The 72,089-nt window shown below is 42.0% G+C and overlaps 4 protein-coding genes across 5 annotated transcripts in view; all 4 read right to left on the minus strand.

The window, feature by feature from the left end:
• LOC112566634 (adhesion G-protein coupled receptor D1-like) overlaps positions 1 to 3,626 on the minus strand; it is an 8,390-nt gene extending 4,764 nt beyond the window's left edge. The window contains exons 1-6 of the mRNA XM_025242906.1: positions 3,558 to 3,626; positions 3,174 to 3,245; positions 2,579 to 2,690; positions 766 to 812; positions 435 to 552; positions 7 to 110 (exon numbers count right to left, since the gene is read on the minus strand). Coding sequence (XP_025098691.1) covers positions 7 to 110; positions 435 to 552; positions 766 to 812; positions 2,579 to 2,641 — 332 coding nt within the window. The 5' untranslated portion in view covers positions 2,642 to 2,690; positions 3,174 to 3,245; positions 3,558 to 3,626. The remainder of the gene's footprint in view (positions 1 to 6; positions 111 to 434; positions 553 to 765; positions 813 to 2,578; positions 2,691 to 3,173; positions 3,246 to 3,557) is intronic.
• Positions 3,627 to 6,269: 2,643 nt separating this feature from the next.
• LOC112566633 (protocadherin Fat 3-like) lies at positions 6,270 to 24,619 on the minus strand. Of its 2 annotated transcripts, XM_025242904.1 has the most exons (19): positions 24,389 to 24,619; positions 23,829 to 24,093; positions 22,288 to 22,430; positions 21,811 to 22,021; positions 21,518 to 21,658; positions 18,669 to 18,919; positions 16,050 to 16,305; positions 15,593 to 15,723; positions 15,045 to 15,258; positions 14,458 to 14,601; positions 12,992 to 13,230; positions 12,075 to 12,276; positions 11,387 to 11,499; positions 10,135 to 10,339; positions 9,820 to 9,972; positions 8,967 to 9,245; positions 8,385 to 8,625; positions 7,668 to 7,871; positions 6,270 to 6,412 (listed from the first exon to the last, which is right to left on the minus strand). In XM_025242904.1, the coding sequence occupies exons 1-17, from the start codon at positions 24,485 to 24,487 to the stop codon at positions 8,492 to 8,494; spliced, it is 3,180 nt and encodes a 1,059-aa protein (XP_025098689.1). In that variant the 5' UTR covers positions 24,488 to 24,619; the 3' UTR covers positions 6,270 to 6,412; positions 7,668 to 7,871; positions 8,385 to 8,491. The 2 variants fall into 2 exon arrangements, with proteins under 2 accessions (XP_025098689.1, XP_025098690.1); XM_025242905.1 differs by lacking the exon at positions 24,389 to 24,619 and having other exon boundaries at positions 22,288 to 22,529; positions 23,829 to 23,960.
• A 4,460-nt stretch (positions 24,620 to 29,079) lies between these two features.
• Positions 29,080 to 37,798, minus strand: LOC112566635. Its single transcript, XM_025242907.1, has 4 exons — positions 37,060 to 37,798; positions 30,422 to 30,584; positions 29,508 to 29,735; positions 29,080 to 29,218 (listed from the first exon to the last, which is right to left on the minus strand). The coding sequence occupies exons 2-4, from the start codon at positions 30,452 to 30,454 to the stop codon at positions 29,165 to 29,167; spliced, it is 315 nt and encodes a 104-aa protein (XP_025098692.1). The 5' UTR covers positions 30,455 to 30,584; positions 37,060 to 37,798; the 3' UTR covers positions 29,080 to 29,164.
• A 1,792-nt stretch (positions 37,799 to 39,590) lies between these two features.
• On the minus strand, positions 39,591 to 59,343 carry LOC112566759. Its single transcript, XM_025243097.1, has 7 exons — positions 58,489 to 59,343; positions 57,807 to 58,100; positions 56,398 to 56,613; positions 44,512 to 47,298; positions 44,158 to 44,246; positions 43,665 to 43,758; positions 39,591 to 40,315 (listed from the first exon to the last, which is right to left on the minus strand). The coding sequence occupies exons 1-4, from the start codon at positions 58,611 to 58,613 to the stop codon at positions 46,683 to 46,685; spliced, it is 1,251 nt and encodes a 416-aa protein (XP_025098882.1). The 5' UTR covers positions 58,614 to 59,343; the 3' UTR covers positions 39,591 to 40,315; positions 43,665 to 43,758; positions 44,158 to 44,246; positions 44,512 to 46,682.
• Between the last annotated feature and the right edge of the window lie 12,746 nt (positions 59,344 to 72,089).

Raw genomic sequence — 72,089 nt, forward strand, 5'->3', positions numbered from 1 at the left:
ACTTACTTCCAAAGAGCAGCGTAGACTATTATGGTTAAGAAAAGTCCAAAAATGGAGATGCCACATCCGATGTAGGTGATGTACGATAATACCTTCGCATCAATACCGGTCTGCAAGCAGCAAAGAGTTGAGGATATCAGCATTGGACCACCTCAGTCTCTGGCCACATGTACAGGTTAAGAGGTCAACATGTCCACGTGTACGTCGTGCTTCATTAAACGCGTAATTGTAGCAACAAACATGCACATAAATCATACAACACCAAACACACACACACACACAAGTCATGGTGGTCAGCACCAACACACAGACACACAAGTCATGGTGGTCAACACAAACACACACACACACAAGTCATGGTGGTCAGCTCCAAAACACACACAAGTCATATCAACCAGTAACCAGCGCAGCAAACATGGGGGGGGGGGCCCTACCGGTCTGTAAGGGCTCATCAGGATGGCGAAGTTGGTGAGATGATCACAGCTGCAGGTGGTGATACTTGTGTTGGACTTCAGCACCCTGCAGCCCTCCTCCGACCACCTGGGTGACGAACTGCACGCACCAAGCAAAGAGGATCGCATTTTCAAACACGTGCCTTCTGAGTGCCATGATCATCTACCATGTCTACACATACATTCACACAAGTATGCCCTCAAACACATACAGAAACACTGTACACTCACGGCGAAAACTGATAATTTCAGCCAGTCTTTTACAGCCTGCACTGTCAATGTGTAAATATTGTTGTAAATAATGTGTAAATACCTGTTGCTGAAGTCTATGAACTGGCACGATGCATTACCCGTGTTGTTCTGAAAACGGAAAAAATCATATCTAGAAAAATATAAAAGTTTACTAGAAATATCCCCGAGAAATGTCAATCAGAAATCGCTGACAAGTCTGTTGGAGGTTTTAGGACCTGGGCAGTCCGTGACCTTTACTTGCAAGAATCAGTTCTATGAGCACCCGGCATTTTCTCCGCACTCAGGGGCCAGCTGCACATGTTCCAACAAGAGACCCTTCGTGAACTCTACACCGACATGTTGTTTCAGCGGCCATTATTTCAACGAACGGAAATCGCTAGAATTATTGCAGAAGTCGCAATGAAAACAGACAACACCAAAGCTCACGTCAACGACTTCCACCAAATCATGGCTGTACACTTTGAATAGTCATCGACATGTGTTAAATATTTATTTGCAAAGTGAACACTGGACCTGTCATGGACCTGTCATGGCCGTGGTGTTTGTGAGACGAATGTCTAATGTGTAGGTAGTAGAACTAACAGTAGTAGTAGTAGAGTTGTTTGAGCCTAGTGGCTGCTTGTCCTAATGGTCCAGTCTGTGGAGTCGCGCTCAGATTCCACTGTGCTCACTGCGCTCAATGTACTCACTGTGCTCAGTGTACTCACTGCGCTCACTGTACTCACTGTGCTCAGTGTACTCACTGTGCTCACTGGGCTCACTGGGCTCAATGTGCTCAATGTACTCAATGTACTCACTGTACCCAATGTGATCACCGTACTCACCGTGCTCAATGTACTCACTGCGCTCACTGTGCTCATTGTACTCACTGTACTCAATGTACTCACTGTGCTCACTGAGCTCACTGTACTCACTGTGCTCACTGAGCTCAATGTACTCACTGCGCTCACTGTGCTCACTGTACTCACTGTACTCACTGTACTCACTGTACTCAATGTACTCACTGAGCTCAATGTACTCATTTGTCAACTATGTGAGTTTATTTTCTATGCTATTGTGGCAATTGAGAGTAAACAGTTCATTCAGTAATTCTGCTCCCATCATTCAAAGTATCCTTTGTTGGATTTTCCCGTGTGACCGCCATTTTGTACACTATCCTGTGCTCACTGGAGCGGAAATCCGGCATTACAGCTTTGTCTTATTTAAAAGGATTTTGAATTAAAATCTTTTAAAATTATGTTATCCATGGCGTTTAGAAGCTTCCTATAAAACTGTTTTAGCTCAGACCCGCCAGGTGTCGTGCCACCAGCCACAGACCGTTTGGAGGACTAGACTCACTAGAGGGCAACAGCTAAACGCGTTTAAGTTCATCCTGGGTCTCTTGTTTGCTTCTGAACACCCCGAGTTCTTTTCTCAAGACGATTATAAAATCTGATAATCGCCATAAATAGCTTTCACAACTATTTTAGCCAGTTTCGAACAGCTATTTTAAGGTGACAATAAACTGTAGAAAAAAAATTGTTTTAAAGATTTTAATAACATTTTGTGACAGAATAATCAAATATCAAATAACTATCTAAATAACTAAAAAATATATGTATTTTACGATGAATTTTTTTTTACTGTAATCAATGATTTTTGAACTTAGCTTTTAAATGAAATTTCAGAGAGTGCCAGAAGTCATAGATCATTAATTTTAAAAAAATTAAATTTAGATAATAGTTTAAAGTTTACTGTGCTCTCTTGATGCACCATGTTTATGTTTACAGATCTCTCATCGGCTTTGTCTCAAAACTCAAATTAAACAACAAAGTCAGCCATGACAATAAGCACCAACAGTTGACCATCTTGCACTGAATCCCTGCAGTACTTACCGACTGATGCTCGAATACCAGGGTCACCGGTTCACGGAGTGTGGGAATGTCTACTAAGGTCATCGTCAGGATCACCGAGTTAATTTTCTGCTCGGAGGTTGTCTCGCCGACCCTAAGACAATAAAGCAATGTTTATCATCAAAATATTTTTTCTTGCGTCCCTTTTAATGCTTGCTAGAGCTGAGCTCTCTACAAATATTTACAAATAAAATGTTCGAATGTTTACATGTTTACATGTTTACACGTGTACAACATACGTTACCGTCTCTATCTGTCGGAATTACAAGCATAATGTGTGTGAGTGATTGGAATGAAGACGAGCATGAAGTGCATGATTGCAGCTTGTTTGTCCCATTACCACTTCACCACCAACACCCGCTGTTCTCTATAAACCTGGAATTTCGAGACTCAAACGTGCGAGTCACGTGCACCCACACCTCGCACTGAAGGCAGCTGTAGTCGCTCGTTGACTCTAAGTTTGTCGCAGGCAGCTTAACATTATTTCTGAATAATTTTTATCAGACAAACGGGGCGAAACATGTTTTGCCAATGCCAAGTCCTCATAATCAAAGAGCGGGACCCTCATGCTACTCACGAGGATGAACTGCCCTGAGGGAAGATGTTGCTGAGTTTCGGTAGATGAGGGCGCTGTACCTTGCTCCAGAATCTGTTATTTGAAATAAAAAATATAAAAACACATACACACACATTCCGCACTGTTGGCTCGCTTGACAACAACTTTATTTTCTTTAGAGCAGACATGAACAAATAAAGTAACTGTCATGTCCTGACTAATAGATAAATATTCTAGAAGTGTTTTGTTTTGTTGTATTCAACATCCAGACTAATGAATTAAGGTGACCTTGTTTCTTTCAGCAGTAGATATAATGACTTATAGAAAACATGTGTTGTGTAACTTGTGGTAAACTCTGTCAGACCAAGATGTCGGACTGTTTGTGTGAAGATCAAAGTGTCTTACCACCAGGAACAGCAGCTTTGGGAAGCAAGATGGCGTTGTTGGCTTGTAGGACCCAGTCTGAATAATACCGGGGGTTGCTTTTGTCAGGAAACGAGATGTTTGACGACGTCCTCCCCACCTGTAGCACTACACACAAAACACAACAATGTAAACAGCACTTCCAGGACAATATTGTATCATGAGTTGTCTTCCTTATCGCAATATAGTCACAACATTAAACACACGTCACACTCAGTAGCAAAGTTTAATTCCACGAAAGATTCTAAAAATACTTTGTTATAAGAACAGTTCACACTTATGTCCAAGGCCTCCTTTTGGTTTAAACATATTTGCAAATACGTGGAGAATAAAGGCCCCGTGTGTGTTACTAATAGCAACAGGTGATCACGTGTCAAGATGTCTCGAAGACACATGGGACAAGCTTGCAATGACAAGCATAATTAGCGAGACCACGTTTATTATGATGATTGCTTGCTTCAGTTTTACACCGTGTCAGCAACTAAGGCTACAGCACGGACAACTGCACTTCAAAGAAAGGGTAAATTATTGTGATGGACCAATCACACGATAGTTGGGGTACATGTTCTGTGATACTCAGGTGGTTTCATCGAATCCTATTCGTCTCACCGCATCAGCTGTAGTTTTAACATCAAAGAGGGCCAGTCCTGTCCAGTTTAGACGCTACTACTTCTTCTTTGATTGCTGAAATTAATTAAAGTTGAGGCAACAATCTTACTTATATTGCTAGTGTTGATATGTGTGGTCGTTTCTGTGGTGTTGTCCAGATGACCTGCAGCCGCGTGGCCCACCATGTCCATCGCCCGCAACAGATTGAACGCCTGCGACTGCACGAGAGGACAGAAAGACCATCATGTGAGAAATCGTCACTCATCTACTTTGTTATCGACACACTCTGAGCTCTGTCAAAGCCACTTACTATCATGCTTGTTTTCCTCACTCACTTCAACCTTGTCATCGCCACTCACCTCCAGTTGGCTCCACACGTCGGGCGACGCCTGCATCACGTTGTCTGCAGTTTCCGCAAAGCTCTGCAACACATCCATGATGCACTGAGTCCAACAAACTCTTAGCGAACATGCTTTCCTGTCAGCAGTCATGTATATACTATGTATTTTGTGGAATGAGAAACAAAACACCTTGATGCATGGACCCTTCCAGTAGCGGCAGATTAAAACAAAAATCGTCAATCGTAACGATACCTCATGATGGTCTACAGTTCATTCATAAATCCTAAAGATGCCTCATGATGTTCTACAGTTCATTCATAAATCCTAAAGATACCTCATGATGTGCTAGAGTTCATTCATAAATCCTAAAGATGCCTCATGATGTGCTAGAGTGGTAGTTATGACTATGGCTGGCATTATTAATTGTTGATGTTGTGCTGTGTGGTTCTAACCTGTACTTTTTATAGATTTGCTACTAATTGCCTTTCGGGATGAATAAAGTCATATCTTATCTATTTTTATGCCACGTGTCAAAAAATAACTGAGTAATCTTTGACAAAAGCTGAATTCGTTCTGACCTGCAGCTGGCCGCCATCCAGGCCCTGGTCCAGCTTGATGGTGTCGATGACCTGCTGCATGACATACACAGTCAGTGTGACATCCCCCTGACTCAGCTGCTCGCTGGCCTGCGTGCTGTTGGCCAGTGTGTGCACGATGTCCGACACGTTGAGGACCAACACCCCGTCCAGCATGTCTCTTAACTGACACACGTACAGCAGGTCAAGGGTCAGCCACGTGGGAGCCATCTTAATGGTAAGGTGGTGTCAGCCACAGCAAGATCAAGTGGAAAATAGTCGGTGAGTCGTGTTCGTTAAGTGCAGTAAATACGAGACACCGACTTCACAATAACACCAGCAGTGTTGACTAAACAAACTCAGAAAACACACTTTGAATACTTTGGGTGGTTGTGTAGACATCAGCAGTGTACACGTGGAATAGCTACAGCTGCAAATAATCCTAAACATCATCTACTTCCATGAACTAAGTGCTTATAGTGCAAAGGGGACAGGGATTGTGACAGCAGCTGCTGCTTACTGTGCTATTCAGCTTCTGAAGATAAGGATTCACACACTCCCTGGTGTCCACCGTCTCCCACCTGCCTGTCTCTGTGCACGTGCGTCGCATCCTTCCTGTTGTGAATGATTCAGTTTAGAGTGAGAGCAGTCAAGCAGCTAAACATTCTGACCATTTGTACTATTGCCCTGGTATCTTGTCTTCCAAGTCTGTCTATCCATTCCGTCAATCAGTCTGTCTCACTACCTACTTTCTCTGTGGCTGATGCATGGTTATCCTCCTCCCGACATGTTTGTAACTAGCTGACAGCAAACAACCACTCACCATTTGAGTTCGTGCACTCAGCCGACACAGTTGCTCCAGCTGAGCTGCTGGCCAATCGCCCTCTTGTGGACATATTGGTTTTTCTACACAGAAGCATCATAAACCTGACTACATTCTCAAAGAATTGAAAACAAAACAGCAGAAAAATATTTCATTGTTCAGCGTCTGTATGCGCGTTACCTTTGGCGTTCTTTCCATTATTTTTATTTGTTATATTACACAGCAATCCTGTCTTCAATTCTTGCCATGCTTGTAGATTTTTAAAACAAAATAAGGTTTTCTGCTAGTGTATTAATGAATGGTATCCGATTACATCGCCCAGAAATGTGACATTTCTTGCTCCTACCTTGAGATTTGACAAAGATTGTCTCCTCGTTACTCGTATCGAAGCCATGGCTGTCCGTAGCCCTGCATGTGCATGAAAAGGTTTTGACACATTGATGCTGAGGAAGGTCACCTTAGTCTCTGTCCTGGGCACCGACTTAGTAGCTAAACACAAAGTCACAGGTGAGACTTCAAGCACTTACTGTTGGTACAGTTCTTATTACATACACCTTGACCTGTTACAGGTCTGTGCACCTTACAATAGTGGATTAAAACTAAATATAAAGCTTGGCAAGGTTGGACAATATTAGTTCATGTTGTTGTTGTTGTTGTTGTTGTTGTTGTTGTTGCTGCTGCTGCTGCTATAACCAGACCAGCTGGATGAACTTGAAGACTGAATTCTACCCGTATAACTGAATACACTAATGTGTCCGTGTCGGGGCTAGTTATCTGCTCCACACCTGTGATACACCTGAGCTCGTTTTCCCGAGAAGATAAAATAAGCTTCCGAGTGTGGGACACTGGTAGAAGTCAAATCCACGTCTTTCACCTTCTCTGCTTTTTTATATCTCCAAACATTGATACTCTCTGGCGAGATGCGTTATACCTCTTTTATGATGTACTGATGCCTGTGTACTAATGTATGTTAGCTTGTGTACTAATGTATGTTAGCCTTGTACTCATGTCTAGTACCCTGTATATAATGTCTGTTACCCTGTGTACTCATGTCCGTTACCCTGTGTACTCATGTCTGTTACCCTGTGTATTCATGTCTGTTAGCCTTGTACTCATGTCCGTTACCCTGTGTACTTATGTCTGTTACCCTGTGTACTAATGTATGTTAGCCTGTATATAATGTCTGTTACCCTGTGTACTCATGTCCGTTACCCTGTGTACTCATGTCTGTTACCCTGTGTATTCATGTCTGTTAGCCTTGTACTCATGTCCGTTACCCTGTGTACTTATGTCTGTTACCCTGTGTACTAATGTATGTTAGCCTGTGTACTAATGTCTATTACCCTGTGTACTATGTGTTACCCTGTGTACTAATGTCCATTACCCTGTGTACTCATGTCTATTACCCTGTGTACTTATGTCTGTTACCCTGTGTAGCCTGTGTTTTAATGTCTATTTCCCTGTGTACTAATGTCCATTACCCTGTGTACTCATGTCCATTACCCTGTGTGCTAATGTCTATTGCCCTGTGTACTAATGTCTGTTACCCTGTGTACTCATGTCCGTTAGATTGAATAAGTTGTGGCCTGTACACACTGCTATGTACAGCGCTAATATTGTTGGAAGTCTACATGTTAACGGAAACAAATGTATATAAAGTACTACGGCTGTCAATGAGCATCTCCTACCCACAAGGCTCCTGTACCAATATCCAAGGGTACATGGCTTCCCGAGATGTACCCACCATTGGTGGAATTGCTACATGACAGCTGAGCCGTCCAGTCATCCGTGTAGTCGGCGCTTCTAGAGCACGTGAAGTTGACGTCACTGCCGAGATCAACCAGCTGTGTGCTGGCGGACAGAGTGGCTGATATGGCGGATACCACCCCGAGAGAAATGTTCAGAGTCTCTTTGGCAAAAGAGTTAGACACCTCACAGGAAAACGATCCTGAAAGAAAAGGCAGAAATGTTTCACGTGAGAGAGTAAGTGAGGCATTAGTTGTAGTAAACATGTTTACACTCAGTATCACGAGGCTTTCTTCATAGACGAGTGCTTGACGATATCAAACACTTTGTTTTTCAATATTTGAAGGTTTTCTGGCAAAGTCCAAGTTCAGAAAAACTCTTCGCTGTCGACACCATCTTTGAGCAGTTGAGAAGACCCTTACTGCTACTGGTGTGTGTGTTTTAACAGTTATGGTTAACGGTTGGGTTCTGACATTTTGAATGTGTTCCACTCAAATGTTTTATTTGCAAAAGAATCGATTACTGACAATAAAATCTGAAGCATCGTTGTCAGTCGGTACATTTAGGGCGCCTTGTCTCCTTGTTGTGTTCCAGACCCGCTTATTTAGAAAACAGTTTGTGCTAACTGAGCGCAGATCATGTCGAACTTACCTTGACCTTTCAGGTATATTATTGTAAATAATGCAATTAGCGTAGTAAAGCAATGAACTCATACCTTTCTCGGTTTGCCGGATACCAGTAATGACCAACTGACTCGTAAACTGAAATGGGCCCTGCTGGAGGTGGTTACCCTGAGGTGGTTAGAAGACGAGTTCTGCAGTTCTACCCCCTCACGTGACCACCGGAAGACGGTGCTGTTGACCCGGGGGTCCGCGCTGTGCACGTGAGTGTCACGTTGTCGTTCTCGATGATCAAACCCTCAGTGAAGGTGAGCTTGCTGTCTGCGATAATCGCTTCTACAGAAAAAAATCAGATGTCTTGTTACCACCATCCGACTTCACAAACAATGGAATATGCTAACAAAATATTTTTTTAGAAAAACAAGTTTCCTACACGCACTAGTCGAGACCTGACGGTGAGAAGTCAACAGAGGCCTCGAGCTTGCTAACTCTGACACTCAGTAGAACTCGAGATAACGGGGTATTACACCTACTTACACAGTCATACATTAGCAAATATCCCTCCGCGCTCTTTGACATACAACTATCTTAAGGATCAGCAAAAAAAACCTGGCCACCAATGTGGAGAGACAATCACACAGACGACAACCCTGACAACTGTACAGTCACACACTCACGCTGTGTAGTGAACTGCCGAGAATTCGATGAGCTGTTTGTATCCATGCCTACGACAACCACCACAATTATATATGTCTGTAGCGGGGTCAACTGTTCTACAACATAATCCCTAGCAGAGGGGGGTCGTGCAGCTCGTTGCACGTGAGTGCCGTTCACATGCGCAGTCTCCACTATCAACATCTGGATGACGCCTTCGTACACCGGGTCAAAGGTCCAAGCAACAGATGCACTGGTGGGGTCAACTCTGGTCACTGTGACATTAGGACTGGGCGCTGTTCCTTTAGACATAACAAAGTCAACAATGAAACGGGTGGATCTCACTCCCCAAAATGGTGGATTTCTCCAGGGGCCTCTGTAAATATTAGCAGTAAAATATGCATGTTATCGTTTTGTGTCAATCGTGCAGCAGGTCAACAATAATCAAGGGTCGATGACATAGGCATGAAAGGCCTCAGAAAGGACAGCTTGCTTCTGATACACTCCTCGTCAGTTGTTACAAGATGTCAGAGACAGGAGTAAGTGATGGATAGAGTGGAGTGTGGACACACTTGGACAGACTGGTCAAATGAAGCCAGTAACCGTTATTAATAATCACATTTAAATACCAGACACATCATCTGACACTATACTTTTTGAAGGTATCTGGGCTTTATAAACTCTTTATATGTGTGTGTGTATATATATATATGTGTGTGAGTATGTATGTGTGTGTGAGAGAGAAAGAGGTGAGAGCCGTTCACACGAGTTCAGTCAATCAAAACTTAATTAAATGTTTCTACAATCACTGTGCTTGTTACTAGCTTCTGTTTTCAAACAAGTTCAGCAGCAAGAGGCCGTGTGGTGTTCACTGACTGTTGACGACGATGTTGAGCAGAACAGTGATGTTGTAGGCGCCGTCCGTGACGGTTACATTGAAGGCAAATGTCGACTTTTCTGGAAGGAGAAGACTGCGAGCTTTGACAAAGACATCCCCGCTGGTGCTGTTGATGTCCCACACTCCATCTCCTGAAACAAGCGACACTTAGAGGATGTTTGTCACCGACCACAGCCTTAGCTTCAGGATGAATATGTTCACTTCTGCACTCATTCATTTTTAAAGACTTTTGGCTATGAAACTTTTGAGTGAGAACCCTGTCTTTCTTTCTTGTGTTCATAAGCAAAACTCACCAACAATAAGATAAGTGATGTTGGAAAAAGAAGGCGTGGGGTCAGGGTCCCAGCATGCCACCCGAGCGATGACCTGCTGCGGGGCGACATTCCATGGAACTACACTGGAAACTCTGCTGGAGTTGCAGACTGGGGGCTGGTTGACATCTTCTACCTTCACATGTATCACTGCTGTTGTGTTCAACCCTGTCGTCTGATCTTCCGCCTGTGACATGTAAACAGTTCATTTGGGACTAGAAGAGCACAGACACACACACACACGACTGTGTGAACCTTCCAGTCATATATACGTGCAAAAATATACATTGTATATGAAAATATATATATATGATATTAATGTAGAAAGGATCTCTAATATCACTATCATCACTATACACTGTATATATAATATTAATGTAGAAAGGATCTCTAATATCACTATCATCACTATACACTGTGTATATATATAATATTAATGTAGAAAGGATCTCTAATATCACTTTCATCACTATACACTGTATATATAATATTAATGTAGAAAGGATCTCTAATATCACTTTCATCACTATACACTGTGTATATATAATATTAATGTAGAAAGGATCTCTAATATCACTTTCATCACTATACACTGTATATATAATATTAATGTAGAAAGGATCTCTAATATCACTTTCATCACTATACACTGTGTGTACATATATATATAATATTAATGTAGAAAGGATCTCTAATATCACTATCATCACTATACATTGTATATATAATATTAATGTAGAAAGGATCTCTAATATCACTATCATCACTATACACTGTATATATAATATTAATGTAGAAAGGATCTCTAATATCACTATCATCACTATACACTGTATATATAATATTAATGTAGAAAGGATCTCTAATATCACTTTCATCACTATACACTGTGTATATATATAATATTAATGTAGAAAGGATCTCTAATATCACTTTCATCACTATACACTGTGTATATATATAATATTAATGTAGAAAGGATCTCTAATATCACTATCATCACTATACACTGTATATATAATATTAATGTAGAAAGGATCTCTAATATCACTAAGCAGAAATTTGCTTACCAAACAAAAGAAAGAATTAAATTTGGAGATTTCTCCGCGAACAAGATATTTTCGGACCATATACACAATATTGCTGTGAAAAACCAGTTTAGCACCATGTTGTCTGTCCACAAATGACATATAAATATAAATAAATGAGGATATATAAATATATATGAGCTGACCGTTATATGGCCACTGAGTGTTGTCGCCACTCTAGTCACAAGGTCAGCCAGTACCCGGATGTCACCTGTCTGGTTGTCTACTTTAAAAAACAGTCCAAAGTCTCCACCATCATCTGGTAAAAAAAAAATAAAATATCCAGATATTGTTTCACATCTGACATTTCAACTTTGCTGGATTACGTTTCTCCTTTTTCTTGACGGAAGTCCACAGATCAGCCAAGTATTTTACATAAACAAGAATTTCATCCGCCTTTATCAACGTTTATCCCGAAATTCTTAGAGTTGACTGCGAGAAAAAGTGATATCTCTGAAAATCTTATATAAAAGTAATGTTGACGATGATTGCATGCTATAATTTAATATATATTGCTGATAGCCCATGGTCATGTACAAACGTGTGTTCCCTTTGCTGAAGTCAGACTCACACATTGTAACAAGCAAAGTAACGTGTAGTAAGGTACACTATGAAGTGTTTCCATATTGTACAGTATTGTAAACATTGTAACAAGCAAAGTACTGACCTAGTAGGGTGTAGACCACAGTGTAACATGTAGTAAATTACATATTGTACAGTATTGTACACATTGTAACAACCAAAATACTGACCCAGTAAGGTGTAGACCACAGTGTAACATGTAAGGTACATATTGTACAATATTGTACACATTGTAACAACCAAAATACTGACCCAGTAAGGTGTAGACCACACCACCTTTAGTCCCGTTGACGGTGGCCCGCACCATCAGCACGATGAGGCCAACAGCAGCTGACTCATTCACAAAGCCAGTGTAAACAGTCTCAGTAAACCTGGGGGCAGCCCTGAGGTACATCACTGTCACCACATAGTTCCACAAGTATGTCCCCAGTCCATTGTCCACTCTCAGATCCATCTGCACCACCAGCATACAGTTCATTATGAGATGTCCTATTTTATAAACACTTATTATGTACAAACACCACGAGGTTTGCACCATTAGTACAACATGTAGTGAGGTACACTGGGAGGTGTTCCACATTGTACAGTATGTAAGCAGGTTTCCACCATTAGTACAACATGTAATAAGGTACACACTCAGGAGTTCATATTGTAATCAGGTACACAAGTCATGAGGCACTCGCCTTCGGTTGGTCAGGTGCTGATGACAACACAAAATACTTGTTCCAGACGGACTCCGTACTCTCAAAGATTTCAATTATCATGTGAATACTACTTACACACATGCTTCTCCCAGATTGATGAGTTCACGACCTTACACGCACACACACACACACACACACACAAACACACACAAGCGCACACACACACACACAGAGAGTTAATAGCAACTTGTGGAATGATGCAGCAGTCGGAGGTATATTTAAAATGAAAAAAGTTTTTTTTTCAGACAAGATAGCGAAAAAGCGCTGTCCCTATGAAAGGAATCGTGTGAGCAACAGATGAAGAAGCAGAGACATCGGGAGCTCAGTCCACCTCGTTAATACTCATACATTCAAAATATAACCGTGAAAAGTCCGTTAGGAGCACGTGCATTACCCTTACCTGGAAGCTACCATTAGTATACATATGAAAAGTCCTTAAGGAACACGTGCATTTACTGCCCTCACCTGGAAGCTACCGTTAGTGTACATCGTGTAGCAGAACTCTGCGTACGTTCCGTTCTCCAATGACTTGTTGACGGTAAAGGCGTTGAGGAAGTTTCCAGAAAAATTATACTTGAGGAAAGAGAGGTCTCCATCAGGTGTGGAGGGATCTGAGCAGTGGGGCTCCACCCTGAAGCACCTCCCGTGTGTCCACTCGGTGTCTGGAGGCACGTAGACGGGGCTGCACACTGGCGAGTAGTTACCTGAGGACAAGATGTGGTAATGTCTGAACACACCAGCTTGTAATGGTTTGGAGAGAGAGAAGCAAGAAAAGTTTTTAAAAACTAATTCTGTTTTCCCCTTTTTCTGCACGAACATTTACTAACTCAAGACACACAAAATCCAGAGTAAACCACCGTTTTCAAGCAGTTTGCCATGGAATGGACCAAAGCATGGACTGGACTGTTGTCCTAGGTGTCGGCTCGACAAGCCACTGAGTAGTTTCATATCTGGCACCGCGATACCATTCTTAAACTCAACAATAAATAAGACCTGCAATAAACTTGTTAGTTAATTTTGTTGTTGGCTTTTTGCGCTTAAGTTCTCGACTTCCCACAACTTAGAGCTTATAAACTGAAACCATAACACACCATACAAGCTTTTGTACCTCCGTCAGCAGGAAAGTTCGCATCGTCTGCTCTTCATTTCGATGGTAGTTGACTCAAAAGCGAATTTATACTTTAGTCTCGCGCTAAAGGTCAGGCTGCAAAATGTGTCTGCTAGCACTCCAGCAAATAGTCCTGATACAGCAACAAGTAGATACTACCTGATACAGTAAGTAGCTAACATGTGATCAGTGTAAAGACATGGTAAAGTCACAAAGTAGGCTGATACAGGTAGCTACTGTGCAAAGTTGATACAGTAAAGTACCCGATACAGCAAAGTACCTGTACAGTAAAGTACCCGATACAACAAAGTACCTGATACAGTAAAGTACCCGATACAGCAAAGTACCTGATACTAGCAAAGTACCTGATACAGTAAAGTACCCGATACTGAGTATGTACAGTAAAGTAACCCGATACAGCAAAGTACCTGATACAGTAAAGTACCCGATACAGATAAAGTACCTGATACACAGTAAAGTACCCGAGTAAAAGTACCCGATACAGTAAAGTACCCGATACAGAAAAGTACTCGATACAGCAAAGTACCTGATATAGCAAAGTACCTGATACAGTAAAGTACCCGATACTGCAAAGTACCTGATACAGTAAAGTACCCGATACAGCAAAGTACCTTATATAGTAAAGTACCTGATACAGTAAAGTACCTGATACAGTAAAGTACCTTATATAGTAAAGTACCTGATACAGTAAAGTACCTTATATAGTAAACAAAGTACCTGATACAGTAAAGTACCCGATACAACAAAGTATCTTGTACAGTAAAGTACCCGATACAACAAAGTACCCGATACAACAAAGTACCTGATACAGTAAAGTTGAGAGTGGTGTTGGCTGTAAGACCTCCTCCATCTGATGCAAACACCTTCACGTGCAAGTCTCGCGCAGTGCGAGGGACCGGCTTCACCAACATGACGTCACCAGTGGCAGCAGTGACGTTGAAGAAAGCTACAGGAAACGGTTATTAAAGCTACAGTGTAGAAATTGGACTGGTAACTTTTATTTATTTATTTATTTATAACTGATTGTTTACCTAGTTACATGACACGTGTAACAGTCAACAAATGTAAAGCGTTCTTCAGTTGCTCCAAGTTCGCTATGAATGACGGTAACTAGAAGATATAAATTGCACTTGTTCATGTCCAGTGTTTGTGCACATTTGTAATGATCATGGCCTCACGAGTGTATGAGAACTGTGAGCCACACTTGTGGTCAGATCTTCGGTAAAGTAGCTCCATTGATGGAAGAAAGTACCTACGAAGACGCGAAGGAAGACAGAGAGGAATACAAAATATTCAGATATCAAGCATGGAAGGAAACTCTGCATTTAAACTCTAGTTCCACTGCCAGACATGAGAGAAGGGAAAACTGAATGGAAATGAAAGACTTACTGTAGTTTAGTTCTGTGTGAAGACCAAAAGTCAGAGAATGAAACTTGGGGTCGACATCGGGATCGGAGCACTGAATGGTGTAAACTTTTGTTGACACAGACGTCTTCAGGTCAACAGTCAAAACACTATCCGGGTGACATTCTGGGGGTTGGTTAGTGTCGTTGATTGTGATAGTCAATGTGACATTTCCAGTCAACCCTTCACCATCTTGAGCCTGAAAACAAATAAAGATGCAAGAATGCAAAAAGTCAGGGAAACTAGGACATCGACATGGCTATTCAAGGGCTAAACTGCATAAACACGCAATTAACTAAAATAATAAGTCCTTCATTGCATATTTACTTCTGTATTTTGTTTTCGTGATCGTTGTCTGCTAACTAAAAAATAAACATAAATGAAGCGGATCACAAAGGTTCTCATTAAGAGTCACCTGCATTCTTCAAGAGAATGATCGAATGTTTATAATGGTCTCATCTAAAATAAATAAATAAATAAATAAATAAATACCTTTTATACAAAAGATGTTACAGAAAGATGGATGTACATACTGTAAATGTGAGCTGATAGACGAAGTCAGCCCTTAGAGGTGCCACCACTCGTAAGGAAGAGTTGACGAGTCGAAGTGGTGCCGGGCTGAGGTTCTCCAGGTGCGTGCCGTTCAGATATTCTACTTTCAAATCTGAAAATAGAAAAAAAATCTTTTTAATCATTTCGTAAATTGCTCTTCATGTTCTGAAATCATTAAAGGTAAAATAAAACACAAACGTTGTCTCCACTTATAACCAAAATCCTTTCCTGTGTAGTGTTTTTAGTATTTGTGAAACATCTTTGCTGTTCTGTGCCGCCCGACTCCCTGCTGCTGTGTACAAGAGTTGTCGTCGTCGTATAACCGCTGCTGTGTACAAGAGTTGTTGTCGTCGTATAACCTGCTGCTGTGTACAAGAGTTGTTGTCGTTGTATAACCGCTGCTGTCGTCACGAGTAGCTGTGACAGTCGGGTACTTACCCAAACTTATATTTTGGATCTTGAAATCGTCTGTAAGCAGATCAGGGTCATAGGCGACGATATCTGCGTCACTTCCTGTGTCACTGATGTTGGTAGCCACCCGCACGACTGCCAGCGACTCGCCCACCGCCACGTTTTCCATGACAGCCAACCGGTAGGCGGAGCGCCGGAAGTAGGGGGCCTGGTTGACATCCCTGATGCTGACATTCCACTTCACGGACACGACTCCCAGCAAACTGGACACATCCACCTGAACCTGGAGGAAACAATAGGACAAGAAACATGGAGTGACCAGAAGTGAAGAGAGCATGGATTTATAAAGCATGCACAAAGGAAGAAAGAAAGAAAGCAAGCAAAAAACAAAAACCGTAATTACACTAACATATAAACTAATCAACAAAATGTAAAAAAGATGTCTTAGAAGCTCCTTTCATAGAGGTAAGTGCAAGTTTTTAGTGTTGTTGTACCTTGCTACAGGGTCATCTCCATTTGTTGTTTTAATTAATTAAGGCAAACGTGAGCAGAATATTGTGTGGTCGGCTGGCAAGTGGTATTTGTCAACTGCACCACCTTGCACAGGACCTCAAGCAATACGTATCTTTCATACATCATTAATAGTTGGAATTATTTCAACATTCAGTGTGATTTAATATTGGAATTATTTCAACATTCAGTGATTTAATATTGGAATTATTTCAACATTCAGTGTGATTTAGTACATCGTCTTAAGACTTCGTCTACTGGTCCAGAAGAAAACATTTAGAAAAAGAAAGCATCATTTTACTTTCAGTTTGTATTTTATTTAGAGTTCAGTGTTGATATAGTTTTATATTGGTTCAAAACAAGGGGTTAACCCTTTGACAACCGTAAGGATTGTTAGCAGATATTTTAGTTATTTTGACATATTTAGGGATAAAAGGACCTGTAGATTCCAAAACTGTTTGTTGGAAACTGATATTCCTCATAGTTCTCTAGATGCAGCAAGTACATCCCTATGTCGGCAAGGAAAAAGTGCCTGAAATAATGCGAGGTATGGGTTCTATCAATATTTTTATCCCTATAGTGATCACATGTTGTACTGTTGTTACGGAACATCAGAAATGATGCACTGTGATGAGAACAAAGATTCATCTTTTATGTATGTAATGTAATTGATGAATGGTACTTGTCAAATCAGTGATGTTGTGTAGCACAGGCCAACACACATACAGGCCTGTACAGAAGGTCGCACACATTGTCAGTCCTGCTTTCAATATTGACCTTTGCACATTGACCTCTTGAGGTTTTCTTCTTTGACCGACTTCTGCTCAGGTCGTGGGATTGGCACGACCTTCTTTCTGCTTCCAACAGGTCCTGATGGAATACTTCTTTTCCTGTTGGTGTATACTCTAATGAGCACTCTTCCTATCATGTGTCTGTACTGAAGCTGTCCTTTTATGGAGGATCGAATTCCTAATTCATATAGGTTTACACACAATAAACGTTGCTCACCGCTATGTCCAACAAATCGAATAACATTCGAAAGTAGTTCTTCATCTTTGACCTTTGACCTTTGACCAACTTCATATGTAATCTTTTTCTGATCCCTGAGATCGATGCCACCCAGAAATGTGTTGCAGGCTGTGGGCACAATGTAAGGAAAGGGGACAGCTCTGTTGTCCATTCACTTGACACAGGGGACACAGGGACAACATGGGGCTTTCTCCATGTTTCATAGCTTTGTCTTTCTGAAGACTTTTTCTGCATATGATGTTACCTGTCAATACCCACAGTTCCATACAGGTATATTTCCTTGTCTTGTGACTTTATTTGAAGCAATGGTGAATTGGAGAAGTTATAAATGTAAACCTCATAACACCAATGCTGAAGTGGTTTAGTCAGCATAGCAGCCACTCCCTGTCCTAGTCACATTCAGTTTCAGTTTTTCCCTGTGTACAAGTAGAATTCTTTTCATGGTCTTGGAATCAGGCCTGCACCACATGTTGAATTCCTGTTTTATTGGGTTTATGTATTACTTCACTATGTTGTGCCTCTTGAATTTCATCAAGAGTTGATCAACTGATTAGTGTTTGTTTGGGTTTCGTACATTTTGAAAGCATCGACTGAAGGGATCTGTTCTCAAAAGCATTTCATCGTTTGCAAAGTGTAAGGCATTATTGAAAACTACTTCAAAGCGACTCTGAAGCATCGCATTAGCAACACATGAAACCTGCAGGTCAGGTTCAGTGGACTAGTAGTCCCTCTAGGATGGAACCACATGATATCCCAGTACAAAATTCATTCCCAAGAATGAACGAATTTCTTGAGCATCAGTTTGTAAAGGAATTCTATTCTGCTGCATGTACTTTACTCACCAACAAGAGCTATCAAGCCAGAAAAATCACAGGATTTTTTAAATATGTCAAAGGCATTGGGTTCTTCATTTCGGTCATTCTGCATCTATTTCTAAAACACAAAGGATAAAGTCGCACCATAACAATCTAATAATCACTTAAAGAAGATCTCATTACGATTTCGAAGATGGAAGTTTATCGATCTGGAAGAGGAAGAGAAAAATGCAATGCTGAGGTTAATTTTCCCAGATGGCTATACTTGACAAAGTTTATAATGCATACTCACGGAAAAATTTTCCACAGCATTCGAACCATCTTGCATAATACAGAGACTGAGAGCAAGACCATCAGTCGCCAGCTGTGTTGTGTTGACCACCATCGGTCTCTGGCCAAGACCACCAGCGACACTGACGTTGAGAGGCAGGCTCCTATTGGCGGAATCTTGGCACGTGACTTGTTGGCTGCAGGTACCTGCTGGGTCCGTTTCTCGGAACGTAGCTATGGCCTGGCTGATGTTACATCTCGGTGGGTAGTTGCCTAAAATGTAGGCAAAACTTATCAGAAAAGTGGACTACTGTGTTAAATGTATAAAGGATCATCGGCCTTTGTTGGTCTGGCCGCACGCACCATACCTTACAGTTCGTAGCTTATGTCCCCCTACTACTGGGCCATACAGAAACTTCTAGAAAGCCACTAACAGCGTCTGTGACTGGGCAGGCTGCTGGCTGTATGGACGATTATTTCAGTTCTCGACGACTATTTAAATCCACCAAGCAGGCCATGTCTTTTCTCCTGCTACCTGTCCCTAATGATCATTTGCATGTCAAAGCATCAAAATCCAGCGACAGGTTGTTACATCAACAGAGAACAATGTAGGAGGATGCTTCATCGCTGTTTAGCTCCTCACCCACAGTTCTCACAGGTATGACACTGAAAATAAGAACACTTTAAGGACCTGGAAACCTGTTATAAGAAGCGTTGGAGGACCTTTTCATAACGTGCATACCCAACTATTTACTAGTCGTCTGTCACTTGTATTTGATTTGTTACACATTAAAGAAATAATACTTTAATTTTAAGTAAAATATAACCCGAGACACAGTTTTCTTAGACATTTTCTCATCTGGCCTGAAAAAGTCAAATACCACGCACTTTGTTTCATCTCAATGATTTCTCGTTCGTTTCGGGACTTTCAGTTTTCATGTTTCAGCTTTCAGTTTTCATGTTTTACACTAGTTCCGCCCATGGAAACAACATTCAAAGATTCAAACTGTGCTTTTGTCTGATTTTCCTTCAATATCTGGCTTTTTTTTTCCTTTTAACCATCAGTGTTTGAACCTGTACTTTTCAGGCATGATGACTTCCCTCGCTGCCTTTTTACTTGCATACAAATGTTCCCAAGTTTGTTTGTTTGTTTGTTTGTTTGTTTGTTTGTTTGTTTGTTTGTTTGTTTGTTTGTTTGTTTGTTTGTTTGAAACTGGCCGCCTGCAACTGTTGTCACCGCACGCAAATCATTTTTCTTATGCACGTGTGGGAGTCACGATTGTTTGAACTGTCTTCCTGTAATCTTTCATCATTCTTACAAGTTCATTCTTTTCATCTCCCATCCCTTCCATCAGTCATTCAAAATTTTGTTCCATGTTATGACCTTTTTAAAGTGCCATCCATGCTGATGACAAGAAAGAAGGGTTTGACCCCGGGGGTAGGAAGGTAAGGAGGCACAGGCGGCTTCCGTTACCTTTGTACTCATGCTGAAGTACCCTCACCTTTCACCTCATGCAATATGCAGGGTGGGGGAGGAAAGGCCTTTAAAAACAGCGACGGATTCTGACAGGACTAAGGGAAAGATTAAACCTCAATGAAGGTCCATGGACGACACAAAATGACAGTTTGCCCCCTCAGCCACCTAGCGGACTGTGTACTCCAAGATAAAGAAGAATAACATTCACATGGAAACAACAATTTGCAGATCACCCATCAACATTTACATGAAGCATCCGCAGTAAATGTTGTCTATAAAACATGACATTCCACAGACTGAGTATGACTGGCACTGCAGGGCAAGTAAGCAATAATCATAATCCACCATAATCCACACATCACCGGTCTTAATCAACTGAAGCCTCTCGATTCGCTTTTTGGACTGTTATGTCTCCAACAGCAACCAAGGACACAGAAGGCACCACATCCAAACTCTTAGTATCAGGCATGTAAAACACACACCAAAGCGAAATCCACTGATAGAAGGACACATCAGGTGAGACAAACAGAAAGCAGTCTTCTCCAGCCCACTGGGCGAGCCGACCTCGCTCTACATCATATAAATATTATACATAAAATGTCAACTCAAATATATAAGTAACTGTCTCTGGGAGCAATGGTCCGACACAAAAACTTCTAAAGCCTGTTTCTAGATTAGTTCAGGTGAACAAAGGACGGCCTGCCGCGGTTCATCGCCCAACTGCCGAGCGTTGGGCAGCGGCGGAAGATGAAAGGACCAGCCTGCCGACGGTGCAACCAGTCACCACGTGACCTGCCGCCAATCAAATTATCTTCTCGCCAAAGTGTTCATTCTTCCTTGTTATGCGTTCACTATGACAGAAGAGTGATCCATATTGTCCTGCTATTCTGCAGTCTTTGTTTTCTTATGTAGATGCACTTTCTCTGTGAGTAAAAGAAGGAAAGACGAAAGCAAGAGGGAGAGAGACTGATAGCAACAGAGGGAGGCTTTTGTGAATGTAACTGACTCTAATAGGTTTCCGACAGACAGACAGACAGACAGACAGACAGACAGACAGACAGACAGACAGACAGACAGACAGACACGACTTCGTCAAACAGCGAAAGGTGCGTCTGGAAATTTATTAGTCAGCAAAATAGTCCACGTGTTTACATGTTGAAGATTTGTAGATTTAGTCATATAAAATTATAATGTGATAATGTGAGGGATTTGATGACACAAATTATAGCGTGAATGCTTTAAGGACATAAATATTATACTGAGTTGTAGTGGGCGTGGATGCTACCTGTATTTTTTAGCAAAATCCCATTTTGTACTTGTCATTGTCATTAAACTACGATCAAAGACATATGACACAGGATGTCTCAAGAAAAAGACACAAGGAACATACTCACTGTTGATACGAATGTTCACCACAGCAGTCCCGCTCAACCCTCCGCCGTCCTGCGCGTGGACAGAGTAGGTCGTGTTGACCACTCCCACTGGCAGAGCTCTCGCCAGGCTTATTGTTCCGGTGCTATTCATGGAGAAGTAGTCTGCAAATAACACCACTGGTCGTCTTATCATGTAAATACCTACAAGTTGACAGATTAACTGATTGGCTGAGAAGGTTGGCTTCACGAGAATGCGAGAGGTTTGAGGTGAGAAGGCGAGGACTTGTGTGGACTGCGCATGTCATTGCACCTACCGTTGTTACCCCCGATGTTTCCACGGTAGACGAGTTCAGAAAACTCGGGGGTGGTGTCGTTGTCGGCACAGCTGACCGTGACTACTTCTGTCCCCACCGGTGTCACCAGGTCCATGGTGACCGAGTAGTTGTGGCAAGTGGGAGCTTGGTTGGTGTCGTTAATGTAGAATGTGATGTTGGCAGTGTCAAACAAGCCTGACCTGTCTTCAGCCTGAAACATGGGTCAGGGTTGTGAACTCGCCTTAGCTGCCTACACAGACATTGTGATGAGGAGAGGATGATTACTGTTATAAGCATTCCCACATTGTAGCTGTTCTGATGCTGTGTCGAGTTATTCTCAAAGGGTCTATATTAGTATTACTCTGAAGCTGGGTATATTAGGGGTATATCACGGGTATTCAGAGTATATGCATGTCATACAGCCGACACGCTCTTTGCAACAGTCAAAATCTCTCTGGTGAACAAAGTACACTCTACCTTTAGTGTAAGTCTGTACTGGACATCAGGGGTTGGAGTAGTACTGAGGTAGAAGGTTCTGTTGAGGACTGACAGTTGTACCGGCGACCAACTGATGTTTCGTTTGTCAAACAGACTGGAGCCTGGCATCCGCACCATGAAGTCTGCTCATACAAGGATCAAAGATGGTTTACCTTCATCAAACTCTTTGTCAGCTCTAAATTATTGTGTCTTTAATCTTCCCGATCCTCCTGGTGATTCTCCTAAATCATTAAGAAAGAATTTTTGTTAACTGGGGAGGCAAATACAAGAATTCAGTCATCTCCAAACCTAAAGATAAGGGAGAGGTTCAGAAATGACACAGCCCTTAGAAAGAGCCAGGTCCTCTGGTGGACAAACCCTGACAGGTCTCGTGGTGTGTGGACTGAGAGATGGACGAGCTGCCTCCACTTTCTAGATGGCGCTGAACTCACGCCTGGACTTTATGGCCTCCAAGATATTAACTCCCTAAACATGCTTCGATAGTCTGTTTATTGTAATGTGGGAATCACAAGGTTCACATTAACTTCAACATGCATTAAAAGTGTTCAATGTTTATATTTTTCATATTTTAGGGATGGTAAGCTAACCTAGGGTTTGAGTGTATTTATGACACTTTGTAGCGATTTCTACTTTCACTTCTTACAACAGATTCAGGCTGCCAGGTATGTGGACTGAACTGGTGAGGACATCTTGAAGACAACAGTTGTGTACCTCCAGGAAACGACATCAGAATACTGAATACAATTTTATTAGCGTGAATTACTAAACTTACTTCTTATTAAACAGATTATACTCTTCAATATTTAGTTATTTTTACACTGTTAATGTCCCTAGTGTTTGTAGTTAATTTGTAGGTTCAGTCCTTTAATGTCTCTTGTAGTTTGTTTTCCACTAACTGAGCAAGTGTTTTTACTCCTGTTGTCAGCAGCATGTTATGATCCTATCGCCAAATGCACTCAATTCGCCACTAGACCACACTCAGCTTTCTCTTTGTTTCGTTACAGATGGAGGTAGAACAAGAAAACAGAAAGCATTTTTAATCCTCTTTTTCTCTCGTTCTCCATCTTGTGAGGTTAGTATTCTGCTTTTGTAAGGTCTTCCTGGCTACTTTATACAGAGGTACGGGATGGAAATTGTTTGAAGAGAAACACGTTGAGACGAATACAGTCGTTTGAAAGTTCACAGGTAGTTTTTCTGGCTTATCTTTGTCATCACCTACAGACTACAGGCGTTTCCATATAGACACAGGGTAACAGGCTAAGATTTAACTACTGAACTCCACAGTCACTCCCCTCCCCACCAGCCACTCAACAGACACCCCCATGAGTTTTACCTCCCTTCCATTTGCACCGTGCGCAAACTCACAATACCAACATCCATACTTATCTATATATATATGTGTGTGTGTGAGACAAGCAGTTGAGGACTTCAGCTAGGACCACCAGGACGTTCTGCCCTTCATCACGTACTACGTCCTCTCAACAACGGCCACACATCAGCACGTGACACTGGATACTCACCGGTTACAACCAGCTGCTTAAAGCGAAAGGCGTCGGTGAATGTGTCCTGATCCCACACCAGGATGGTGTCTGTGTCTGCCGTCTGACTGTCAACTTCCGGTCCCTCTATGACCTCCACCGTCGCCAGCACTGTCATGGCCGGCGTGTCCTCAGCCACCATGAAGACATATTCCTTACTTAGGAAGGACGGCGCCTGATTCTCGTCAACAATGTCTATCGACAGTCTTACAGAAGTCAGCCCCTTCTCGAACACTTCCAAAGTAAGCTGTACAAGAAGAAGAAATAAAGAAGGAGTAGAAGAACGGCTAGAGGAAAACATAACGACTGAAGAATGTTAGCCAACTGTGAAACATGTTCGTGTTAAACAGTGTCTTGCTACTCAGAACTTTTGAACATCCATCCCCCCTTCTGACTGCTGATTAAGTAGTTCTGACAGAATGTACGACAAGAATAAGAGATCTTTTTTCTGCTTTCAAACTTCCTGTGACATTAGGTGGCAAGTGCATGTACTTTCACACTGCTCCCCAAATTGTACAAAGACTGTGTAACCACTTGCTTACATTGTACGGGCTGGCCTTGTACACCAAAGTGCCGACAACACAAATACGAGTCCATAGTGATGAGTTGTGTATCCGATGAGTTAGCAGCAAAAAGTCCATCTGATGAGTAAGTAGATGTCAAACTGACTCCTGAATACACGGGCGAGCAAACAACCGTGTCGTTGCTGCAGGTGCCGCTGGCGTCTGTCTCATGAAAGCTGATGTTGCGCAGGACCGTGCAGTTGGGGCCGATGTAATCTGATGGAAAACCAAGTCCCAGCTTAAGACCCATGAACAACATAAAACTGGAGAATGAAATCTCATTACATACCTGTCTACAGCTTCAGAGCGAAAATACGGACATTGGTATCAACATGGCAAACAGGACGGTTTTCATTTTTCACTAAGAACTAGCCAAGGTACTGGGGTCTAGTTCTGCCTCAAACTCTTGGAACTGTGGTTTTATAAGCAACTTTCGATGTACCACCTTCTTTGACTCAGGGTTACATTCCACAGAGTCAATGGCATGCGCAGGGTCATCGTATCAAACAACACTTGTATTAACTTACTGCACTCGTCAAATTCCTTTCCTAACTTCTAGAGACTAACCGCTTATTTGTCGCGATCGCTTGATGATGATGATGATTGATGATTGATGATGATTGATTGATTGATTGATTGATTGATTGATTGATTGATTGATGATGATGATGATTGATTGATTGATGATGATGATGATGATGATGATGATGATGATGATGATGATGATGATTGATTGATTGATTGATTGATTGATTGATTGATTGATGATGATGATGATGGAGTTTGCTCTCAGCGTGTAAGACAAGTAGGAGACATGGACACAATACGAAGGACGGAAGGAAAAACAACCGTGCAGGCAAGTAATCAAAGACAAACAGAAGGCACAAAGAGGAATCAGGGAACAAACAATAAGGATGAAGAGTGTCATAAATCAGAGGAAGCCGAGCAGGCGGACTGGGCCATTGAATATCATTCTAATTATTGACAACTATATTGACTAACTGTACACAACATCGGACTCTGGGTCAGCTGGTGCTGCTGGGTGTTACTGCCAGCCTCACCGTGTGGTTCGTATTCACGAGCATCGACAGTTCAGCCACGGGTACAATTGTCCTGATTTACTGGGGAACCAATCAGCAACATTGAGCCGACATACAAAATATATCTCAATTCAGAAGCCACTGAGAAGGTGAAGCTAACTAACCGACTGGCTTAACGGGAAGTAACAAACACTTAAAGAGTGCGACTGCTTCTTTAAACTAAAGGGAACATTTAAAACATCGGAAAAAAATAAGCCGGAAATTGCATTAAGTCTAGTTTACTCACTCTGATCATTAGGCGCCCATCATACAAATACATGTACTAGACAACAAATATTTTTATTTGTTTTTATTCGAAAACAAAATGACCTACGGGAAAAAAAAACCAAAGGAGTGACTAACCTTAAAATGTTGGGAGAAAAACTATCGGAAGGAAAACATGGCAGCTTAGTTTTAAAGTTCTTGTTAATATCAGATTATAAAATGAACAGAAACTGTGTTTGACAATTCTACGTGCTTGCCCGGTTTATTGATAAGATCTCGACATTTCTGTTGGATTGGATAAGAAACTAAGTTTGCTATTTTTACAAGATTATTTTACCGGCAGGATCCCGGCGAACAAGTGGCCAAGTACACAGGGGGGAGGTAGGCAGACCCAGAAGCCATGAATGTGGGATTTCAGCAGCTACCTACAAGGGGTAACCGATTTACCCAGCTCGGGTAGGAAGACAGGCTGGTAAAACAGTTTCGTGAATTCGACCCCTTGCTGTGCTGTCGAGAGTTCTAAGGATGCTGGTAGCTGGCAAAGTGTAGATGTGGCAAAGAGTAGATGTGGCAAAGTGTAGATGTGGCAAAGTGTAGATGTGGCAAAGTGTAGATGTGGCAAAGTGTAGATGTGGCAAAGTGTAGATGTGGCAAAGAGTAGATGTGGCAAAGTGTAGATGTGGCAAAGTGTAGATGTGGCAAAGCTGCCAGGTGGAAGTTTTCCTGGCAAGTGTCTCGGCAAACACGCTTGGACTTGACTTGCCAGCCAAGTTCAAATGTTCCAAACGTTTCACCCCTAAACCTTTAGTTTCATCTGTGAGACCAAATAAATGTTTATTTTAAAAAACCTTTTGTCATTGCCACACAGCTTTGCCACACTGGGGCAAACGTTGGAGGGACAAAGGCTGAAAGAGAATTCCCCTCGTTACAGAATGTCACAGTATTCTACAGCCGCTCTCTCCCACTTTGGTCACGACATGTCACGACTACCTTTACACGATTTGACGATTGAAATATTCACAAGAAACTTACAGAGTCTACAGATACAAATCACAAACTATTTCAAATATTATGTAGCAAATGCACTGACAACATACGTTTTAAGCATCAAATTTTGAACTTTTAGTATGCGCAGTCGCAGAAAAATATTCTAATTTCTGTTTTTGTTCTTTGTTTTCGCTTTTGTTACTTTATTTGTTCGTTCATACTGACCACCAAGGACCATCCTGACAGTGACATTGGTGGAGACCTCGGAATAGTTGCGGGCGTAGACTGAGACCACCGTGGACTTCGGCAACTCGTCTTGGACTTGTCTGGACAGGATGATGCTGCCGTTGTCGGCGATGTATAGTAGTGCTGCAGGAGAGAACTATCATCAGTTAGTTTGTATTCTTTATTAAAATTGTGAATTTATAATCTATGACGTAATTGATTTTCAGACCCTGTTGTTTTATGTAATAATCATCATCATCACCATCATCATCATCATCATCATCATCTTTGTGTCCGTATTACATCACGTGACAAACATCTCACGTGCAACACTCACAAAACAAGTTGTCTGGAGAGTAGGTTATCTGACGAAATTCAGCGGTCAGGTCCCAGTCCCAGCAAGCGATGTTGCCCACTATTGTACCGGACACAAAGGTTTTGTTGATGACCACCGTCACGTCGTGCACGCACTGCGGGGCCTCGTTGACGTCACGCACCGCCACGGACACGTTAACTGATGACGTCACACCACAATCATTGCTTGCCTGCGAAAAAGCACGCGCCACAAACAGTGAATCTAAAAGTAAATAAACATCGACTTTATTCTCGATTTTTAAAAAATTCCCACATATATACAATAAGTTTGTACAAGTTACTGTTTACCTGTAAGCGTTTGAAATGTCTCAAAGGCAAACGACACGAGGCGGTTACAATCTCAACTGTACAATTCATGATTGCTATCAGACCACTGAGCTCATTAGTCCAATTAACACAATTAATTTCCACTTGTCCGAACTTTGATTTGGTCAGTTGCTTTCCTACAAGGACTGTGACCTGTAGATAATGTTTACATTGTTCAGGTCACGAGCACTTGCTGTCATCGGTCAGTCAAACCATCTAAACGCTTTGGTAATGATTAGAACTTGTATCATTGTGATCATTTTGCAAATCAGCAGATTTTGTACACCAGTTTGTAAGTACTTATAATCACCACCTATCCACTTATATTCTGATCAACAAAAGGTCAGTGCAGCTCACTACGATCACAAGATAAGTACTTACTGTGATCACCAGGTAGGTGCTTCACCAGGTTAAGTGCTCACTACGATACGACTACGTGCAGGTAAGTGCTCACTACGATCACAATGGTAAGTACTTACTGTGATCCCACACACGATCACAAGTAAGTGCTCACACTCACGATACATTCACAGGTAAGTAACTTACTGTGATCACAAGCTCACACAAGATAAGTGCTTACTACGATCACAAGGTAAGTGCTTACTGTGATCACCAGGTAAGTGCTCACTACGATCACAAGGTAAGTGTTACTGTACGATCACAAGATAAGTGCTTACTACGATCACAAGGTAAGTGCTCACTGTAATCACCAGGTAGGTGCTTACTACGATCACAAGATAAGTGCTCACTACGATCACAAGCTAAGTGCTCACTACGATCACAAGGTAAGTACTTACTGTGATCACCAGGTCGTATGTGCTGTGGCTCGTGGCATTGAGGGTACCTTTTACCACCACCTCGTAGTGTGTGTCGTTCAGTTCTCGCACACCCAGGTCGCTGTCACCGCCTGCACAGTGTGAAGGGAGCCACAGCATGACATGTCCGACAGACCTCACAACAATAGTTGCCTCGTCATTTCATCAAGTCACTGTCACACATGCAACTGTCGTCTGACATAATCCCCATACCCGAGTATCTGCTCGTCTGTTGGCTGTGTACATAGATGGTGTGTCTGTTTGTGTGTGTGTACATAGATGGTGTGTCTGTTTGTGTGTGTGTACATAGATGGTGTGTCTGTGTGTGTGTGTACATAGATGGTGTGTCTATGTGATAAAGCCGTGTGTATACACTAACGGACATGAGAGTGTGAGGGAGAGTGTGTGTGTGCGCGCGCGTACTTGTTTGTGTCTCATGCCGGAGGTTAGAGCTGTCGTTGTTGTGAGTAGCAACTAATTTTATAAAAGCCAACGCTGAAATTATTAAAGTTGAATCTTTCAGTAAAGCATGTTGATGACAACATGAAGGAGCTGGAGGCAAGCAGCCTCACCATGGAGCTGTACGCTGATGGTTGTGGGAGAGTTGGTCTGTGAGTTAGGATCGGTTACACTGAACCTCAGCACGATGTCCTCAGGACTGACATCCTCATCCACGGACACCTGGCTACTGTCGCCCTCTATCGTTATTTCCAGAGGTGCGTTTGGCTCGACGACCTCTAGTGTCACGTTGACAAACACAGGGTCGTTGTAGGCGAGTAGACAATGGCGAGCAGAAACTGAAACACAAACACAAGTAAGAGCACGCCACGACTGAGGCATCAGGTGGAGGCATCAGGTGGAGGCATCACCACTCTCATCGCGGACAAAGTCGCAGTGCTTTGCGTGAGATAACCTGTCACAGATGTCTCATAGTTCTACAACTCGTTATGTTTCATCTCTTACTGCGCTCACAATAAACAAACAAACAAAGTAAAAGCGTTTCTTCTTTGCCAAGAAAACGAATTTAAAACAATTTAAAATTAACGGCAACCAATATTCAGGCAAAGTAGCAACATCTGGTTTTACCTGGTGGGTACCAGAAGGAATGTCACTACTGCCACTGCTACACACATCAAACACACTGTCATTGACGGCAGTGACACTGAAGTCACGTGCTGCATCCCCCGACACAGACACGTTGAGGATGGCCAATCGTGCACGTGATGCGTTGAAAGCAAAGGGAAGAATTGTAGGTGGCGCTGTCCACAGTCTCCGAGTTGCACAGTGTTGAGTAGGAAGCCAGTTGTGTTGGGACTGTTGACACAACATGTTGAGAGTAAACAAGCTGCTCACACAAGCCGTACTCAAGTACTGTTCACAAGATATTCGTCACAATAACTTTGATGAGATGCTACTCCTGTCTACTTGCATTTTGAACACTTAAGCTACGATCACCACTGCTTCCATGCTTCCATGAAGTATGATGGGATGCTATTCACTCACACTTTTCCCACTATTGTTCTGACATGCCGCCATCAAAAGGATGTTACACACATAGGACGATACACACAAACTATAGTGAACACTGTTCATACGCTGGGATAAGGCTCCACCCCATGTGCTCTATCAAAAATTAATTCATTATTTCAATCGACATCAAGCTTACATGATGCTGAACACTGTCAACACCATCTACCCTGCAACAATCGATGTTCATTTAAGCTGTAATATAATAAAATTTATTAAAATGTCTTTGCTATTATAATAATGTAGCTACACTTCTGTGTCTCATACAACACAGTTAACTTAACAAAGTGTATTTACACATTTAATTTTATTATTAGTGTTTTACAGTAATCCCAACAACTGTGACTGGATTGAACGTGTGGATGCGGTCAACCCCGAGTGACATCAACAGCACAGACAGAATGTTTCTGTGACTGGCTCTCAAGAAATTATTGTATGAGCTTCGTGTTTCTCCCCCACAGCTATCAACTTACTTGTCGCGAGGGTTTCTGTGAGGGTCTGTCCATATAACACGGGCAGGAACACCAGCCACACAGTCACCTGCCATCGAACCATGACGCTGCCGTTGTCAGGACAAGTCAGCTCGCCTTTCACCATTACTCCACCATCTGGCAGTCAGGGAGGGCAACTTGACACCTGAGACAGCACAGACCTGGTCAGAGTCTAGTGACAGTCATGACAGCACGGACCTGGTATACTGAGGTATACTTGTATACTGGTATACTTGTGACAGTGTCGTGTCATAGTCATGCCAGTAGTCATTGACACTGTCGTGTATGTGTTTCAGTGAGATCATGTCACCATCTCACTTGTTTGTTTGTGACAGTTATTTCCTACTTCCTTGCTGTATCTTCAAACCCAAGAAATAAAGATGTTGACAAAAGCCACTTCACCCGACCTTGGCTATGTAATATCAGTGTCACACTGAGGCTTGTGACTCCTGCCACGAAATTTCATGCTTTTTTCTCAGTCTACCTTCATACAAATTCTTCATCCACGTAGCCTCGTAGTTGTACGGCGGGTCCGCTGCCACATTGTGATAGTCGCCTCCTATTAGTAATTATCGCTATAGTGACCCAACATCCAAATAATAATAATAATAAATGCAAAATCAAGCATGCTCTTTTGTAAAGAAAAACAAACAAACAACATGTGTAAAGAATAACAAGCAAAGAATAAAATCAAATACAGAAAACACAAAGAGGAGCCAACTAACAAGAACAAGAGCTGAGACTAACATGATATTACAAAAGGAAGTGAGTGACAAAGGACTAGCATTATGGGAAAGGTTGTTAGGAGTAATGTTTATGGAAGGTGTGTGTTCAGTGCACGTGTAAAGGAGTCAATGGCGGGGTGGGTGGCGGACACACAAAGGGAGAGAGTTCCAGTAACTAAAAATCCTGTGGCCACATGTTGTTGCCCCACACTCTCCCTGCAAGACACAAGGACGACATTATATCGAAATATCTGACTATGGTGTAAGAGGCTGCCTGTGAGCTCGTTTTCTGATGCTTTCCACACTCGGCCCTAAGAGCATGGTCAGCATCACTTCGCTGTGACTGGGATGACTGGCAGACGAAATCCACAGTTAAGATGTGGCTTGCCCTCTATTGTGGACTCTTGGATTCATCTTGAAACACATCGGGCCTGGTACTGACTCAGTCAAAGATGACTTTCCCCCATGTGATGACCTGTGGGCATCCCTGCCTCCCCCACCTACCCTGAGACATTCATTGTGTGGAGCCTGGGGTCAGCAGACTCGAGGTTTGGGCTGCCGGCCACTGCCCGGCCAACTACACAGGAAGCAGCCGCCGGGGGCACCAACAATTCTTCCTCTAGCCAATACACCATCGTTAGGTGCTCAATACATTCAACACTAATATTGTTGATAATAACATCAAAATTAGGTCCACACACACCTAAACATCCATATTATTTTGTACGAGTGTGTGTGTGTGTGCGAGCGTGACAGAGAGAAAGAGTAATAATGGGATATGGGTAATTTCCACCCTGCCAGTCATGGATTTTATGCTACATTTCTCGTGTTTCACCATCTCAGATGACAATCTCTTATTGTCATTCAGCCCAAGCTCAGGTTGAAAGTGGAGAACGGTTTAAGTGTAAACCTGCAGCAAGGAGCTGTCTGAAGTAAAGCTTTGTGACACTACACACCCATCTTTTGAAATGTTCCGAGCTGAGCATACACAAATATTACAGACTTCACTATTTCAAGTGTAAAATGGACCATTTTGTAAACTCCTATCTACCATTTTAGGTGAGATTTTGTTTTGATGTGTTATCTTGGAAATAAAGCAATGGCAGGGACATCTCTGGCCCTGTTTTAACGGATTTGTTTATACTGTTCTCTGTCTTCTGCAAACGTCTCACCTGAGATACTGTCGAGGCACGAATACCTGGTGAGGTGTTAAAAGATGCAAAAAAGTCAAAAGATATGCTATGATAATTAATTGAAGTTCTATGTACAATTAAAGGGGTATCTGCGGGAATTAATAGTATTCATACTTGTTGATCACCTGTCATACCAGTAAAAAGCTTTTAGAGGAAGAGGTAGACAGAAATGGACATTTCCGGTCAGTAGATTTCTCTTCCTTCTGAAGAAAATGTTCTGGAGGTATGTTTCTGTCATGAAGATTTGTCCATTAAATGAAAACATTCTTGAGTGATTTGAATCAGCATGTTAATTTCAAAGATGATGCAAGCGAGTGCCTATAAAAATGTAGCATGGACCACAAGGTGTAAGGCCTGATCAGTCGGTCGTGGAGGTTGGCAGGTTGGTGGGTTGGTGGGTTGACTGTTTGTTTTACTCTCAGATACACAGCACTATAGGTCAGAGTTCAGACGCAGCATGCTCCGTGGCACCAAATAATCCCTGCGTGTGCCAGCGCCATGTACTCGGCTGACTACAACCATCGTCAGGATAATTTGTTCATACATTATCAGCAGTGAACAGAACATTCGGGTTGATTCCTGCTGCTCGTTCAGCTGTGATAATATTGTCAATGTGGAACTTATCAATTCATAAAATCAAACTTAGTCACGCGCGAGGTGAGTTCAGCTAGTGGGGACACTTCATGTCCTACCCTCCCGTCCTAGCAGCGGGTGCAACGGTTTGCCTGAAGTCATGTGACTCCCTTCCCTCCCTCCCTTGGGTGTAGCACCTGTTTACAGGGTAGACTGCATTTCCGTGGTATAGTTTCAATAATTCTCCCGCACACACACACACCTCTCTCTCTCTCCGGTACTGTCTCAAGTTGCGCCGTTGTCTATACTTGTAACACCTGCTAAATGTATTCTTTGTATTTTTAGTTTCTTCTGCGTCGTAGGTTTCTTTTTGGAGACACCGATGACATCTTAGGACAAGGTTTACACAGTGAGAAAATAAACATGCTCCTGGAGACAAGTCCACAAACAAAACATAACCTGTTAGCAAGTCATAATCAAAAGGACAATTCTTGCCAAATTTGTAGGGAATCCACGCACACAAACACACAAACACGCACATACAGACATAAACCGCATACAAACAAACAAACAAACAAACAAACAAACAAACAAACATAACACTCTGTTTTATAAGATGCACGTTTGGCACAGGTCCTAATTAGCTTTACAAAGATGTGGCGAGTAATCCTAGGTTTTGTTACAAATATCTCGGTAACTAGCTTGAAGAAGTGCACACTTCATTTTTTATTAAACAGGTTGTTTCTAGGGACTTTCTGTGACTATTCCAATGTGAATGAGCAAAGTCTTGAGATGGAATAGAAGTAGAAGTTGGAGAGATGTTCACATAAATGTTATGAAAAATAACACAGAGATACTTTAGTATTGTGATTGGTTCTTAGCCAGCTCAGCCAGAAGTACATCTTATTAGTTTAGTAGTTTATTGTTGACTTTATTTGCATATCTAAAGATTGTTTAATAGCAGTAAACTTTTGGGCTGGCAGCTGATCGCCCACTACCATCTAGCATTTAAAATACTCTTGCATAAAACATTTGCGACAGAGTACTAACAATCACTCATCAAAGGTGCTACCAACAAAACCTAACTAGAATGTTCTGCCCTCTTTCTGCTCTCTACTAGTGTCTTCAATCTTCTCTAGCACCATGTGCTCACCAGGTAGCTAAGACTACAGAATTCAGTAGCAGTTTTCTCTTTCATAGACTTAAATAAGTTGCATGGATAATAAATTGTTTGATCCCCAAGAAAATTGTATTTCCGCAGGATCAATCTCAGGGACTTGTTGCTAACAACCATCTTGCCTCAATGTGTCCTACCCATTGTGAAATGTTTGTAAATAATACCACAAAGTGTCTCTCCGAACCTCAGATAAACTTCCTTCTAAGCCTGAAGTAACTATTGATAAATTCTCATGTTATGTTAGCTTATTATCAACAAGACATCAAAAGACATTCGAGCGCTCAAAGATGGCAACAGCTGAGCAGCCTTCACATGTGGTATGAGTGAGCATGAGGTAGGTAAATACAGAGTGGCTTACACACTACACAACACTACACAACACTACACTACACAACTATTTACACTAAGTACAGCGGCACCATTCACACAATACACAAAAGTCTAATACATGATAGTCAAACTTAATTCCACGGTCACCAAATTTTCGAGAACCGAGCAAAAATGAAACCCATAGTAGGGTTCGTAAAAACGGATTAATTCCGTTCCAGTTACGTCTCAAAAGTATTTATTAAAAAAAAAATACTCTGTCAAGAATTGTGCTTCGCTAGCTGTACAAACTCCCTCTCTCCCCTCACCTCTTCATCCTCCACCCTAACCACATCCGCGCACCTGCTCCTGTCGCTTGTCGACCCCCTCACACCTTCCTCTGTCACGTGACTGTTCACCGGCAGCGACCTACCCCCTATCGCCAGCCTCCACCCTTGTGTGCGTGCTTGTTCCATTTTGTCCCACTAACTGCGATGTCCCACACTGCCATACAGTATAGTCAAGCTCTGCGCTGGAATTTCACAACTTGTGTCTTAACAGTCACAAAAAAAGTCGGCATAGTAGCGAGAGAGTCGTGGTGGCATGTTAGTCCAAATTTTTTTACAAAATTGAATTTATAGTCGGGACCGAGCTAAAGTGGCATAATACCGAGAGTGGCATAGTAGTGAGATTTGACTGTACTATAAAATTCTAAACACAATTTGGAAAAGATTGTGGCTCTGTTTGTGCTACCTTGTGTAGAGATCAGTGTGTAAAGTGTCAGGAAGTGTAGAGAAATGTAGAAAGATGGAGACAAACGCTCCACTTAATGACCCGTCAGTATTCGAATGTTAAACTAGTTGGTGATGTTGGTGATGTTGGTGATGTTGGTGATGTTCACTTGTGCACATTAGCCAGACTCACAAAAACATGTCCAAAGTAGTAGATGGCTACACTTGTTACAAACTTACATCTTCTTAAAGTCAAGATCGAATTTAACCGGAGAAGATGGATGGACGTGTGACCAGAGGGCATGCTCTTTGGTTTAACCATCTTTAGCCAAGTTTTGTTTGCTTGAAAACCGCCCTTTAAGGGTCTCTTAGGAGAAAGAAGTGCTTCTAACACAAGTAACTAGGAATTATTATGCACCTGGAAATGTAAGCGCGTGTCGACACATGTACCCGGGTGTGAATCTTTGCACAGCAGCCTTCAGCAGGTGTGACACACCTTGGCACACACCTGACTATGTGCTCAGAAAAGTGCTGCGCTGTGTCTAATGAGACCACCTTAACACAAATCCAAGCAAAGAAGTTCACCGAAGAGAATTGATTCTCTGCGCTAGCTTTGTGACAAGGGAGGAGGAGAGACGACACTAGAAACACAGATAAAGTAGAGAAACAGAGTGACAGCTGTAAGGGCTGTTGGTACAAACTAGTGACAGCAAGCCATGCAGCTCTGTGGTCTTAGTGTAGGTGGCAGTGTTTGTCTTGCTGTTTGTTTGTGTGTTCCTGTTATATTGGTGTAACTGTCTTTCTTGAGGCAAACGTTTGCGCAATCACATCGTGCATACCAGTAACGGCTCCACATCCGCCACACGTCCGTACATTTATTTATGTGCGCGTGCTCACGTGAGTGCGAGCAAAGGGTTTTCTTTGGTGCCAGTCTGCGTGTGCGTGCGTATGTGTGTGTGAGAGAGAGTGCGAAGAGAGAGAATACGATATCAGGGTACAGTATCACAGCTATAGTTACATTTCAAAAGACTTGTTACAAAGTTACCGTGTACAACTACAGATAATTACAACTACACTACAGATAATTACAACTACACTACAGATAATTACGACTACAGACGATTACGACTGCAGATAACTACAACTACAGATAATTACAACTACATATGATGACAACTACAGATAACTACAACTACAGATAATTACAACTACACTACAGACAATTACAACTACAGATAACTACAGCTACAGATGATTACAACTACAGACAATTACAACTACAGATGATTACAACTACAGACCATCATTAGCTAGCAGCTCAATGTGTGCACAGTCCTAGTGACAATGTCGGTACATTACAGCAGTCAGGTGACAGTGAGACAGTTATCTGTAACTGACCCTTGTGTAACACGAGAAATGACAATACATTCCCATGAAAGCCACACTACTGTAGTTTGTAGTCATGGCCGCGTGTGGCCAGATGCTGGTATTGGTAGTGGTACCCTAACCCTTCTCTCTCTCTCACACTCGCACACAGGGATTCTTCGTGTGTATGCACTGCTGTCCCGGAATTCAGAGATTTTTGTGCTGATATCACTCGACACAATGTTAGGTGTGTTCACTTGACTAAATGTTAGGTGTGTTCACTTGACTAACTGTTAGGTGTGTTCACTTGACTAAATGTTAGGTGTGTTCACTTGACTAACTATTAGGTGTGTTCACTTGACTATGTTCACTTGGCGAAGTAGGGCTTTACAGAATAGAGCGACATTAATTCTTTCCCACAGAAAGCTTTAGATGCTAAGTTGAGGCGGGGTGAGGTGGGGTGCGGAAGACGGATACCGTTGTCATAACAAATGTTTCAAGACATCAAGGAAGCTACTCGCTTTACAAAAAGATCAACCCTGCAACCTACCTCTTGTACCAGTCGCCACCTCGTCGCACCCAACAGATACAGCTCACAATGCCGTGGATCTGGGTGTCACACTCTGGTTGTGGCCGCTTGCTAGTGGTACAATCACTCAACCTGCTGCACTTGTCAACTACCCGACTACCTGAGCGTGGGAAACCCGAGCACGCTGACATGGACGTGCCCGTGTGCTATGAATACCCGTCTTCGCTAAAGACCCAGTTAGGTCCCTGATCAGCCATTATGGGGTAGGAAGGTGTACCTGGGTATTTGCTTACGTCGCTGGCTGTGTGCCTAACTTGGATTCGGGTGCAGAAGACGGAAGTGGGGTGCGGTTGTGTCGAACTGGTTTCGGTGGTGCGGCAGGGCAAGAGGTGATAGTGGGGGACAGAATTGCACACTACATGCTGAAGCAGTGTAACACAGTGTAACACAGTGCTACGCTTGAAAGCCTTCACAAGCCTTGGCTCGTCTGTCAGGTCAGTACAGTTAGTGACGAAACTTGAAATGTCACAACCCTCTGATGGCGCTCGGCTCACACATTCGTGGCTGCCTGTAATCAGAGATCCCACCTGCATCATCATGACCGGTCACCAAAAGTCGTCTTAAAATTACTGTGAACAGCATGCTTTGCCATACTGACTTGTGTAGCATCCTCCATGTTCCACACCAAACTAAAAGTCTGCTTTTAACGTGTACGGCCAGATCGAGCTTGTCATCGGCTCCTCTACACTTTCTTAACTCTCTGTCGTTGTGATGTCAGCATAGTTTTCAATGCGGCACGAAACAAGTAATGGTTTATTTTGTTCATTTGTTTATGTGGTCTTGAAATCTTCTCCTGTCTTTCATTCCTTCCCCTCCCAGCACACCTGTAAACTGGCGTCAGTTTATGACGCAGTCAGTATCGGTTTTCAGTGTTGTACACAACCGTCAGATAACAACCGTCAGCTCATAACCGTCACCTCACAACCGTCACCTCACAACCGTCTGATCACAACCGTCAGATCACAACCGCTCACCGTCACAACCGACCGTCAGATCACAACCGTCACTCACAACCGTCACAACCGATACAACCGTCACCTCACACCGTCACCTCACAACCGTCACAACCGTTCACCTCACAACCGACCTCACAACCGTCACAACCGTACTCACAACCGTCACAACCGTCACACTCACAACCGTCACCTCACAACCGTCACAACCGTCTACTCACAACCGTCACTCACAACCGTCAGATCACAACCGTCTGATCACAACCGTCACCTCACAACCGTCTACTCATAACCGTCACCTCACAACCGTCACCTCACAACCGTCTGATCACAACCGTCTACTCACAACCGTCACCTCACAACCGTCAGATCACAACCGTCCGGTAACCCTGTTTCGGGACACAAGTTTTTTTTAAGAGCTCCCGCAGTGCTGGTAACATCGGACGCCCCACCCGAAGCCAACTCACCGTTGAGTGTAAGGTCGTGAGTCAAGGTGTATTTATTCTGCAAGTGGAGTTTGAACATTGTCCACCACTTGGCTGCGCACTCTTTCCTGCCTTAGTGCTTCTCTTCTGCTTCCACACTGAGTGAGAAGAGATGGCGGCATTGCATAGTCTTTGTAGTCCCAGAATTTGTATAAACGGAAACTTTAATTGCATGTTTGTGTTTGTGTGTGTGCGCGCTTGGATCTGTCCTAGCACTCGGGAGCAAAGGGCCGTAACTTATGAAAGAAAGAAATTCAAGAAATGGCAGTGATGTCCCTTCACCTAGTGCACAGAGAAGTCAGACCCTGGGGAGATAAATATTTAGTAATCTTTGGCGTAGTAGATGGTGTCATGTATCGAGATGGTGGTATGATGTTGATGTGGTTACCTTATAATTGTGGTGTTTGCGTTTTGATGTTGTTGTCCTGTACGTGGTGTCTGCTGATGCAGAGGTCAAATGTATAAAGGGAGCAATGTCCGAGTCCGGAAATATGAAAAAAAAATGTGTCGCTGATGAAAAACTGTCGGGGATAAAGCTGCTCGTATTACTTTTTCCTGTTGTTGACGAGAGAATGATGTATGATGATGTACTTCTATGTGGAGTATGATTCTCAGTCAGTGACCTTTGATCTTTTCGCGCATTCCTGGCCCTTGTCCTGCTTCATGTATTCGTTGACAGTCACCTGGCACCGACTTGAAGTGTAACTAAAGTTTGTCCTGGGTCAGCAGTGGTTCAGGCTTGTCACAACAGGATTCAGTTGGCTGGTCAGCTTCCCGAGGCCTTGACCCCACTCTGACACACAAGCGCAGAACATTTCTAAAGACGCACGCGCAGCAAAGATGTTGAGGTCGTGTTGAGTCTCATAGAGATAGACGCTCATGAGCAAAGAACAAGAGCTTCGGTAATGTTACACAGTGAGTAGTGTCTAGGTGCACGTTACACAGTGAGTGGTGTCTACATGTACGTTACACAGTGAGAATATCTAGGATTAGATTACACTCACCAGTGTGTAGGTGAAGTTACACAGTCACCAGGACTAAGCACATTCACAACTTTGCTGCGCTCACATATAGTCTTTATTTGCACACAAAGTTCAGAAACACAAGACGAGATTTATCAAATATCAAGACAAACATCAAAACTCTGAAGGAATGAACACGAGCTATGAGTTCTCCGATCAAAGTCAGGGTGGAATTACACAACACCATTGTACACGGGGTATATAACTAATTTGACACTTGCATTAGTTCACATGGACCTGCTGATATATCAACCAGTTCATAGATCAGTGCATAGGCTTGCTACAGAGCTAATTAGCAGCGCCAGAGGGAGCCAGTGTACAGCAGTGTCACAATATGTAACACCATGAAGGTGTATTTGAGGGGAGATAAGTTCGTGGTAACACTAAATGAGTTCAGTACCAAAGCCAGCTATCAAAACAAACACATGTTCTAAAGATTGCAACAGTTTCTTTGATTCTTTCGTTTTTAAAATGGTCTTAAACAACAAATCGTCAGGTGGGGTGATTTCTCATCAAGGTTGACCCCGACACGGTTACCTGTTGCTGCAGCCTACGGCTTTTCACACACCACTTGATGCGTGGCGCCACACACGTCATCGTCCCACTGGCCATCGCCACGGATGGTGCCACAGTCCTGATCCTGGTCATTGTTAGGTTCTCCCGGAGCCCAGTGAGTATACTCAGACGCTTCCTGCGTGTCGGCCAACACCCAGTGCCTCCTTTACGAAGTCTTGAAAACCAATCCAGGCACCTCTGTCTGAATAACAAGAAAAACCGAGCTGGTGACGACGGGTGCATACCCACCCTGTTTGTACATCTTACGAAAGGCACTGTTAAAACGCGCGTCTGTGACCATCAAACATTAAATCGGTATACTACCTGTGGATATCAATTTTTGGTATTATGCCACAGGTGACATCTAGAGCTGGGTCATCTGTGACTTGAATGAGGTGTATGACTATGCTTTTTCCTGCAAGTTCCTCAGAATACATCAGAACCTCAATTTAGCCCTTCCGATTTGGTGCAGCCCGAACCAGCATCTCGCATCGTCTACCATTCCTGTCGCAGCCTACACCAGTGTAAAGGTTGGCTGGCTGGCCAGTTGTGAGGCTTGCTCTCTCCTGTCGCGCATGGGATACTTCATCTGACCAGCATTCGACCACACATAACTACAACACTCACTTCTTTGTTACAACACACAATCAAGAAAGTAGATATGTATGTAAAAGAAAATATAATTAAGTAAAAGAAGACATAAATCGTCTCTACATGTATGAGCGGCAATGAGCCCAACAAAATGTTGCTATAAGTGGTTGATACTTGGCTACTTAGCTTACTCCGGTGTCGCTCGCTTCACACCACGTTCACAGTTCACAGTTCACAGTTATTATCCTGTCCGCGTGTATCATTCACAGGTCACAAGCATCAAGCACAGTTTGCATCTATAAACTTCCTGTTCGTACAGATATATATATAATATCCACCGTCCTTTGGCAAGCTATGCTCTCCAACTTAAACAACAAGTTTGTTTAAAACTTTCACGTCTCCGCAAGACAAACCTCTGACCAGCCCGCCGACGAGGAAAGTGATGTTTCTCTCGTAGTCCGAGGCTGAGTCGCCTCTTCCTACATGTGGGGTGTCCCTGGTCCACCCTTTGATTTTGGACCGTGTGAGGGAAGTTAGCAGGTAGTAAAACTCTTCTACTCCACCACGGAGACGCCATAGAAAACAATTGTATACTCGCTGTACTTCGACTGCAGCTTTAATTAGACATGTAATTAAGGTGTACTTAAAAAGATCGTTGTGTAAATCTGGAAGATGGTTTTTATATGCTGCTTGCATTAAGAACTACGAATCAGTTCAAATACTGCAACATAGCATTTCATCTTGAAAACAATCTGTCACTAATACATTTTGATTATGTTCATCATGTAAGTGAAAACGCAGATATGGAAACTAAAAATAAAGAGGAGGAATTAATGTTCTACACCAATCCAAAAAGAACAGCGTGCCCTAGACGAGAACTGAACCCAGGACAGTCAACCCTCACTGTTGGTGACAGGCGCTAACCGTTGCGCCACCTGTCCACCAATACAAACAGTGGAGCCAGTCTTTTTTCCGACTCGTCTGATTCTCAATGGTCACAATTCCTGTACTCGTCTCTGTTACCTGTCCTGTTAGACAGATAAACCACCTGGAACTGCCACAACACTGCACTTCAACTATCAGGCCGAAACTGCGTTTTGAGGTGGGATGGAGAGCTGCTGAAAAGGGTAAAAGTTGTGGGCTTCATGCAATGCTGTACAGCGATTTCAAATCCCAGGTTGTCTGTGACACGGAGCTCACAGACCCCTTCAACGTCAGTACCGGGGTGAAGCAGGGCTGCATTCTGTCGCCGTTCCTCTTCATCCTGGCCATGGACTGGATCATGAAGACTTCCACCGACAGTGAGAGGAGAGGGATCAGATGGACCATGACTATGACAGCAACAACAACACTGGAAGACTTGACTTTGCTGATGACATTGCCCTGCTGTCAACCGCCACCAAGACATGCAGGAAAAAACAAATGCCTTCTCAGAAACAGCTGGAAACCTTGGCTTGAAGGTCAGCACAAAGAAACGAAAAGTATGAGAGTGAACGCCAGAGTCCAAGACAGCATCAAACTAAATGGAGAAGAGATTAAGGAAGTTGACAGTTTCACCTATCTTGGGTCCAAATGTCAAACACCGGGATGCGGAGGTGGAGATTCGAGCCCGACTGGCGAAAGCCAGCCAGGCCTTCGCCTCACTCAGGAGCACATGGAAGGCAAAAAACATCAGCCAGAAGATCAAGCTGAGAATCTTCAAGTCAAATGTGATCAGCACCCTCCTTTATGGATCAGAATCTTGGAAGATGACCAAAACCATCAGTAACAAGCTTGACGTCTTCCAAAACAGATGCCTCAGGCGCATACTAACATCTTTTGGCCAAACACCATCACCAACGAAGAACTCCACCGAAGAACTGAAACCGAGTCCATCACCACGCAGGTTCAACGAAGGCGTTGGCGATGGATTGGACATGTGCTCCGCCAGCAGACAGCAGACCTTTCCAGAGTCGCCCTACGATGGACTCCAGACGGCCGAAGAAAACGAGGCCGCCCAAAGGAAACTTGGAGAAGAACAGTGGAAAGGGAGATGAAGGGAAAGGGCTGGACATGGGGTCACCTAGAGCGGGTTTCAGCCGATCGACATCGGTGGCGGACTCTGGTTGAGGCCTTATGTGCAACCTGATGCACGAAGAGGAATAGATAGATTCATGCCTATTGTGCACACGCTACTAGCTCCCCTACGGAGGTCTACTTTCTAGAAGATCCTGTCATACCTTTACTTGTGGATGACAAAACAGCAGATATAGCTGAATGTAGCAAAATGTAGCCTCAGACAATGAGCTATTTCGCTGTCTCCACTCGCCCTCACAGTCCCGCTTTTGTCTCCCTGCTTCAGCGGACACCAACCAACCTGCAGCAGTCTTTCTTGAGCCACAAGACCCACCCGAGTATCAGCACCACTCCCCTAGTCAGCACCCTGACACTACACCTTCCCCTCCACCTTTGCTGGCCTGTCCTCGTTGTTCAACCATGCACAGTGATGAGGGTACATGCACAGTGATCAGGGTACATGCACAGTGATGAGGGTACATGCACAGTGATCAGGGTACATGCACAGTGATGAGGGTACATGCACAGTGATCAGGGTACATGCACGGCAACCATTGTTGTAGAAGGTACATGCGCAGTCATCATTGTGTTGTGGTGTCAGTCTAATGATGGATAAATGCTCGGTGGTCATTTTTGTGGTAAAAACTTGTTCAGCAGACAACTTTTTGTGGTGAATACACTTGCGGTGATTTTTCTGTGATGCATATCATGCGTAGTGATCATTGTCGTGAAGAATAAGTGTGTATTTATCATTATGGTGGGTACATGAGCGGTGATTTTTCTGTGATGAATACAAGAGTAGTGATAATTGTTATGGATACATATGCACTCCTTATCACTCGTCCTTTACCCCTCCCTTATTATTGAGCGCCGGAAGGTTGGGCTGACTGATCACTGGTACTTACTTCCACCTCTCATCCTCAACTGTGCTGAAACAAAGTCATTCTCGTCTGGCGTTTCTATGGTGACAATTTTGGAATCCAGCGTCTTGCAGATTGTCTGTAGATATAAGAAATACACTAAATTCCCGTGCTACAGAGTGGAGAAAGACCCAAAGCCTTTTTCTACAAACACAAAGGAATATAAAAGCTAGCATCTCACATCTCACCAGTACCACAGCTGATAAATCTTACCTCCAATTCTGTCGATGTATTTATTCCTTCCACTTTAATCTCAAAGTATCATGTTTTAAATGTGTCATATCCCTTATCAAAGACAGCTTCGTTTTCAACAAGAGTCCTGGAATACAATCCTGAGTTTTCATAAAAAGGGGATTCACATAAGTATTTTGGAACAAATTTCCTAGCGATAATAAATTACAATTTACATTTCCCGAAATAATTCTGTACGTGTCAAAAGTTCCGAAGTCCTCCTATCAAGTCACAAATATTGTCTCACCCAGGCGTCGGTCCAGCCAACAAAGTCGTCTATGAATACATAGCAGGAGCCTTGAAACACTGTCCAGTCATCTGGACATTCCGTGGCGCCTGCTGGGTATGCACGCACACACGCGCGCCCACCCACATGAACATACATACAGACACACACATTATTCGATATTTTCAGCGATGTAACAGAAGAGAGAGAGATCCAAATGAAGTTATTATATGTGACATTCATCTGCTGTTTTTAGAGATAACAAAGCTATTTCCGACAAAAAGAACTTTCAGAAACTTCTTTTTCGGTTGGTAATTAAAATAGCTGTAGAACAAGTCATAGTTACACGATCTTGCAGCCTAATGGCCAACGCACCTGACTGCCAGAAGGCACCCACAAGGAGAAGTGCGAGGAGCCAAAGAAGCATTGTCTGAGACAGTCTGCTACAAGTGCCAGACGTGAGCAGCTTCAACATCGCGGAGGTCAACGGACACTCGCTGTGTTATCTGGGAGAACAGCAGCTGCTGTGACTGAGCACAGATAGGTCAGCACCCTGGATTGATACCCGACTTCTAGATAAACCAACCCCACCCACCCCACCGCCAAACATTGAAAAATCATTCAGTCCCTTGACTTGGGGAAAGGATGGGGTGTCTGGCGGCCTAACGGGGTGGCACCCGTGCTCTGCACGTATTCATTCATCTTAAGCTCCAGGTAGAAAAGCAGGAACAGTGTTCGCCTGCAATGGGTGGATATTTCTTTTTGTATCAGCGAGCAGAGTCCATGTCTCTCATCCCTACAATACGATGGGGACTGTGAGGTGATGGGGGTTTGTACTTGGTGTTGTTGTTAGCCTCATCATCACTGCTGACGACTCTCTCTCTGCTGACAACCCCGAAGAAAAGTTAATTTTGCTTTGGTTACACGATCATCACAAGAATGCATTTAAATTCATACAAGAAACACCACATGTGGAAACTACACCTACCGAGAATGGGCAGTCAGTTCAGTAATATTTTAATGCATTGACTGAAATCATGGTCAACAGGGACACTAGTAGTAACACTAATGTTATTATTAAGGTAGTGTTGATAATGATAAGGATTGTCGATCAGTGTGGACAAAATAGAAAGGGCTGTCCTTTCACTGAAAAATAATAAACAGCGGGGCCAGTGAGTTAGCACATGAATTATTCAAGTGTTCATTGACAACCATTTCATCGTTTCTATTATCTAAACTAGCTTTTTGAAAATGGACAGTTTCCAGATGTGTAGTGTGAAGCTACCATTCAACCGTGACATAAACCAACCAACCATAGAACTATATAGGTATATCTCTTCTGAACATCTGTAGCAAAATTAACAGTTCGATGCCTACTAAAAAAAAAATAAATCAGTGGACTGAGCAACATATTCACCGTAGCAATCACAGCACAATACACCACAGATGTCGGTGGCACTTCATTCACAAACAGCTAGTTACATAAAACACTATGTAGTCTTTGCAGATATGACCATCCATGCAATGTTGACATAAGTAATGCAATGTGGACATAAGCTTCATTACAAATAGTGCCGTTATTAATCAAGTCACATGACTAAATGGGGGCCACTGCTGCCAAAAGGAAATTTGTGTGCTATTAATAGATGTCACATATTGCTCCACAAAGTATCGTGACTTTAGAAATGATAATTATAAACTTATCCACTGTTGCTATTGCCTTTAGGACTCTGTTTATTTTAGAAATGAAAAGTTTTGCTAGAAGAATAATGAAGTTCAAAGCTTTGTCAACCCCCTCAGTTCTACTAATACCAAACAACACAATGTCTTTACAAAACCTAACTTCCTCAGAATAGTTCTGGTTGCTTAGCAAATTCCGTTGTTGGTCCCAAAAGTCTTTACTCACGGGACAGTGCCGGAATACGTATTCAATGGTTTCATCGTCTTGTTTACAAAAACAACAAAAAGGAGTTGTATTGAGCTTACATTTAAAAAAGAAACGAGTTTGTGAGTAGGATCCAAAGTAAAAAAAAAAATGTCTTAGCTGAAGCCATCTCATTTGGATATCTATAGCAGTAGAGAAGGGCTTTTGAAATATATCAGTTACATTTTTAAAATTCAGCCGCGATACAGCCTTAGCTGCTGGCCGGCCACCAATTTCCCCCTCCCAGAATCATACTCTGTTTTGTGGTATTGTTTTCTTTTCTTCCCCCACCTTCTTCTCCATAAAAGGGGACATAGCAGATTCCTGTTGAGTGACAACTCGGGAGGGACGACGACTTCCACTGTCCAACTGGCTTCTAACCCTCCGTTATGTCGCTGGCCTCGAACCCTGATTGTCACATCGACTTCTTTGTGTTGCAAGCTACTTCAAGGTCACTAAGAAAAAAACCCGAAAATAGGTTTATAGGTCTTGCATGGAAAATATGTTGTTGTTGTTGTTTTCACAGTACCCATCGCCTTGTTTTTGGTACATTCTTATGGATAATCTCGCATTTGCATACGCGTGCATGTGAGGTGAGGTGTGTGCACTGGCCACCATAAGCTCAGGAACGCTCTTGCCGGATGGCTGGGAGGACAGTGCCGTGACTGACAGCTGGCTGTGTGTCTGCAAGACTGTCAGGACTGGATGTGGCTATGGCAGGACTGTAGTCATCGGAAGGCACCCTCGTTGTGTTCAAGGCCAGTCTCTGTTGTTGGGCTGCTTTCAGTATGATTGGATCAGGCAAAATCGTCTGGAAATAATCAGAAGCGCTGACTGGTTGAGGTGGGGGAATTTCGGGCGTTTTCTTTATTTGTCTGTTCATGAAAATTGAGGATGCTTTCTTCCCTTGGCTATGTCCTGACCGCTGTGCTAAAGCAGCCGTGTCGTTGAATGGGTAAACCTTCTGATGATGATCATTGACCACATGGTCGTCAGTCCAGACACCCAGGCTGTCTGACTGCTCGCTGAACACCAAATTCAGTATCTCCTGGGTGGGATTCCTCCTGAATGGCAGCACCTTTTGTTCGCTAGTGCACCCTGGGATGTCTTTGACAGTCACTCTTGGAACAACCCTTCTGGAGACATTACGTGTCCATGCCTGCATCAGAGATCTCTCCCCAGGAGTTGTGTTGGTCTGGGACCACGTGACTTTAGTCTGTCGCAGCTCCGACCTCCGCCTGTTGGGAAAGCTTTTAACATTCAGTAGACGACTTTAGAAATACATGTAGACCTTTGTACGACACCATAGCCAACTAAGTTTGACTACAAATATGTATTAATGGCACACTGTCTAGATCACTGCTCGTGATATATTTGCCGATATATCTCTGTTCAGTTTATACTGCAATATTTTTATCATTCCGAATACAGTCGACCTATGCAAATTAGCTACACTCAGATACAGTGTAATCATGAATGCAACTAACTCGTTTTCAACTGATCTTTATTTTTCTAAAATCTCGTGTCACCACTGAGCAGTATTTGTCTAAATATTTGTGTCACCACTGAGCAGTATTTGTCTAAATATTTGTGTCATTACTAACCTGTATTTGTCTAAATGTTTGTGTTATTACTAACCTGTATTTGTCTAAATATTTGTGGCATTACTGACCTGTATTTGTCTTAATGTTTGTGTCATTACTAACCTGTATTTGTCTAAATATTTGTGTCATTACTAACCTGTATTTGTCTTAATGTTTGTGTTATTACTAACCTGTATTTGTCTAAATGTTTGTGTCATTACTAACCTGTATTTGTCTAAATGTTTGTGTCATTACTAACCTGTATTTGTCTAAATGTTTGTGACATTACTAACCTGTATTTGTCTAAATGTTTGTGTCATTACTAACCTGTACTTGTCTAAATGTTTGTGTCATTACTGACCTGTATTTGTCTAAATGTTTGTGTCATTACTAACCTTTATTTGTCTAAATAATTGTGTCATTACTAACCTGTATTTGTCTAAATGTTTGTGACATTACTAACCTGTATTTGTCTAAATGTTTGTGTCACCGCTGACCTGTATTTGTCTAAATGTTTGTGTCATTACTAACCTGTATTTGTCTAAATGTTTGCGTCATTACTAACCTGTATTTGTCTAAATGTTTGTGAGATTACTAACCTGTATTTGTCTAAATGTTTGTGTCACCGCTTACCTGTATTTGTCTAAATATTTGTGTCATTACTAACCTGTACTTGTCTAAATGTTTGTGTCATTACTGACCTGTATTTGTCTAAATGTTTGTGTCATTACTAACCTGTATTTTGTCTAAATGTTTGTGTCATTACTAACCTGTATTTGTCTAAATGTTTGTGAGATTACTTACCTGTATTTGTCTAAATGTTTGTGTCACCGCTGACCTGTATTTGTCTAAATGTTTGTGTCATTACTAACCTGTATTTGTCTAAATGTTTGTGTCATTACTAACCTGTATTTGTCTAAATGTTTGTGTCATTACTAACCTGTATTTTGTCTAAATGTTTGCGTCATTACTGACCTGTATTTTGTCTAAATGTTTGTGTCATTACTAACCTGTATTTGTCTAAATGTTTGTGTCATTACTAACCTGTATTTGTCTAAATGTTTGTGTCATTACTAACCTGTATTTTGTCTAAATGTTTGTGTCACCGCTGACCTGTATTTGTCTAAATGTTTGTGTCATTACTAACCTGTATTTTGTCTAAATGTTTGTGTCACCGCTGACCTGTATTCGTCTAAATGTTTGTGTCATTACTGACCTGTATTTGTCTAAATGTTTGTGTGATTACTAACCTGTATTTGTCTAAATGTTTGTGTCATTAATAACCTGTATTTGTCTAAATGTTTGTGTCACCGCTGACCTGTATTTGTCTAAATGTTTGTGACATTACTAACCTTTATTTGTCTAAATGTTTGTGTCATTACTAACCTGTATTTGTCTAAATGTTTGTGTCACCGCTGACCTGTATTTGTCTAAATGTTTGTGTCATTACTGACCTGTATTTGTCTAAATGTTTGTGACATTACTAACCTGTATTTGTCTAAATGTTTGTGTCACCGCTGATCTGTATTTGTCTAAATGTTTGTGTCATTACTGACCTGTATTTGTCTAAATGTTTGTGTCATTACTAACCTGTATTTGTCTAAATGTTTGTGTCATTACTAACCTGTATTTTGTCTAAATGTTTGTGTCATTACTGACCTGTATTTGTCTAAATGTTTGTGTCATTACTAACCTGTATTTGTCTAAATGTTTGTGTCATTACTGTCGCGTGTCAGCGATTGTGCTGTCATCCTTGTATGCCTCCAATACTGAGCTCACCCATCCTTAGGTCTTTTCTTCACGCTTTTGTCCCCTCTTTGTCTTACGTTACGCGCGCGCGCACAGCTTCCTTGATGCGTCATTTTACTTTTTCCTTCTTTGACGTCATGGGTAGTCGTCATCAAGTAACAGACGGTGCTGGACCGTGGCCATGACAGTCAGAGTTTTTCATTTTGTATCGACCGATCTGCCACAAGCCGTTTTGGGTGAGTAGAGACCCATTCTGTCGGGTTCCACACCATTCTAGTCTGTAAGGGCCTTTGGGTAGCGGTGGAAGTTCAAGTGAGAGAATCCTTTTATGTTCAAAGCCATAGTCCGATGTTTAATTGCAAGATTTGTACTTTGTTAGGTTAACGTTCGTGATTGCCGGGTCGCGACGCTTGTAGCACGTACTCGTTTCCCGTTGTATGGATTTGTGTAAGATCAACATTAGATTTTTGACGAATCTTAGGATTAGTCCGATGGTCAGATATATGTGTCGGTGTGAAAATATTGTTTTAGAAATTGAGCAGTTTCGGGACACGCCTGTTGATTGTAAGAATTGTTTTATCTACAGGCTTATTTTTTGTTCTTCACTCTTCCACCTGTTGTTGTTTTTCGCTCTTCCTTCGTGTCACCGTGTCTTCACATCCTTTGTTCGCGTTGCTGTCCGTCATCGTGTCGAGCGTCCACCCTGCACCATCATCATCATCTCGTCGGCGAGTGAACTCGCGACCCTGCTGCACCAGTGTGCGGAAAGGCTTTCGACTGAACACCTAGAGCAGGAATCTTCGAGCAGGAGCTTTCGTGGCCAGTGGCCGTCCCACATCATCGCATCTGGACGAGAAGACAGAGGGGTGGGGGTACGTCTTTAGAGCGGCAAGCAAGGCCAGAGGGCGGGCTGCCGTCTGTGGACATCTTCAACGGACTTCTAGACTGTCACCCTGCAGTGCATGCGGGTGATGTATTGTATATACGGTGACTGATATTAGCCTGTGCACAGGGCAGCTGATTTGTCTTATTTTAATTTATCTATTTTTTGTTCGTTGGATTGTTCGCGCTGATCTATATTTGTTCATGTGAGAGTGTGGAATGTTTGATTTTTGGTTCCTATCAGTATTATTTCTGTGGCTATTAAATTAGTTTTGTTTGTTACGTGAATTTTGTCTTTGTCATTTCTGTGTATGGTCTGCGCTCAGTTGAAGTTCGACTGGCTTCGTCGCGGTCACGCGACAATTACTAACCTGTATTTTGTCTAAATGTTTGTGTCATTACTGACCTGTATTTGTCTAAATGTTTGTGTCATTACTGACCTGTATTTGTCTAAATGTTTGTGACATTACTGACCTGTATTTGTCTAAATGTTTGTGTCATTACTAACCTGTATTTGTCTAAATGTTTGTGACATTACTGACCTGTATTTGTCTAAATGTTTGTGTCATTACTGACCTGTATTTGTCTAAATGTTTGTGACATTACTGACCTGTATTTGTCTAAATGTTTGTGTCATTACTAACCTGTATTTCTCTAAATGTTTGTGTCACCGCTGACCTGTATTTGTCTAAATGTTTGTGTCACCGCTGACCTGTATTTGTCTAAATGTTTGTGTCATTACTGACCTGTATTTGTCTAAATGTTTGTGTGATTACTAACCTGTATTTTGTCTAAATGTTTGTGTCACCGCTGACCTGTATTTGTCTAAATGTTTGTGTCATTACTGACCTGTATTTGTCTAAATGTTTGTGTCATTACTAACCTGTATTTTGTCTAAATGTTTGCGTCATTACTGACCTGTATTTGTCTAAATGTTTGTGTCATTACTAAGCTGTATTTGTCTAAATGTTTGTGTCATTACTAACCTGTATTTTTCTAAATGTTTGTGTCACCGCTGACCTGTATTTGTCTAAATGTTTGTGTCACCGCTGACCTGTATTTGTCTAAATGTTTGTGTCATTACTGACCTGTATTTGTCTAAATGTTTGTGTGATTACTAACCTGTATTTTGTCTAAATGTTTGTGTCACCGCTGACCTGTATTTGTCTAAATGTTTGTGTCATTACTGACCTGTATTTGTCTAAATGTTTGTGTCATTACTAACCTGTATTTTGTCTAAATGTTTGCGTCATTACTGACCTGTATTTGTCTAAATGTTTGTGTCATTACTAAGCTGTATTTGTCTAAATGTTTGTGTTATTACTAACCTGTATTTGTCTAAATGTTTGTGTCATTACTAACCTGTATTTCTCTAAATGTTTGTGTCACCGCTGACCTGTATTTGTCTAAATGTTTGTGTCACCGCTGACCTGTATTTGTCTAAATGTTTGTGTCATTACTGACCTGTATTTGTCTAAATGTTTGTGACATTACTGACCTGTATTTGTCTAAATGTTTGTGTCATTACTAACCTGTATTTGTCTAAATGTTTGTATCATTACTGACCTGGCCCCGTATGCATGAAAATCGACTGAGGATACTTCCAATTAGCTGCTAGTCCCAGAAAGCTAGTCGGGACCTACTCCCGATTACGGTCTCTCCGGATTCCGCATGCACGAAGCGCTAATCGCCCTCAACTAGCTCTCCGGGCCTGGCTGCGGGAAAACCCGGTGGCTGTCAGTGGAGGTGAAGGAGGCTAACTACTTCCTATCGTCACCTTGTTCTTTCCTTACATCGAACTGTCGTCTTTGAGGTCCCACCTACTTAATTAGCAAGTCATTGTCTCAATGTTCGGTATTTGACCCTGTTGTAGTGAGTCAAGTGACTCAGAGTGTGAGGCAGCGATCTCTCACCTTGTTGTGTTTGCGTGGTTACTAGCGAAGACAAAGAAAGTACGGAAATAAACAAAGGGGCTGGCGAAAGGATTTGTCAGAGAGCAGACGGGTTTGCGATGTCAACTACCAAAGGGAGTTGTATCTTGTGACTATATTACATGTGCAAAAGTTTAACATGTTTAAGAAATAAACATATGGGCAAGGCTAACTTCAGCGTTCCGACATTGCTTGTAGAGATCTCCCTCAAGCATCCTGTTTTATTTGGTAATCACAGTCACAGTCACAGCCTAAAAAAAAAATCATGAGGAGTCAACATGCAAAAGGTGAATACTTGCATGTGGGTTGGCATTAGAAGTGCCCAGAGTGCAAAGACAAATGAAGAGCCTTGAGCCTTGAAATGTAAATATTGACTATATATAGCCTGTGTTCAGTCAAAGGTTGTGTTTAATTTGTTACATTATTACACTCACTCAAGATGATGTATAATTTAACAGTTGAAAGCTAGTGACTGTTTAGTATGCACGCATCGATGGAGGAGTTCATTGCATTTACAAAGTGTCTACACACATGCTAGACACACAGAGTGGCATTTAGAGAGGGCAACATTGTAGTTTATGTTGAAAACTGCTTTATACATTCGCTAAACATGGTGATTCCAACACACAAAATATTATGTCATTGACCAGTGACAAGCATTAGTAATACCAGAGGTTAACTTTAAGTCTGCTAAGTTACAAACCAAGTGCTCAGTTACAAAACAAAGTGGTACATCGTAAAAGAATGAATGGCTTGATACAAAAAATTCCTAGTTTCCTACATCTATTCTAGGACCATACCCTTTACACTCACACACCTTTCACTTAGTATTCATCAGTTGAAATAATAAAGGAAATGATTTTGTGTATATATATTTTTATTGCTTCTGCACTTTTGGAACAGCATTAGGTTTGCCTGAATTTAATACAAGTTCTCCTGCAATGACATGTTCAAATGCCAATTTCCTGACAATTTACTAATACCAACAAAAACCCAAATTCTTCTGCTTGACACCAATGATCTTATAACTAACATGGGCAATTTTGTTCAAGCTGTTCCTATCATGGGCAGACAAGCACAGCATTTGTCATGTTTAACCAGTGCTTGTATTTGTGGGGATTTGATTTTATAACTACTTTAAGAATTCTTGAAGAAATATTTCGTGTAATGTAGCACTACTTGGTTCATTCCTTACATCGATCTTATCCAATGCACTTAGTTCATGTTTTTCAGAGTGTCATCAGTTTGTGAAGCTTATGCTTCAAGAATCTTTATTTTTTTCACCCTTTCAAGGGTATTGAGATATTCAAAATATACATACATTCACACACATTACTATATATCTTATATGCAATCTCCCTCACATACACACACACATTCACTGGTCAGTTTGTAACAGTTAATACATTAAAAGCTAATTTTTTGCCTCACTCACTTGTTCTTTCCTTCTTCTAGCCCTTTAATGCAAATCGCATCACTGCATGTGTAATCAAATAAATCAAAGTATATAAACACATGTAAACAAACAAAACGTTTTGGAGGGGATGTTTCTGGCCCTCTGTCATTCTTACCTAACACAGATATATACACATACATTCTTACTTATATCTGCATACATATATAAAATCCCCCCTTACACACCTACTCATAGATGCTTATTGATGCTTACACAAGCCACATGCACACACACATATATAAACTCCCCCCCCCCGACACACACACCTACTCATATCAGTATATATAAATCTCCCCTCACACACGCACACACATCTGCTTATGCACACATGTGTAACCCCCACCCATCCACACACAGCCATATATCTGCTTATATACATATATGTAACCCCCCCATGCACATACACTCATCTCTGCCTTTATATATATATACATGTAACTAAGGTGACCAGACGTTTCGGGAGCGAAAGCGGGACACCTGCCGAAGATGGTGTCGTCACCGACAAAAAACGCCGAAAAAAGTACGGGGGGGGGGGCATATCAGTGTACGGTATTCAGATTTTTAAAGACAACCGGGACATTTGATGGACTTCCAGAAAGCCAGAAAGCGGGACATTGGGCGTCCTGCCCGATATTCAGGCGGGACACGAGGTCAAAAGCGGGACTGTCCCGCCAAATGCGGGACGTCTGGTCACCTTAATGTAACCTACCTTACACACATACTCATATCTGCTCCTGACATATACACACACCTACTTACTCATATGTGCATATATATATTTAAAAATAATCCTCCTACACACAGTCTCATATCTGCTTATGTATATATACACAAACATACACATGCACACGTCTGCTTATATATATATATCCCCCCATCTGCATATACATAAAATATCCCCCGTCACACTCCCCCTACTTACTCATATTTGCATATATAAATATAATTCCTCTCCACTCATGCACACTTGTATCTGCTTATGAATACAAATTTAACACCCCACCACCACCACCACCACCACCACCACACACAGCCTCATATCTGCTTAGATGTATATACCACCAACACACACCTACTCACTCATATATGTATATATAATCCAACTACACACACACAAACAGCCTCATATTTGCTTATTTATAACCTCCCCCACCCCGGTACACACAGTCTTATATCCGCTTTTATATATATATATATGTAATCCCCCCCACATATATCTGCATATATAAAATACCCCCTGACACACACACCCTTACTCACTCATATTTGCATGTATATATAAAATCCCCCTCCCTCATGCACACTTGTATCTTCTTATATACACATGTACTCCCACCACAACCCAACACACTCATATCCATATATATTTAATACCCCCCAACACACACATCTCTGCTTACAGATGTAAATCTCCCCACATACATATATTTGCTTATAGATATACTACCCACATCCACACACGCATATACTCATATTTACTTATGTATATATGTAAACCTCCCACATCCACACACATATACATATTCTCTTATTTCTTCTAGTTTACCGTCCTAAGTAAACAAACTTAGCTCATCTAATAAGGGTCTGTTTATTTGTTGATGTCAGTAAAGAATGGAACTTTAAGACATTGAGATTGTGAGTAAATTAAAGTGATAAATTATTTCTACATTGGTCAGCAAATTTTTGTAGCGTTGAATAGATAATGAAATTACAAAGTATGTAGAGCCTTTCATTTCTAGGGTTTCATTTTGTCTACATGTTTCTTGTTTACATGTTTTGTACTGTAGGTTTGTTTTGCAATACTTCACGTGTGGTGCATTCAGCAAACATTTACAAGCGCCTTACAAATTCAAGTATTAATATTATGTATAAGTTTACTTTATTTTCCATTGGAGTCTGAAATCAAGTTGCTGTCGATAAATCCAACTACTTTTGAAAATTCACAGGCCCGATGTGTCTGCATATCTTTGTCTTTTCAGCACAACCTTGATCCGGTAATGAAATTCCGTTAGGGGCTCGCCGATGCAAACCATCGGTGACTCTCGCCACAGTACGAATAACAGTTGATTTGTCTACATCAGTGAATTCTCCACATACTTCTTGATAGTTTAATATGGCAAAATATCGTCAGTCATGAGCACTTGTAGTGAACACGTTAGTGTACCTTGCCCACTGGTGACAGCGATCTCGCATGCCACTTCAGCGGTCAGCGCTAGAATGTTCTCTCGACTAAATTGAAGTTTGCAATACAGTTTTTAATTCATCCAACACTTCAAACGGGTGCGATCTGTCACCAAACACCCGATTTCGTCTCGACAATCGACGTTGTTGCTAGTAAACACAGTGACGTCCGCCATTTTTCCTCCCGGATAGCGAGTTACACAGCCCCGGGGCCACCGATAACTTTATACGCGAGAAGCCACACCGGACAGCTTCTCCGGGCTCTCGTGCATACGAATTTTTCGCTTCTATCCACCCGGATGAGCTCTATTACCGATTAGACCCCTTCTCCGGGCTACATGCATACGGGGCCTGTATTTGTCTAAATGTTTGTGACATTACTGACCTGTATTTGTCTAAATGTTTGTGACATTACTGACCTGTATTTGTCTAAATGTTTGTGACATTACTGACCTGTATTTGTCTAAATGTTTGTGTCACCGCTGACCTGTATTTGTCTAAATGTTTGTGTCATTACTAACCTGTATTTGTCTAAATGTTTGTGTTATTACTAACCTGTATTTGGTTAGAATCTCGCTGACAGGCTGCGCACACAGCGTTCTCAGCCAGAAGGTGTTCATTTTAGCCTCCTGCAGTCTCTCTTCCTTCTTGTCCACATAATAGTAGTCCAGCCCGCGGCTGTAGTTAGCTCCCTTGCCTGGGGCCCACACGCCTTGTCCTCCCCTCACTTCTGTAGGTGCTCCTCCGCTCTTCCGTCTTCTGAGCGGTAATAGAGAGTTTGAGATTCATGACGCGTAGGGAAGACGCGTACTGCAACGGGTAGGGCCCGCCTCTAGGCGTACCCGTTCTGAGAAAGCGATTGCGATTAAGCGACGGGAGCGCGAATGCACGGGAAGTAACTGCATAGACAATTTTTTTGCCTCTGAAAGTAAAAAAAAATATGCAAATGCTAGTAGTGACCAGGATAACCAGTACAATTTAATTTCAAAATTTCTCAGCATTTCATTCCTGACCCACTATAATTCCTAAGAATAATAAACTATTACACAATCAAAACTTGTTAAATGAAAATGCTACAAAAGATGAAATTGCTTATGGTTACTGCTTAAATTATGGCATAACTGTAATAGTATATACAGAACAACATAACAAAAATATATATATACATAATTAAAAAACATAAATATTACAACTGTATAATAAATAAAAAATTAATAACATAAAGAAATAATTTTTGCCTATGGTATGAAATATTTCTTCAAGAGTTATAGATAGTTGTTTCTATAATAGTACTAAGAAATATTTAACGGTTATTTTGGGGATAGATAACTAATGATGAAGAAAATTATAATTATTATCTTTAACAGTTTTATCTCGTCTTTAAATAACTTTACACGCAGGCCTGACGAGAGGAGGGGACAGGGGGGTCTGGTGTACCCGGGCCCGCGGCTGTCAAGGGGCCCGGTCTTGGTCAGTGGATTTTTTTTTACATTATATACTGGGAAAATAATTTACGATTACAAGTACAAGGGGCCTGGAGAGGTCGTCTGTCCCGGGGTCCGGGCTGGCTCTCGGCGGCCCTGTTTACACGAAAAGTGTCTGAGCAAGTCTTGTACATACGATTGAATAGACATAACCAGCGATTGCAGGCATGGTCTTTTTTCACTGCTTTAACTTCATAAACAAGCAGCTTAGTTTGATTTCCAGCATAAAGTATGATTGCAGAAGATTTAAATATTATAAACAGTTGAAATTATATTGACTATCCTTGCAAAAAAAGCTGAAATAAAGCGAACAATTTACACGTTCTGGTCACAACCGCTAGACTCCAATCTACCCGTCGCGCCGTGTAGCTGTACGGCTGGCTGTGGCAGAAGTGATGACGTCACACGCAAGTTCCCGTGACGCTACACGTTGCCGTCCCCGTACGCGTCGCGCCAGCGCTGAGTCTCAAACTCTCTAATGGACGACTAGAAACTGCTCCCACAGAGCGGCCCACTCTCCCTCCTGCTGCCCTCCTTCCAACGCCCATGTCTGAGGGCGAGATGGCCAGACTGGCTGGTCTCACTCGACCCACGTAGGACGTCGGATGAACGTTTGCCGGGGTGCACACGGGGCATCTGTAAGGAGGATCTCTGTCAATCATGTGAGTGGGAGTCGGAACTGGGGTCGACCGAGCAAACTCGTCATATGTAGCATCTGTGGAGTGCACTTGAGGCGATGGGGCTGCCATGATGCTGAAGGCTCCAACGTGCGATCTGAGCAAGCAAGCAGAATAGGTGTAAATATTAATTAGTGCATTTCTTTGATGCATGGTTAACTGACGGTTTGTTTGTAATCTTTCGTGAACAATACACGGAGCTGGTCTACACATTGAAAAGTGTGCTCTACAAATTCTATTATTGTTATTACTCTTATTTTGATAACAGCTTGCTATCAGTAAATAACATGTATTCTGACCGCTGATCCGTATAAGTGTACAGCTAAGTAATTCTGATAGTTAATGATAAATTATTAATCCCATAGGGCAGTTGTAACTTGGAAAGTGATAGTTCCAAGGTAAGACAAGGATCCATAGAAAAACACAAGCTAGATAAATAGTAAAACAAGAGCAATATGATGGTTAAAAACATTCTTAATACACACCTACGAAATCCATACCTACCCACGAAGACACACACACAAATACACATTTCATCTACTCTTGAACAGCTAATTTTCTGAGGTAAGAACAATTTCACATCTCTTGCTTCTGAATGCAGGCAGCGCATGAAGTTAGACAGAAATCAATCTAGAAAATTCTCCTGCAAGTACATGTTCTGGTATTGGCAAAGTGCTGGTAGCTTTTCTGACAATCTGCTGATCACAAAAAGAAGCAAATCCATGTTTGGCACCAGTGACCTCAGAACAAATATATGTTCAAACTGTTCTTTTCATAGACAAACAGACAACAGAAACAAAAATATATGAAAAGACTTTCAATGGAAAAAAATGGCTTGAGATTGCAGCAGGTACACTATTTGCTGCCCGTGCTGACCACGAACAGTATGTTCAGTGTTCACTGCCCATTGAAGCCTATGTGCCTGAAGGGGTCAAGAATCTCAGGTTTTCCTGAACCATACCTGGAACAATATCATAAACAGAAGTGAAATTACAATTAAACAAATTAAAGTGCATGTCTTCACATTTTGAGTGCATGCAAGTGACGACAGGGGGAAAAAACTAAAATCAAGTAATATGTCTACATTTAAGAAAAAAGAGGCCAAGTCATCAAGTGCTATCAATAATTTTTAGCACGAGTCGAGATAAGATGACCTTCAGTATCCTGTATCAGCCATGTGGTGTTGACAGCTCAACTTAAGAGAAAGATCAGGGTAACATGGAATACAGTGACTTCGATGTAAACCCAGTTGGCATAACATGTTCATGACAGCTGACAGAAAGAAAGAAGCCAGAAAAAAGAAGAAAAATCTGTCCAGTCCTGGCTGTAGTAACAGGCTGGTGGCGCTGAACCTAAAGGACCGTCGATATACGCACGCACGCACGCACGCACGCACACACACACGCACGCACAAAGCCTTTCTCCTTCTCTCAGAAAGTAAAATTGTGGTCAAATCAGGCTTTCAGTGTTTTTTAATTGCTGACTATTTACAATGCCAGCCTGGGAATAGAAAAAAGTGGCATGAGAGTGCGAGGACTCATCAGAAGAAAAGTACAGCTTTGCTTCAACATCTTACAGAGAGGGAGTGAAAGAGTCCATGCAATCTGAAGACTAAGACTTGTAGGACTACTGAAATTTACAAAATTGTATAAAGTATACATTTCAGGTCACGTCTAAATTCTGATCCAGGCAACCATTACTATTTCTCCGTTACACAATTTCCTCCTTCTCTACCCAAGACTATTGGTTAACTTACAAAAAGCAAGGTTTTCCACTGTCGTTAGGAAGCATAAAGAAATGTGGTGCGTTGTGCATGAACAGTCCTAAACTCGACTACAAGTGAAGCACTGACTGCTCAACATATCCATTACAGCCATTCAGTAGACTAGGACGACAGCAAGATGGGGAACTAGAATACTGATATTTCTGTAGTTCTTTTGCCACTTCCACCTCCACCTGAAGCTTTGCCACTTCCACCTCCACCTGAAGCGTCGCTAAATGTTCCTACGTGTCGCTACGTCCCTCGCTGGAACGAGCTGGGACAGGTCATGTGCATACCTGCATCCCCAGCCAAACCTCACTGTAGTAGCAATCTAACAGTGATGTCTTGCTGTCCTCGCACAGACTACACTATACTCACCTTGATGTCTTTACTCCGTCAGACTGTGTATATAAGTGACCTCAGTCCTCAGCCGACATGATCACGTGAGTCGTCATGCACAGCGTTGTCCGACTGTTCAACAGGTGCCACAGGTACAACAGGTACAACAGGTGCCACAGGTACAACAGGTATGCACACCACCACGTCCGCGACACTTCGTGGAGGTAATCGGAGTGAAACGTGCTGTAGTTAATGACCGTTAAAAACTAGTGTTTGACTCGCGCATGTCAAAGCTGACACACAAGGTGACTTTGGCACGATTTCAGTCCTCGGGCTCTCCTCTCAGTCTAGAACACGAGCAGTAAAAGAAAGCTTTGTACGAGGCCTCGCAGTGGGACTTTTTATTTTCAACAATGTATGCAAATCAGTTAAATCCCCTCTAAAACGATCTTTACTATCAGGTGGATTAAAGTGAACAGTTGAAAATCTAGGAGTTGTATGTGGCTTTTAAGAATCCATGGTGTTTCTCATAGCACTCGCTCTTGTCGATGTGGTTAAACAAGTGTAGTTAGTCCCCTAGTTGCTTCCCACCTTTCCCACCTTTCCACCCGATACGCGCTCAGCAAACGTACCAGACCTACTGGCTTATCCGGTCACCGAAGAATATTCCTATGATGCAAGACTCCCCCACCCCATCAACATTAGACTAATAGGGAAAGAAATGCACGACACTTCCAGTGCAAGTGCGAAAGGATAGATAAAGCGAGCTAAATAATGTTATACTGAATGTTAATATGCTATTAATTCTAAGGACTTTGCTTTTTTCTTGACGGTCTGCAAAGTGGATGGGTGCCAGCAGGCGATTGTAGTTTGGCCTTGTGATGAATACTTCTTTGTTATGGTGACGAGCGCTGGCCGTGCCCTCAGGGTCCGTGTGCGGGGTACAATGGCGCGCATGCCTTTGTTTGCTCACAGCCTGTGTTCAAGCCTCAAGTTGAATATGCTCACAGGCCCCTGCTGCGATTGAGTTGTTGTAAGTGAACTGTTGAAAACTAGTTTTGTATTCATTTCAGACAAGCGCGCGCAAATCTAGAGACAGTGTGATTGAGAAATTCCGGGGGGGGGGGGGAGAAAGGGTGTTTGACTTCAGTTACTGACTTAATAGGGCCACCTGCAGGTCAAAGATTCACTTGCTGAGCTGCGATGTGGCTAATTCGCTGGCATCCATTATTGCTCACAATTCTTCCTCTCTCTCTACTCTTTTGATAACTGTAAACAGTATAATCTGCCTTTCTCTCTCACTGCATTGCAACAGGCCATTCAGATGTGCAAGGACTCAGCACCTAGCCATGAGCTGCAATCTCATCTTCCATGGTTCTCTCTCCATCTCCTAGACATTTTAACATTTTATTTAGGTGTCTGGGTGTTTCCCTCCCTTTTTATGGTGCCCATCACAAAACCTGGCAAAGATCTAAATTCTTATCATCCATACAACATACAATATGGGAAGCACTTTCAGTCTTCTTGGAAATATATTTTGTAGATGAAGCCTAGTAATAAAGAAAGATGACATGGCAGAAAAATTCATGTATCATGTAAATTTTTTCTACATATTCTGTTGGGGTTTTTTGGATTATTTTTGCACTATATTCTGTTGCACAGCATATGTATTTAAGGAGATTAAGGATTAGATAGATAGAATCCGGTTCCAGACTGCGAGCGGCTGATGGTCAATTACTAGGAAACTAATTTCTGAACTTTCTTCATATCGTTGCTGGCATGAGAATAAAAATGTCCATCGGCTCATATTGATGTTCTCTGACAAATCTAGCTACTAGTTCAGTCTTGCTCATCTGTGAACTTCATGAAAACTATAAATCGATAAATGGCTCGTTACTTTTAAGTTCTCTGCTCTTCTGATGTTCATAATATGATCGCCTTCCTGTCAGAAAAGTTGCAGTAACAGGCTTCATAAAAATCTATCATTTTGACTTGAAGCAACGTCTGCACCTCTTCTAACTCGGACATCTTGGAGACTCCTACTTCACTTTCCAGCAACTGTGATATGGTCAGTCTGGCTTTCCTTCCGGCCATCAGGGGAAGTCCAAGTTGTCTTGTGTATATTTTTGTGCCACCTATGACGAGGTCATTGAAAGCGCAGAAGTCTGTGAAGAGCTCCCTGTTTACATTGCAGGTGCCGACGCCATGTTGAGTTCCCTGTTGGTGTTATCATCTCCCCTTTGGCATTTAGGTCTCCCATAATGATCTTCAGATCTCTTCTTGGTGTGTGGTCAAGCAGAGCCTGCAGGGAGCTGTAGAAGTCTTCTTTTTCCTCTTCATCCGCAGCATTAGCTGGTCCCTAGTATTTTGGATGGTGATCTTCCTGACTTTGGCGTTGAATCTTGCTGACATGAGCCATGGTGAGACTGGTTCCCAGGCCATCAGTGCCTTTGTTGCCTCTGTTGACATCAGCAGTGCTACTCCCTGGGTGTGATCGTGGTCCAGGTCCTTGTGGTCAGAGTAAATAATAGTTTCTCCCTTTGTTAGTCTGGTCTGGCCACTTGACTTCTACTTGAGTTTCGCATAACCCGAGAACCCTGATGTATTTTCTCATTTCGCTCGCCACTTGAGCTGACTTGCCACTTTCATAGAGGGTTCTGATGTTCCAGGTCCCTTTCCTGATTCTTGCCTTGGTCGTCAGAAGATGAGTCGGCAAGCTGGCTTCCCTAAGGCTTTCACCAGCATGCTTCATAAACTCTTCTAGAGAGGAATCTTCCCGACCAGGCCTTTGTGGTGGTGCTGTTGCGGTTTCTGTAGCAGCATTTTGTTTCTTTTTTTACATAAGTGGGTTGTTAGCCCAGAGCAAAACCCCATATCGGGAGGGCCAGGGTGCAACATTTTAGTCTGGCCTTTTCCCTGACAGACCTGTTGGGCTTGGTTACGCCTGCCAGGAGCACAAGCCTCCCACCGACATCGCTCTGTGGATCCACAAGGCGCACAAGCCACCACACCACTACAAGGTAAGTTGCACCAATTGGTGGTGGGATCGGACCTTAAGAATTTGTATAATAATGAACAACCCGGTAATTTGAAAATAATCTTCCACTCGGAATAGGTATTCCTTAGAAATCACTAAAGATCTCTTTAGTATTTAAAGACACCTCTAATAATCGACAAATACTACTGTGATAGAAATATGTAACTGGTATTTTGCTGTAAATGTATGTATAATATGAAGGCAGATAGTGTGACCTGTGCCTGTGGAGTTAGTAAGACCTGCAACTGGAAACTACACAAAACAGTGAGAAGTTTGAAGTAAAGTGTGATGTCTTCGTGACTGGCATCCTGTCTGCGATGCTGGTCAAGTTGCTGAAGCAGAAGGCGAGAAGCTGATATGTCGCTTCAAAGAGGTCTCGGCATTTAATGGACAGCAGCTGGATGCTTCTGAGAATGTTCTTACACATGGTTTCCAGAAGGAAGGCTCTTCTGACAGGGCTGCTGCTTTTTGTGGCTCCACTGGGACAAAGGGACCACACAAAGTCAACGGATAATTATTAGACAAGATAACTTAATTGCCAGTCGTGGAGATCATTCTTATTAGCTAGCAGGATGAATGTGGACTTGCGAGTGTTCTCCACTTTAGAGCTGTGAAACATCTCTGAGACTGTTCTAGTCCGTAATGAAGTAAACAAAAATATAGAAGCCTACTCACAGTGTGTAACATTCCTCAAGTAGTCCCGACCCTTAAGCCCACACATCCTGCATTGACATAATCTGGGTACAGTCAGATGAGCACCAGTTTCGATAGACGATGGGGATGTGACTGTTTATTTGAGGCAGACAGGGAGGCTAAGTACATGTAGCCTCTTTTTGTAGTTTGTAGTTTTGTATCCGGTATTGTATGTATATACATACACTCCAGTCTTTGGGTATTTTTCAGTTTTTACACATATATCCTTATTTACATAATTATAAAACATACACGTTTATAAAACATAAAAGTGCTACTGCAGTAAACTCTGTGTGCAATAAATACATATTTTTTTATTCATAAAATGTCACCGAGACGAAACTTGGTCTAAAAGGAGCATGTCGCAATGTCATCGACTGCCTCGTCGACTGACGGACTTAATTTTTCTGGTATTATGAGTTTTGCGCTATGTATTCACTTTGTTGGTGCAGTCTTAAACACATATATACAGCTGTGCTCACTGCTTTAGTAATGTCAGCAGCTAAAGCCAGTACTATGTTTACAAACTCCTGCTTTGCACATTACATTTAGGCTGGACACAACATTTCACAATGATGCCTGACCCATGCAGCATTGTTCCTGAGACCAACACTACGTGTGCAATACATGTCCATCTAGCAAGTATTCATCACTAGTTTCACATAGTTCAGGCAGTTTTATGGACAACTTGTTTTGTGATGGTAAAGTCACTGGAGCCTAGAAGCAAGGTTACCCAGAAATGCATGTCATCAGTGACAGGGGTCTCACACTGATGAATGACAGGGTCTGATTTCTTGTAGTAAATAGAATAGGCGCAAGAATGGAGCTCTGGGAAAACAACAGGGTGAAGTCTTATACAGTTCATACCCATAGATGCAAATGTTGCAACGGCTACAGCTCAATTGCCGAGATGTGTCTGTATTGAATGAGTTAATAGGCTCTGTAATATTAAGCTTTAGTTATTTATTTACACCAAATTATTTACACCTCCAAACTTATATCCATCCTTTTCATGACTTTTTTTTCTCCATCTCCCAATCACAACCGATACAGAGACAATTATCAGTCTTTTAAGAACAGTGTTTTATGCGTGAACACATTACACAAGAATAAAATGGTCACGAAAGGAGGTTTAACATCTGCTGTAATTCTCTCAGAGACCTTCGTCCTTTGATAATCAACATCTTTATCACCTCCTGCAAGCAGACATGAACAGAAATAATTATAGTTTCCTTATACACACGTAGAACTAATCTGAGTTTTCTTAACTGGAAGTAACATAAGTAAGGAGAAATAAGAAGAAATGCTAATCTCTTCTATATTGGACTGGACATATTCAGTATGTACATCACAGATTATAATTATCTCTGTATTAAAGACCAATTATTATCCAATCACACAATATTCGGGAAATTTTAGGTGTTTTAAGTTTTAACTTTATATAAGGATCACAAAGCTACCCATGCAATAACCACACTGCATTTGTTTATTTGTCTGTTGTAAAACAGATTTAACAGTGTTTACTCATGTGTATGCCTGTACATAAGCATAAAAGTACACAGTTTTACAAGGATTTATGAAGCCAGTGTGAACTTGACACCTTGATACAGGTCTAACTGCTGTGCAATTATCAAATCAAATCAAATCAAATCAAAACAGACTTTATTGTCTGCCCAGGAGGACAGAAATTTGTCTTTGCTCACATACCCATACAGACATTTAACACACAGTTAGGAGTAAAAGTGAGGAGTAAAATAGTGTTGATTGCACCAGTCCATCAAGGCAGTGTATGTTTATCCTAACAACAAACCTTGGGTGACCAAGGGCCTAAAAGCACTGCTGAACAAAAAGAAACATTTGTTCATCACGGGCAGAAGCCCACGACAGAAGATTAGTACATAGAGAGACCATGATGCTATCCGTTGGGTGGGCAGAGGCTCTACGAGCATACTAGTTAGTCCGCTTTCAGTAGTTTGCCGGTGGACCAACGAGTGTCGACGAGATTGAAACAGAGGTCGAGTTAGCTCTCGCCATAAACCTGATGTGTCAGAATGCGGCTCGTGGTTACATCTTGAGCTCGCTGGAGGGACCTGCCAGACGTCGAGTGTTGATGCTTCCGCATGACGCAAGAGATACGCCGAGAAAGATCTTGGGTGTCCTAGTGGAGGCGAACGGCATCACTTAGATGACAACAACTTTTAGTCCAGGCACGTTTCCATCCATTTTTAAATAAGATATTGAAAGGCCACTTCTCAAAAAGGAAATATTCGACCCAAATGCCCTTAGCTACAGACCAGAATCCAATGTTTTTTTCCTAAACTTGTTATAAAAATTTCTATGCAACAACTGCTTATTCATGTTACAACATGCAACTTTCTTCCACAATTTCAGTTAGCATATCAAGTTCTCACCACTCTATTGAAACTGTTTCTGATGTTCTAAACAATCTGCAGCATGTCACAGGTGAGTCTTAAGTCTCAATTTTCACTCTTCTAGACCTTAGTGCAGTCGTGATATTCTTATTGATCTTCTCAGAAATGTCTTTGGAATAAGTGATCTAGCACTTTTTTCCTTGCAATTCTATCTTCCTCAGAGAAAAAGAAACTGTTCTCATCTCTAATTTACACTCTGAATCTGCATATCTCCTCATTTTTTATTTCCTCAGAGCTTGGTCTTGGGTCCTCTTTCTTTATATCAAATTTATCTAGGAAGCAATGGAGCTACACCATCTTACACACTGATTTTGCTGAAGACATGCAACTGTCATCTTTTACTAAATCTTTGATGACTTTCTTTCTCTCCTCCACTGAAGCCTGTATATCAGATTTTAAAACCTGGGTGATTCAGAACAAGTGGAAATTAAATGATTCTAAAACTGAATCTTTGTTGATTGATCCCACTGGCTTATCTGATTAGTCATTTACATAAAAAATAGAAAAGAGTGAAATTTCTTTTCTTAATCTGCCTGTGATCTAGCTGTTAAAGGATCATATCAATAAGGTTTCCCAGCTTGCATACTATGAACTAAATAAAATAAGTAAAATCCATCACCTCGCTTTTCATGCCCTAAAAACTCTTGTTACTTCTGTTTCTATCACACCTTGACTATGGGAACTTGCTTCTTGCTGGCATTCCAGATCAGTTCCTTCAGAAACTCCAGAGAGTGCAGAACTATGCTGCCAGGCTCACCTTTAGTGCATCCAAGAAGACTCCTGCCATCTCTCAACTTGCAAAGCTGCACTGGTTTCTTGTCCTTCAAGGAATAGATTATAAAATTTTTTTTGTCTCTACATCATCGATCAGACCGCTCCTCTGTATCTCAGAAATATTCGATGTTCCTTTTAGGTCTCTATGTTCTACATGTGACTCAAGCCTTCATGATTCCCTATGAAAAAAAAAAGGGGGGGGGGGGTAATCTGCTGGTGATGGTGTTTGTCACACACCATATCTCAGATCCATATACAAGAATTGACTTTAGGTTTGCATTGAAGATGCGAAACTTGGTGTGTAGAAATAATGCCTTGGAGTTCCAGATAGGTTGCAGGATGTGGAATGTTAGCCTGGCTTTATTTATTCAGCTTCTTACATCTTCATCTGCACCTCCATCTTTGCTGACTTTGCTGCCAAGGTAGGTGAAGCGGTCAGTCTCTGTGATACATTCCACATGTAGTGGGAGCGGGGCTTCTTGCTTGTTGTTGACCTGCATTCTTGATGCTGATTGTCAGAGCAGTCATCGCTGCTTCTTCTGAGAGCTGACTGAGCTTTGTGCATGTTGCTGCTTGTGGGACAACAGGCTGATGTCATTCGCAAAGCTGAGATCCTCAAGTTAGCTGGAGAAGGTCCACTGAATGCCCCTGTTGCTGTTTGAGGTTGTTCTTCTCATGATCCTGCCGAGAGCGAGACTGATCTATACATCAAGCCACCTCACCATGTTACCACGCTAAAACAACAGGCTTTGTTTGAACTCTTTACAAAACTACTTGTTCAGAGTGTACAACTTTTATTTGGCGCAAAAAAAACATTTGTCTAATAATCAAATCAAATTAGATTGAAAGAAGTGTTTGAGTGTAATTAATTTAGTATGTGAATGTAAAGCTTATTATCTGTCACATTCTCTGCTTCTCACAAACACCACAGCAATTATAAACAACTGAAAAGGAGCAATGTTGTAGGCAAGGTAATTTCAAGCTTATTCTTTTCCTATTGTCAGTCTCACATCCTTCATCAAATCACCCATTCATTCAAATCTCAGTATATTGTTTCATAATTTAATGAAAATGATTACAACTTAATCTTGTTAAAGCCTATCATTAATCACTTGCCTCATCAGTATGGTGCTTATTGTTGTCAAAGTCTTTTCGCACCATAGCTTCAACTCTTTTCTCTGTACTATCATCTGGAATGCCATGTATGGTACGTAGCATTTCTCGTAAACTGTAGAACTTTCTGATCGCAAGAGGAAACTGTTGAAAAACCAGGATGATTGATATGCACTCTGTTGATTTCACTTCAAACAAACTAACATTCGATATATAAGTGATGTTATAGGATAGCACATCATGCCATATGTCTTATTACTTAAAAGCTTTAAACATACTGCGTTGATTTGCATGACTTAACACTTTATTGCTGTATTATGTAAATAAACTTTTGAAAGATTAAAAAATGTTTATTAATTTGCACTCTTCTTTGGTTTAGAAACTGTTGAAAAATAAACAATACTGTGTGCGATTTGCACCCAGCTGTCTGATATTTTGCAAGGTGGGATGGATGGAGAGTAGCAGACAGAAGAAATCAACAGCATACTCAGTACTAACCTCAGTACTCAACAATAAGCTACAAGAAAGAAATGCTAGAAAGAACAACAACAACAAAAAGTCCAGAATAGCCTACTGAGAAAAATTATAAACAGTCAGAGCTCATAATGCAGCAAGGAAGAAGAGCCAGGCACAGCATGATATAGGCAACAGGTCGGTTGGTTGTGTTTTACGCTGTGCCAGCAGCTAAAGCTATATCACAGCCACAGGCAACAGGATAAAAAGTCTGTAGTAGTATGTTGTTGCTTGATGCCCTTTAGGCAGAAAAGGCCATATCTTAGCAAGAAAGTTAAGAATGAGTCACAGTCAAGGAGGCTGAGCCAGCAACTAAGGCCACATCATGGCAAGGCAGCCAGCCCTGTAAAGAGATGCCACATGCAAAGAAAGAACAGCATGCCCAAATGAGAGCTGTACCCAGGACAGTCAACTTTCATTGCACTGGTGACAGGCACTGGAGTCACGGTCATGGCAACAAGAGAAACTTGTGCAGATGAAGTTTTGAAAGAAGCTGCTGGAAACTCAGTGCAACCAGCAGTTAAAGGCAAGACTTGCAGCCAGCTAAGCCAATACAATAAGGAAAGAAATAGAACATGGCAGGACTTATCGGAGTGCAAAGGTCTCAAAGCTAATTCAGAAGATGAATTCTGAAGGAATTTCATATCCCATCAGATCAGTTCTGTTGCATCAAATCAGTTATCACAAACTAGTCTTGAAACAGAAAGGAGCCCTGAAGTTATCTTAGACTGTAGACCACCTACAGATCCAACCCACTGATATCCAACAAGATGTTCTTCTGAATGTGTGTGAGACGGCTATCGATATATCACCACCAGTCATCTATTCATCTTCAGCAGGCAGTGCCAATAGCTGGCAGTCTACTATGACCAGCAATACATGTACTACATCGAGCAGGTTGTAAAAATGTTTCCTGGCCAGCTCTCTTTCATTCACCAGGGAGAGGAGTGAGTATTTACCAAAGTTAGATGTGTTTTCATAAGCTGGTGCTTTGATAGCAGTCTTTTGGTAATTACTTTGGACTTTCAAATGACGTAATGGTTTTGACTGCTTCATATACCAACAATATGTATGCCTGTCATCACGAAGGCTGGCAGACACCTTCAGAAGAGTATTCTGAATTCTCCATGCTCTCAGAAAAAATTAATACAGTACAATTAATATCGCTAATTATTAAAAATTACGAACTGTCAATTTCAAACCATAAGAAATATTCCGATCGAAAGTATTACCCTCTTTAAGGAAGGTATGCCCACGAGTCGACGCGACGGCATAACTAAGGGTACTTACTCTACTCAACTTCAGATCGGTTGCAGCAGTGCCTTCCCCTTTACAACCGACTGTTACCATGGACGTACGTGGTTGTTACGGTCTAGTGAATCGAAACCTCCGGGCGTATCTAAGCGTATGGGTATTGTCTGCGCATGAGCATGAGCATGAAACTTCACTACCGCCTGGTAGTTTACTTGAAATAAAAGTAAAGGACGAAACATTACAGGACATACGAAATAAAATGGCATTGCAAAAGCAAAATTATACAACTCACAATATGCTTTGAGCTGGTTTTTGATAAATAAACATCCGATGGATTAGTAAACATTTTCTTGGGTTTATTTATCAAAAACCAGGTATAGTAAAAAGTCAGGTGTTGATTAAACACAGGCTAGCCTTAAACAAAAGACATGGAAGCCACCAAAAGACATGGAACACCATACTGTCATTGGTAGTCACAATGGTGGCACCGTACACCACCAGTGTGCTAAGCTCATCTAAACAGGTTTCTATAGGTTGAACTAAACAGGTTGAAGGTAGCCATGAGTAAGTCCTTCATAGTATATATGTATATGGAGAAAAACTGCATAACGGATGATTGATCATCGGCACTATAACCAAACTAAATTAATATTATATTTATTTAATTAAAAAAAGAGGCATAAGCATAATACCTTCAGTTAAATAACAGCTTATAGGTGATAGCAATATGGCAACAAGAGAGAGCTGGTAACCTGGGCAATACACCACCACTGCGGACTTGGACATCCTAAGCGCAGCACCAAAAATGGAACAGGGCTCCAATAAACAGCGCTACCTGCTCCCATGACCGGCATTCCTTCTCCCTTCCCTTCCATGTTTATCACTGGTTCCCCCACTCTCCAAACTCTTCGCCTCTCCTAACCTCCCTTGCCCCCTCCCCCCCCCCTGTGCGAAATCGCCTTCAGGTGGAAGCACTTTCCCTTTTAAATACAAGAACAAGAACGCCTAACCCCACTACATACGTACGTTGGCTCGCGCGACATGGCAGAGACGGGTAATGAGTACCCGATCCGCGACGTCTCTGCGATGAACCTCCAACTAAAGAATAACTAACGACTGTCAAAACAAAAGCTAGACTGAACTGACAACCAGCGTTTACAGTGGCCAAAGTACACCCGTCACCTCAATGTGCCATTTGAGTTGGCAATCAAAAATAGTTCCCAGGTACCTGAAAGAGTTAACAGTTTCAACAGGTTTACTGTGTATCACACTGGGAGCAACAAAATCCTCTTTATTCTCCTAAAGTCTATATTTACTTCTTTTGTTTTGTCTACATTTAACTCCAGAAAGTTCCTTTTTGCACCACTATACAAAATTTGTTAAGACATTACCATGATCTTTCTTATGTTCCTGCAAAAGAGTCAACAATGCAGTATCATCAGAGAACTTAATGAGGAAGCTGTTCTACTCTGTACTTCTGCACCTGTCAGTGTACATGATAAACAATAGGGGTGGTAGACAACAACCTTGTGGGGACCCATTGCTTGTAACAACAATATCAGAATAATTACTATTTACATACACCCTCTGTTGTCTGTAAGTTAAAAAAATCCACTATCCACAAAACCAGTTGATGTGGAAGATCGAAATCAGAAATCAGTCTCAAAGCCAGAAGGTCTGGTTGCACTTTATTGAATGCTAAACTAAAATCCGCGAAGAGTAGTCTGGCATGCGTCTTGGGCTTATCCAAATGTTTGTACAGTGTATTCAGAATGAACAACTTGGCATCGTCAACACCCTTCCCCTTCCTATAGGCAAATTGCAGTGGGTCCAATTTACTCTCTACAGATGTTAAGATGAGATTTTTGACAATTTTCTGGAGAGTTTTCATTACGAGGGAGGTTAGCGCGATGTTGGCCGCAAATCATTCGGTTGACTAGGATTAGGTATTTTGGGGAGTGGCACGATGTTGGAAAGTTTCCAGATTGCTGGATTGTGCCCTGAGTCGAGAGAGAGTTGAAAGATGTCGAGACACTCCACCCAGATTGCCTAGAGCCGTCCGTCTTGTGATTAACAGACGCCATAAACTTGACCCTTGCCAGGTATGACGTAGGTCGCCGGCACAGTCACGTGACTCTATGTTTGTCTTTATTCTCTCTTTTAGCTCTT

The sequence above is a fragment of the Pomacea canaliculata genome, linkage group LG6, assembly GCF_003073045.1.
Source record: "Pomacea canaliculata isolate SZHN2017 linkage group LG6, ASM307304v1, whole genome shotgun sequence".
Taxonomy (NCBI): domain Eukaryota; kingdom Metazoa; phylum Mollusca; class Gastropoda; order Architaenioglossa; family Ampullariidae; genus Pomacea; species Pomacea canaliculata.

What these genes read in the sequence shown, in the direction of transcription:
- LOC112566635 (XM_025242907.1), bottom strand. Translation starts at nt 30,454, where the DNA reads ATGGACAGACCCTCACAGAAACCCTCGCGACAA. An exon ending in CACAGAAACCCTCGCGACAA is followed by an intron (nt 29,736 to 30,421) that starts GTAAGTTGATAG and finishes TTGTGTCAACAG; the next exon opens with TCCCAACACAACTGGCTTCC. An exon ending in TTCCTTCTGGTACCCACCAG is followed by an intron (nt 29,219 to 29,507) that starts GTAAAACCAGAT and finishes TTTGTGTTTCAG; the next exon opens with TTTCTGCTCGCCATTGTCTA.
- LOC112566759 (XM_025243097.1), bottom strand. Translation starts at nt 58,613, where the DNA reads ATGCGCTGCCTGCATTCAGAAGCAAGAGATGTGAAATTGTTCTTACCT. An exon ending in GGTAGGTATGGATTTCGTAG is followed by an intron (nt 58,101 to 58,488) that starts GTGTGTATTAAG and finishes TTGCTTGCTCAG; the next exon opens with ATCGCACGTTGGAGCCTTCA. An exon ending in GAGATTCTAACCAAATACAG is followed by an intron (nt 47,299 to 56,397) that starts GTTAGTAATAAC and finishes CTTTCCCAACAG; the next exon opens with GCGGAGGTCGGAGCTGCGAC.
- LOC112566633 (XM_025242904.1), bottom strand. Translation starts at nt 24,487, where the DNA reads ATGGACTTTTTGCTGCTAACTCATCGGATACACAACTCATCACTATGG. An exon ending in AAACATCGGGGGTAACAACG is followed by an intron (nt 21,659 to 21,810) that starts GTAGGTGCAATG and finishes TGTTATTTGCAG; the next exon opens with ACTACTTCTCCATGAATAGC. An exon ending in GATCCAAAATATAAGTTTGG is followed by an intron (nt 15,724 to 16,049) that starts GTAAGTACCCGA and finishes TTCTATTTTCAG; the next exon opens with ATTTGAAAGTAGAATATCTG.